Source organism: Urocitellus parryii, chromosome 8 (genome assembly GCF_045843805.1).
Source record: "Urocitellus parryii isolate mUroPar1 chromosome 8, mUroPar1.hap1, whole genome shotgun sequence".
Lineage (NCBI taxonomy): Eukaryota > Metazoa > Chordata > Mammalia > Rodentia > Sciuridae > Urocitellus > Urocitellus parryii.
Window position 1 is genome coordinate 129913616 of NC_135538.1, and position 72089 is coordinate 129985704.

The 72089-nt window shown below is 41.6% G+C and overlaps 1 protein-coding gene and 1 pseudogene across 1 annotated transcript; both read left to right on the forward strand.

Annotated features, from left to right (window-relative positions):
* The first annotated feature begins 5006 nt into the window (after positions 1–5006).
* LOC113178509 (PRAME family member 12-like) lies at positions 5007–7621 on the forward strand. The gene is made up of 4 exons (XM_077801546.1): positions 5007–5293; positions 5658–5880; positions 5962–6239; positions 7048–7621. Exons 1-4 carry the CDS (start codon positions 5007–5009, stop codon positions 7619–7621), a joined length of 1362 nt encoding a protein of 453 aa, XP_077657672.1.
* A 16891-nt stretch (positions 7622–24512) lies between these two features.
* On the forward strand, positions 24513–31343 carry LOC113189903 (short coiled-coil protein-like; annotated as a pseudogene).
* Positions 31344–72089: the final 40746 nt, after the last annotated feature.

Sequence of the window (72089 nt, forward strand, 5' to 3'; positions counted from 1 at the left end):
GATGCAGTGGTGGTCATGGAGAGCTACATCCTGGGTTTGAATGCTATTGTGGGTCTACATGACTTTGAAGTACATTCTCAATCAACTGAACCCCACCCAAATTCAGAATGTGACTGTCTAGCACCTGCTTCAACCCAGGACCATGCTCAACTGAACTGTAAAGCTAATGTGCTGGCTTGATGACTGGAAAATTCTGGTCCTGCCTAGAGCCCAGAGGCCCCACTTATTAATGTTTTAATTTCTATAATTGGCTAGCTTACATGAAGATAAGCAAGTCACTGAGTTGTGGATTTTGTGCTTATATAGTTTTTGGATGGACCAGGAAGCTGCTGTCCTATCACAGAGCTTGAGTCTCTTTGGTGGGTGACAGTCCCTAGTCAGGTAAGTAAAGCTCTCTATTGATTTGAAATTCAGACTTAGAGTGCTTTCTGGAGGGACTCCCCATAACACCATCTACTTAGCAGGCTAAGGCAGAAGAATCTCAAATTCAAGGCCTGTCTCAGCAATTTAGTGAGAACTTGTCTCAAAACAAAATTTTAAAAAAAAGGGCTGGGAATGTAGCTCAGTGGTGTAGTTCCCCTGGGTTCAAACCTTGTACCCAAACTGAATAAATGAATAATTTAATTAACTAAGTAATTAGTGAAAAAAGTTGAGGATGCATTTCAGTGGTAAAGCTCTCCTGGGTTCAATCCCCAATGCCAAAAAATAAAAATAAATAAATAAATAAATTCAGGGCCTAAATATTTTTTAATAATGAACACCTGTACTCATAAAATTTCTGCAAAAGTCTAATTCTTCATAGAATAATAAATCTGCAGATCAAAGAGGAGGTATCCTAAGGCCTAATGAACAGGAAAAATTGAATTTAACAGTGACTTCCTGGTGGAGGAACACTGAGAGCCACTCCCTCCAAACCCACCTTGTTCAAATGTGGCTCAATGAGTTTCAACATTGATTCCTAGTCATCTATTAATTCCCTCCAATGGGAGACTGGACCAACCAGGAAAAGTCCATCCTACTACTGAGAGAGAATCAAACACTATGTGATGCATCCAGAGAAAAAATCTTCATCCCAAGGGGGAAATATAATGGTACTCAAATCAACAGGCAGGAAGTGTGTCAAACCCTGATGAAGGGGAAGCAGGGTGCTGTGAAGGGAGGGTCCCTGGGCAACCCTGCCTGATGGCAGGAACTCTCAGAAACCAGTCAGCACCTACCTCAGCTGTGCATAAAATCCACCCCAACCTGCACCCCCCCAAACACTAGGAGGACACCTGGCCACTAGCCGCCTGTTGTCCTTGAACTGAGGCCACCCTTGGTACTGAATCTGTGGAGTCAGCGATAATTGATTCAAAGCTGCCTTTGACACCCTCTCTCCCTTTGCCTCCTGGATGGGGCTCTGACTCATCTTTCTTTAGGTGTCCTGCATTCCTGCCCTATTATGTCTGACTACACTTGTTCTTTGGAGAGCCACTGTCTGTTGTAAGTTAGGTTGACAGAAACCTGCCTCCTGCACCAAGTCAAGGGTGGTAAGAGAAGGCAGGGCTTTGGCATGAAGTCACCATTTCCAGCTGGCTACACACGGAAAAATGGCAAAGAAATTTAGAATTCAGTTGAGAGTCTAGATTTCAATTGTTGTATAGCGTAAAAAGTAATGAGGTCTCTGAAATAGCCTTAGCCCCACTTCACTGCACACATAGGAGATTAAATGTGGGTCATTTGTGGTAAGTCATTATGTGAAACAGATACCAATGATCATCTCAACCAACTGTAAGTATTAAACTGTGATGTGAACAGGGATATTTTCCAACAGATACCCAAGAAGATCATCATGGTTTAGATGCTGTGTCTCCCAACAGCTCACCTGTGAAGAGAGTGGTTTTGGAGGAGACATGATTGGTTTAAGCCTTAACCTTGTCAGTAAGTTAATTCCTAATGGGATTAACTGAGTGATAACAGGGAGCAGCTGGGGTGTAGCTGGAGGAAGCTGATCATTGGGGGTGTGTGTATATGGTGTGTATATTTTGTATCTGGCAAGGGGCCATGTCTCTCCCTCTCTATTCTCTAATAATGTGAGCACCTTCCCTCTGTCACAATCTCTCACCATAATGGTCAGCCTCACCTTGAAGGCGAGGGCCCAAGGAATGGAATCTGCTGTGTGTGCATTGAGACCTCTGAAACCATGAGTCCCCAAATAAACTTTTTCTCCTCTGTAGTTGTTGGGCTTGGGTGTTGTAGTGAGAGCATGAAAAAGCTGACTAACACAAAGACAGAACAACAAAGCAGAAATGAAATTCTGTAACTGCCGCCAATCAAACCATTTTTTTCTACATCTTCCCTGCAAGTCCTCCCCTCACATGGCTCATCATCCAAGCACTCCCTCTCTTTCCATCTCTCCTTCCTCAATTCCTGAATTACTTTTTACTCAGGCTCTTCAAATTTTCCTTTGCCTGTCAACTTCTCACAGCCTAAAGAGCCCTGGAAACTGCCTGGAGCAAATCTTGTCTGGGGGATGTGTCCTCGGGTCTCTGATTCTGCAGGAAGAATCTCCAGTTGGTGGCCTCCCTGATGTCAGAAACATCTGCTGTCCAACATGTGTCTTTCTCTCCCATTCCCAAGTTGCCCACAGTTTCCACCCTTGGTGGATTTCAGACTTTTCCAATTCTGATGGGGCATGTTGGCTCATGCCTATAATCACAGCAACCCAGGAGACTGAGGCAGGAGGATGGCAAATTTGAGGCCAGCCTCAGCAACTTAGTGAGGACCTAAGCAATTTAGTGAGACACTATCTCCAAATAAAAGCAAAAAATAAAAAGGGCAGGGGATGTGGTTCAGTGGTTGAGAACCAATGGGTTCAATCCCCAGTACAGACAGACAAACAGGAGAAGTCTTGCCCTAAGTCTAGAAGACTGATTCTACCCTCCTTGTCTGCTCTTCCTCTCTGAGTGTGCCCAGATTTGCTGCAAGGTAACTCGACACTTGTGTGACTGTTGTCAACATGGTTTCCATTCTGTGGTCTTCATAGATGACACTACTGTCTTCAAAAAGCTGTTTTTACTATGGAATTTTCGGGGGAAAAATTCAAATAATTTTGATATGGCCAAAGACCCCTTTGAAAGATATTTTCAGGTGTTGTTTTTTTCTTAGGGATTCAGTGCTTTTCTGTCTCACGGGAAGAACAGGAGGATCACATATTGACAAAACTGAGTCCACGGTGTGGAGTGCATGGAAGGACTCACCCCTGACCATCACACTCTCCTGGATTCTGCGCACTTTCATGACCATCGGATTTAATCAATCAATCTGGAGGATGAAAATCCAATCAGGATTAAGTGGGTGGAGATTGGAGAACCTGATCAGATACTTCTTTCTGATTGGATGTCAGTCAACCAGATGGAGGAGGAGGCGTAGTCAAAGAGGTCCATAAAAGCTTCTGTGGAGCCAGAAGAGAAACACAAGACTCCTGGAGCCCAAGGAGAACCAGCCTGGCCTGCTGAGGCTCTGAGAACCCTGCACACCTGGACAGATCCGGTAAGTCCCTCACTGCCCTGAGTACCACCCTGTTCCCGCCTCACCTGTGAGGATTCAGAAACAATGTTTTTCCTGTCTTTTCTCATGAACCAATTTAGAACGTGGATTTTGCCTCTCAGTGTAGTTTTACCTTGATCCGAAACACTAGGATTTCCACTTTGGCTTATGTCACTTTCAATTTTTTTCTTTCTTTCTTTGGTATGTGCTATTGAACTCAGGGGCACTCAAACACCGAGCCAAATCTCCAGCCATATTTTGTGCTATATTTAGCAACAGGGTCTCACTGAGTTGCTTAGCGCCTGCTCTTGCTGAGGCTGACTTTGATCGCATGATCCCCTTGTCTCAGTCTCTGGAGACCCTGGGATTATAGGCTTGTGCCCGCCCACCCCGCACTTTTTCTTTTTCTAAATTGTTGTTTTCTAAAGTTTATATGAACAATTTAATTTATTTACCCATTTATTTATTTGGGGGTATGGTGATTGAACCAGGGCCTTGTGCATGTGAGGCAAGCACTCTATCAACAGAGGTATGTCCCCAGCCCATCATTTAATAATTTTTACCTGCTGCTGAGGATCAAGCCCAGTGACTCACATGTCCTAGGAAAGTGCTCTTCCACTGAGCTCCAGGCAAATCCAATTTAAAATTACTTAACCAAGGAAGTGGATTGCAATCCTATTTTATTCTAATTGATTGGAATTCTATTTTCTGATAATAAAAATATTTATTTTGTGTGCCCTTAAAATCATGCTGTTTTGCTGGGCGTGGTGGCACACACCTGTAATCCCAACACCTCCAGGGTTTGAGGAGGCCAGAGAATTAGAGTTCAAAGCCAGCCACAGCAGCACCAGGTGCCGAACAAATCAGTGATATCCTGTCTCCAACTAAAATACAAAATATGGCTGGGGGCAGTGACTTATTGGTTGAGAGTCCTGAATTCCATCGCCAATATCTCCTCATCCCCCAAATTATACTTTAAGGCTCATGTAGTTTTGTAATTTTATAATTTGTTTAAACAAATTAACAAAAAGCTTCAAACTATCTCATTCAACAGTTCACAGACTCTGTTCTTCTGATCTATTTGTCCTCTTGAACTCCCCCCTAAGGTGGCAGAATCTCACATGTGTAACAGATATCCATGAGACTGTTGTAATTGCCAAGTGTTTTATAATATGGGCACATGCTTTATAAGTGCCCATTTAATTTTTTGAAATGAAAAATAACATCACCCATGTGAGGGAAACTCCTTTCTGAGCCACTGTAGTTATTGAAACTGAGGAGCCTACTGCATTAAGTCACAAGACACTCCAATTCCCATTTTATAAGGACAAAATAATAATCAAAGGCTTTCCCCCATTAAGGTTGGGGTGAGTTTTTGGACTCCCCAGTACCCCCTTCCCAGTGGCTGGCAATGGATGGGATAGTGGCCTTTTCCCTGGACCATTTTCCAGGATCCTTCTTCTTTCAGACTTCCCAGGATGAGCATCCAGTCCCCACCCAGGCTCCTGGAGCTGGCAGGGCGCCGCCTGCTGAGCAACAAGTCCATGGCGGTCCTGATTCTGGAGGACCTGCCCATAGAGCTCTTCCCACCACTCTTTGTGGAGGCCTTCAGCAGGGGACACACTGAGGTCCTGAAGAAAATGGTGCAGGCCTGGCCCTTCACCTGCCTGCCCCTGGGGGCCCTGATGAAAAAGCCACAGCTTGAGATGCTCAGAGTGGCACTGGATGGGCTGGACATGCTGCTTGCCCAGCAGGATCGCCCCAGGTGAGGGGGACCCTGGTGGCCTGGAAGGGAGCACCCTCGGTTCCAGGGAAGGGATGGGTATAGGCAGAGAGAGTGGTTGCTGAAGTGTGCTCCACAGGCTTCCTGTGCTGCCATCAAGGAGGGGTGGAGAGGCCTTGGCCCTGCTGAGCCCCATGTGGAAAAGGCTTCCAGATGTGGAGGTAGTTGTGGGAGCAGTGCTGACTCCTGAATGAGGCTGTACCTGCTCCTGCCTCAGTCTGTACAAGTGGTTGCACCAGGCTGGATTAGAGAAAAGTGTGACAGAAGGAAGAAGTAGACAAGGAAGCAGCAGCTAAGAGGGGAAGGAAAGGGCCTCAGGGCTGAGACTCTGCTGTGGTCCCCACAGGAGGTGGAAACTGCAGGTACTGGATTTGCGGATGGTTCCAAGGAACTTCTGGAGAAAGTGGTCTGGAGACATGGTCGATGCCTGCTCACCAGAGGACATTAAGAAAAATCGAACATTGAAACTTGGTCCAGCAATGACAGCTAAGCTGCCCTTGAAGATTTTCATAGACTTGTGCCTCACAGAAGGGCCCCTGGATGAATTCCTGACTGTCTTGTTCCTATGGGTAACACAGAGAAGGGACAGGCTGCACCTGTGTTGCAATAGGCTGAAGATCTTTGGGAAACCCACCGGCCACACCAGGAAGGTCCTGAGACTGTTGCAGCTGGACTTTGTCAAGAAGGTGGAAGTGCACTGCACCTGGGTGCCCTCCACCTTGGCTGCTTATGCTCCTTTCTTGGGCCAGATGAGGAACCTGAGGAAGCTGCTTGTCTCCCAGGTCCGCATGCCTACCCACACCTCCCCAGAGAAGCAGGAGTGGCTGCTCTCCCAGCTCAGCTTTCAGTTCCTCAGGATGGACTGCCTGCGGAAGTTCTGTGTGGATGGTGTCCTCCTCCTCGAGGGCCACCTGGAACAGGTTCTGAGGTGAGTAAGGGAAATGAGCTTCCTCTGCAGACCAGTATCAGTAAATATGAAAGAGCACCTACTGTGTGCCAGCCACTGACACTGTCATGGTGAACAAGGCACTGGAATGTAAATACCCCATCATCTGTTCCTGTTGTATCCTGAAGCTCCATCTCCTAACCTGTGTTAGAGCAAAAAGTTCAACCAGGGCTCATGGTCTGGGAAGTGACATCATGCTGGGAAGCCAGCTGATGTGGACAGGAGCTAGTGAGGGTGGGTGAGGTTCCTTTTCTGGGAGGCCTTTCCAGCTACAAGTTTACAAAGCAGGATAGAGGTGAGGACTTTGACCGAGGGAAGCCCCCACACCTGTACCTGTTCAACAAGGAATCTCTGTTTTCCTCCTTCTGGGAGCAGAGGAGCCCACTTCTAATTTCCTCCTGGGAAGGCAGATGGAGCTCCAGGAGATGACTCAGGGGTTGTGAGGGAAGAGCACTAAGTAAGCCCTTGCTGAGGGGACAGGGAGTGAGCCCTGCAGGAGTTAATCCCAGTGTGTTTTGACACATCTTTCCTGTATTTGTCATTGGGGCATGACTCTTCCTGACTTCCTGTGGCTAGATATGTGGCTTTCTGCTTGTCATTGAGGGTGACACTCATAGAGATGGAGGACCCACCTGGTCTCACAAGTAGTGGTGAAAGTTTCAGGTTGGAATGGAGTGACCTGAATGAGCAGATTCTACAAAATGTCAACCATATTCAGATGGTCATGGAGACATTGGGTTTAGGCCAATTCATTATCTCCCTCAGAACTAACTGCCTTGTTTCTCCTTAGGAACCTGAAGACCCCTCTGGAGACCCTCTCAATAACCAACTGCCCGCTCTCAGATTCCGACTGGAATTATCTCTCCCGATGCCCAAACACCAGCCAGCTAAGGCACCTGGATCTGAGATACATCAAACTGACCAATTTCAGTCCAGAGCCCCTCAAAATTCTGCTGGAGACTGTTGCCTCCACTTTGAACAGGTTGGACTTGGAAGCGTGTGGGATTGCAGACTCCCAGCTCCAAGCCATCCTGCCTGCCCTGAGCCGCTGTTCTAAGCTCAGGACCTTTTGCTTTTGCCGGAATCGCATCTCCATGTCAGTCCTCAGGGACCTGCTCTGTCACACTGCCAGGTTGAGCCAGTTGAGCATAGAGCTATACCCTGCCCCTCTGGAGAGCTATGATGCCCAGGGTGCCATCCACCTGGAGAGATGTTCCCTACTCTGTGCTGAGCTCATAGCACTATTGAAGGACTTTAGGCAGCCAAAGGTCCTTATTTTTGATACTGTGCCCTGTCCTCAATGTGGCCACATGTTCATCTACAACCAGGGCCTCATTCACTGTTTCTGTCCAACAGCTGCCTAGTTGGGTGTGTATAAAAAGATGCTCTCTACACAATTGAATGTATAACCAGGATGTAGAGGGATCATGAAGGAAACTCAGAGCCCAGCATTTCAGACACTGCCTGAAGTGTGGATGGGGAAAGGAATCAGATGCTGGGGTTACATTGGAAGGAAGCCCCTGAAGATTGGACCTTCTGCATAGAGCCATATGTGTCTGTATAGAGTCATAACAAGGGGCCTGGATTTTTAGAATGGGATTTTGGCTTCATGAACATATGAAGAAACTATTTTGTTTCACGGATAGTCCATCAATAAATAGTCTGAAATGAACAGAATCTCAAGATTAGTTCTCTGACATCTTCCTTGATGATTTTACCCAGTTTTCTGATTTTGACACTGAAATTCTCCAGGGGCTGATGTAGAAATACCACCAAGTACTTGGTGATCAATGAGGTTTATTCCCAGAAACTCAAAGCATCAAACTGAATTTAGGTCATTATCTGTGGCTACACTGTGGCATAATCCATGTAGGGGAACACAGGAGTCCTGGAGCATTCTAAGTAAACAGTAAAATTTCAAAAAGCCCTTCTTAGGTGACCTCAGTGCCACACAGACACTCAAGGTACACCCATCCTTGTAGGTCTCCACACAGACCTAGAAACTTTGCATCTTGGTCTTTGGATGAAATGAGAATAAAAGAGGGTCTTTGGGCCTCACAAAACCTTGCCTGTCATCCTGCTAACAAGTCTTTCCTGAAATCATGTAGTCATGGCCAATGAAACCATCCAAATTAGCTTTCATCAAAATAGTAGAATTATATAGGTAGATAACAGTTGCAAATGTTTCTAAATTAAACTTAATAAATAACCACCTTCTGGTGGGGGAGAAGGTTGCTCATAACTGACAGATCTTCCCCTAACACTTCCCATCTCTCCCTACCAAGAGACACAAGGTTTTCAATCAGCAGATGATCAGAGGATGAGTAAGGATGAGGTGGCTGTGGGCAAATGGGTGGCCCTGCCTGTGCTACCTGGTCCTAGACCAAGATCCCCTAAATGATGATTCCTGCTGAGGATTCATGCTGGTGGGATTATGCAGTGACCTTAGCCTTAGCTTCACATCCATGGAGGAGAAGGAGGTCCACCCAATCTTCTTTTGAATTATCCTAAATCTGCCTGTGTACATGTTCTAATTTGGGCCTGAAGGCTTCTCCATACACAGTGAACTAGAACCCAGTTGGATCTGTAAGCAGACTGCAGCTCACTCTTGGAACAGGTAGCAGAGTTCAAGTCCTACACAGCCAGCCCATCTGTCCCCCACACAGCGATCTGTGGGACTCACCCCTCTTTATGACACATCCTTTCCTCTGGCTCTACGTCTAACTTGCTTGTGTGGTGGGTGGGGTGGGGAGTTCTGAACAGCATTCATTCTGCTCTGCTGCTGGATTCTAGGATCAAATAAAAGCAAGGAAGATCCAAACTATGAGATGTGTCATCACTGGTTGTTTCAAGGGATTTCATGACCAAAAAGGGACTTGAAGATATTCTGGTGTGTCCAGACTCCTTAGATTGTATAAGGACTGAGAGCTGTATGTGTCCCCACACAGCCCTAGGGATAAAGCACCCAGACTGCTCTTTGAATTCCTCATCTTTTGACTCTAGGTTCATGTGTGCTGTGAGACAGCCCACAACTGTAGGATGTCATGACAAACAGGACTGGGTGTTTAAGGGTAGACGAATCAGAAGGGGACTGGGTTCTACTCTCTGTAGTGCTACTGAAAGGTGCAAATTCCTTTGTGCATCTGCATAAAAAGGGTCTATATCCCCTTCTGGAATACTGGCCAATTTTCCCTGTACAATCTAGGGACTCAGAACCCATGCTTTTCTACAAAAATGAGTGAACTTCAAAAAAAAAAAAAAAAAAAAACTGAGGGCCTTGACACATAGCTCAATGGTAAAGCACTTGCCTAGCATGTGGAAGGGCCTGGGTTCCATCCCCAGAACCACAAATGTATGTGAACAAATAAATGAATAAGTAAATCCAATATTGATGTGACTCGAGGGGGAAGTTTTAATTTGAAGAAAATTATCTAACTGTGAGGAGAACCAGAGCCCATATGAACACAATGAAATGCATTCTTTAATTTGAATGGTGGTGAGCCTTTCTCAGAAACACTCTTGGTCAGGAAAGTGAAATGTTTTCCTTAAACTGGCAGCTGTCATTTAAGATGGCCATCCAGGTGCTAACCAAGAACCTTATAAGTACTAAAGAGAAAAGAGACAGTTGGAAGTTAATTGTTAGAGACACAGCAGAGACTCCTAAAACCTACCCATGAGAACAGGGAGGGAGAAGCACTCTTTGGTTCCTCTACAAGATAAAGGGTGTTTGGGGGAGGGATTGGCACAGCAAGGAGGCTTCAGAAGTATAAGCATGCAGAGGGAATGTCTGTCATTAGCCTGTCATGATTAAGTGTGTTTGCAATGCTTAAAATTAATCTAGAATTGTTTGATGTGAATTGATTATGTCTATTTCAGTGCCTAGCATTAAGGATTGTCATTTTCTTACTAAGACCATATAGAGGGCTGGGATTGTGGCTCAGTGATAGAGCGCTCACCTAGCATGGGCAGGACATGGGTTCAATCCTCAACACCACATAAAATAAAGGCATGGTGTTGTGTCAATCTACACCCCAAAAAATAAATATTAAAAAAGGACCTATAGAGTGAAATTGCATTGAGTATTTTGAGTGAATAAAGCACCTAAAGGGGCAGAGGCACGTGGACATGCTTTATTTCTCCCCTGGACTGCATACATTGCAATTTTGTCTCCTTGTGACAGGTGTTTTGAGACCGGCTTCTAAATCCCAAAGCTGAGGTCTGGAAGTGTCCTTTAAGGTGCATGATGAGAGAAGTGAGAAGGCCTGAAAGCAGAGATAGCAGATGCTCACTCAAGCCATCTGTCCCTGGTATCATTGCCCCATGGGATGGTCCCCCAGGACAACTCAGACCCTGTTTTAAATGTGGTCAGATGGGTCACTGGGCTTGTACATGTCCCAAGCCTCATACTTTCTGGATTTTTGTCCTAAATGTCATTAAGAGGGACACTGGGCTGTTCAATTCCCCGAGCACATGGGGGCCCCCTAGCCACCTGGCCCTTTGGGTTCCCCTTTCCAACTCTTAGGACTGGCTGCAGAGGACTGAAAAGATCCAGGTCCCCATCACCCAACCACTACCATCACTCCAGGGAAACTCAGGGTAACACTGCATATGCCAGGCAGGCCCGTCTCCTTCCTCCTAGACACCAGGGCTACATATTGAGTCCTCAAGGTGTTCTGGGGGCCGACTACCAACCCTTACAGACACCTAGCCTTGTTTGTGCTTGTGGCTCTCTAATTTTTACTCATTCCTTTTTGGTCATTCCACAGTGTCCTGTTCCCCTTATGGGAAGGGACATCGTCACAAAATTGGGGACTGTGCTCTGCTTCTCCCCTCATAGATGCTTCCATGAAAACTTACCTGCTGCTCCCCTGACCCTCACCCTTACCTTAGGACCATCCCCTATTCTGTTGGCCAGTACCTTCCCATGACCCGCTTCTGAGGTGGACGTTTCCAGTCCTTCTATCACCTCACACCATGAGCCCATTCACATCTGTCAAAACCTCCTCCATTTTCTGCTCAATCACAACACTTGTTCTCCCTCCTTGCTGATGCTGTCCCTCTCTTTGCAGAGCAGACTTGATGCTAACAGAATTTCTCTCCCCTCTGAGGATTTGAGCTGGTTTTGACCCTGGTCTGAGGGCCGAGGACAATGTCCACACACCTTTTTCCATTCACCTAGGGCTCTTCTTCTTTATCCACACACCGGCTCCCATGGGGAAGTGACTTTACCCTTCTATTCCCCTCCTCCTCCCAAGTCTACCCCCTAGAGATGGCAGTGACAAGTCTCCTCTTGAGACACAAAAGTTAACTTAGATCTTGGCCCAGCACCAAGATTCTTGAAGTTCTCATACCTTCTCCTTCAGAAGTTTACTGTGAGTCTTGGTTCAGAGACGGCTCCTTCTTCTTTTAGGATGGAATTCGTCAGGCAGGGTAGGCAATAGTCTCTCTAGCCTCAGTTGTGTAAGAGCCTCCACTCCCAATATCAGCAAGGTGAACTTGTTGTCCTCATCAGAGCCTTCACTTTGGCAAAGGGAGCTTCCCTCAATGTCTACTGCCCCTTGAATTACATTTAGACTGAACTAAACTCCTTACTTGGCTCTTCCTCTGTCACAGGCCATCCCAAAGAAGCCATTCAACACCTCCTCTTTGAGCTTCTATATGGACAGCTCACCTCCCTACTCAGCTCACCACCCTCTGATTCTCCACTACCCCTTGCTCCTCATCTTTTCTGGCCCCTTCTTGTATACACTAATATACTTCTTTGGTAATACAGGGATGTTGTTCTGGCAAAGCCAATTCTGCCTCTTCTTTTTCTCCCACTCTGTCCCCTGGTGACCTGGTACTTTTACCACTCCCCAAAGCCTGCTGCCTCCTCTCAATCCTCTGCAAAATGGACTGGACCCTATCAGGTGTCATTCTTATCACTTGTTTGGTGGCCCACCTTGAGGGCATCCTATATCGAGTTGCTAACCCCCATTTAAAACAGTCCTCACTGCCCTCTTATACTGTGAGATGCACAGGTGTTTCTTTTTTTTAATAGATTGTAGTGGACACAGTGGCACACATCTGTAATTCCACCCACTCAGAGGCTGAGGCAGGAGAATTGTAAGTTCAAGTGCAACCTAGGAACATTAGTGAGACCCTGTCTCAAGATAAAAAACAAAATGACCTTTGATATGGCTCACTGGTCAAACAACCTTGTGTTCAATCCCCAGTTTCTCCAAAAAAGAGCAGGTTAGGAATTGGTTCAGTGTGTAATAGGGGCTCACTTGATGCACTTTTACATATCTCTTGTAGCTTTGAAACTTACATTTTTCTCCCCCAAATCTTCTTCATTACCTCTTCTCCATGATCTTCTCCTTCCTGGTTTCTCCTTTCTAATGTCATTTTCTCTGAAACTGCTCTTTTAAAAAACCTGTTCCTGCTGATCGGCAGAAACACAGCCTTTGGAACAGGAATTCCCTCATTTCCTACTTTGCTAGCGAATTAACAAACATTCTTTTTCTTTTTTCTGAATAGTGTTTACTTTTTATAGGGTTGTCATCAGGGATACTGAGTTATTAGCAACCATGGTATAGCTCCCTTGGGTTCAATCTCCAATACTAAAAATAAATAATCAAGCAAGCAAGCAGGATCAGCATACCTTTCCCTAGGCCATTGGCAATTATTTCTAATAATGTCCCCATGCTTGCCTTCCTGGCTTTAAAGGATTTTAAACATGTTAGGTTCAGGACAGGCTGAGTAAGCTGTCTGCAGGGCATGCTAAACAAAGTTAGATGCAGGGTGACCTAGCCACTCCAACCCTTCTGTCTTGTTCTTTACCACCTGTTTGCTTCAAGCCCAAATGCCCAAGCCCCTGCTCAAGACTGAACACTCAACCCCCCCTTGTGCCAACAAGGCAGCTTGCAGACCCAGATACCCCATTAGATTTTGGCTCTAAAAAATTCACTCCTGCCAGGCCCCTCTCTCTTGCTCTTGCTTTCTCTTTCTTCTCTTCCTTTTGTTCTCCATTGCTCTCTTTTTCTTCTCTTTCTCTCTTTTCTCCTCTGTTGCACTTCTGCAATGAAGATCTCTTGGTTTCTCCAAGTGTTGTAGTCACTTTCCTTTCAAAACACATTCCTACAGCCACACACTCCAAACTACTGCCATCAGTTTCAGACAACTCAAGGAATCCAAAACTGGTTGTGTCCTTGCTGAGGATGTTGATCACCTGTGAACAACTGTGTACTTACAGGTGAAGCTAATGGTGAAAGTTTTCCATCAAAATGACACTACTCCAACACAGCAGAGCTGGCAGGGTGCTAGGAAGTGGGAATCCTGGACCACAGCTGCCTGCTAACAAGAGCCATAACAAAAGACTCACAGAACCACAGCCTTATGCAAAATCTGTTAGAGTCTGTAAACAAGTCTGGATGGTGCCTGGCATTTTGCCAGAGGGAGTGGTTTGTGAAGTAACTCCAGGGAGCCATTAAGTGTGGAGATTCCTTATTGGTTGACTGCTGTATCTAGTTTATGTTAATTAAGATAAGCGGTGTGGAATGTATATACACCCCTCCTTTCCTACAATAAATGGCTCCCACTCTCCCACTCCCACTCCTGCTGTATCAATCTACACAAGTTGCTCGTCCCCCCCCCCCGTTATTTTGCTGCAGCCGGAATGTGGCAAAAATCCACCACAAATTGTTCATAAAAAATATTTTTCTTTAAAATTTTTTAGGTACCAGGGATTGAACCCTATGGCCCTATACCATTGAACCACATCCCCAACCCTTCCTTATTTTTTATTTTGCAACAAGATCTCACTAAGATGCTTAGGGCCTCACTAAGTTTCTCAGGCTGGCTTTGAACTTGCAATACTCCTGCCTCCACCTCCTGAGTCTCTGGAATTACACACATGCACCACTGCGTCCCACACAAAATTATATTTTTATAAAAAGACACCCTTCTCAGCAGCTGCTTGTCATCCTGGACCAAGGCCACCCTTGTTACTGCATTGTTGCAGCCAATGATAATGGTTTCAAAGCACCTTATGTGGCCTTTGAAATCCTGTCTTCCTTTGCCTCCTGGATGGGCCCCTTGACTCTCTTTGTTTGAGTATCATGCATTCCCTATGCCTTCTAAAGACAGTGTTTGGAGAGCCACTCTCTGTTGTTACCTGTGTGGCAGAAACATCTACCTGTCTCTAGTTCCAAGCACCAAGTCAAGGGTGGCAACTGAGAGTGACACCTTGCCATTTCAACCCTCTTGCTAAGCTGCCTTAAGAGATGCCTCAAAGCAAGAAAAAGATAGACAAGTCAAATTTGAAGGCTGGGATTCAAATATTCCTCAGCTAAAACCACCATCTAGGTCTTAAAAATAATCCTAAGCCTGTTTCGACTGCAAACATAAGTGAAACAAATATGGGTGATTTCTGCTAAACACTTAAGAAAAAGGCACAGCCCAAACCAACAAAAACAAACAAAAAGGACTCTCTGGGTATAATCACAGCCACTCATGAGGCTGAGGCAGGAGGATGACAAGCTCCAGGCCAGCCTGTGTAAGATAGCAAGACCTATCTCAAATTTAATAAAGGGATGTGTCATGTGTGACTGCACATATGGTGTGATGCTACATCGTGTACCACCAGAGAAAGGAAAAGTTGTGCTGAAATTGTGTACAGTGAATCAAAATGCATTCTGCCGTCATATATGCCTAATTAGAATAGATAGATAAATAGATAGATAGATAGATAATGAAATAAAAAAGTTCTAGTTACTTGAGGTTCATTATAGAGACTGTCATTTACTGAGATGACTGAAGAGAGTGGAGATATGGGGAACGGGAAAGAATGTTTTGGTGATTTGAGTTTTACAATATGATATGGTTTATCAATTTTCAAAGAATTAGAATAAAATTGCACTGAAGCTAAAAATAATAATAACTAAAAAGGGCTAGGGGTGGAGCTCGGTGGACAGCACCCTGGATTCAAACCCTGGAGCTGCAACACCAACACACACCAACAAAGATCCCTTTTGCATTTTCCCATAGGCACTTGTGTCTGACAGGTTGCATGAACATGCTCAACTTTTTAACTCTGATGCTCCCCAATTCCTGATTGTCTGTTACTAAAACTCTCTCCTTTGATTATGCTACAGAGAATTCCCTTATGGGCTCAAGAGACATAGAAACTGATTAGGGTTGATGCAGCCTGGGAAATATCCCACTTTGGGAAGAACTCAAAAGGCTCCAGGTGACATCCACCATGGAGACAGGGACAGATGCCTTTGGCCCTGTTTCTATCTCTCGTGTCCCTAAGAGCCCACCATTCACTCCTAGTGTTCACTCAGGTCTATCTTTCTTTCCTTCCTTCCTTCCTGTCTCAGTACAGGGGATGGAACCCAGGATGACTAGGTGAGTGCTCTACCACTGAGCTCCATGCCCAGTTCTTTTCATTTTTTATGTTGAGACACAGTCTTGCTAAGCTGCCCAGGCTGGCCTCAAGAGCACAATCATTTTGCTTCAGCCTCCTGAGTTGCTGCAATTACAGGAGTGGAAACCTGGATCTCTGTGGTTTTTATCTAGTAAACATATATATGTTGTTTGTTTTTCTTTTGTTTTGTTTGCATGGACAATGAACCCCCAAGAATGATAAATTCCATTTTTCTTCCCTAATGCCAGAAACAGTTTAAAACCCTTATTGGGGAATTAAGGCAAAAGTATCTCAAGCAGCAGCAAGACAGTGGAATTCCACCGGGGCAGTACCAGGACATTCTCAAAAACTATACTGTGTCTGACACGTCAGTGGATATTAAGAAACAGGCCAGGCCAGGCCTGGTGAGGGCATGCCTGTAATCCCAGAAGCTGGGGAGGCTGAGGCACGAGAATGGCAAGTTCAAGGCCAGCCTGGGAACTTATAAAGACCCTCAGCAACCCAGGGAGATCCTGGCTTAAAATACAAAATAAAAAATGATGGGAGGTAAATCCCCAGCAAAAGATAGATGTCGAAAGAGAAATAAAGGTCTGGGGATCAGTGACTTGGACAACATGTTTCGGTGATTGTTAACAACTTTGTTGGCCTCTAGGGCTTGGGATCAACTGATGGGCAAACTGGCCATAATGACTGAGATGGCTGTGATCATGTCTAGCTCTATCCCTATGCTATGTTTTGGTGCAATTTATCCCTCAAAGCTTCAGGTATTGGAAGCTTTGTGTGTTCTTAGAAAGGAATGGTTCTCCTGGGATGCTGAGTCCATCCTTCTGAGAGTTGTTTACAAGCCTGACGCTGAGTCCTGGGTTGTTCTTTGGCTTCCTCCCACAGGCCATACCAAGGGGGATTCCAGATTTTGGTTTTGTATCTTTCAGAACTGTTAGCTAAATAAATCTCTTTTAAAAAATCAAAGCCTGTCTCAGGTATTTCATTACAGTAACAGAAAATGAACTACAGTACCAATCATCTGAAGGGATTCTTTTGTAGGAGAAATTTTACCTCAGGTAGGAATCTCTAAATTGGAAAATTCACTTAATAATATTTTAGCAACTGTTACAAACAGTTTGAACCCTTTGAATTGCCTACTAGCAGTGCAGTCTGAGAGGGATTTGGCCTCAGGCAGACTCCAGAGAGGAAGTGATCTCTTTGTCCTGCCGTTCATCAGGAAGGAGTTTGTGCCCTAATTAGTGAAAAGTGATGTTTCTGATAAAAACCTAAAAGTTTTTAAAGAATAAAGGGGTTCTTTTCATGAGATGAGAACATGCTCCACCATTGACTTATTCAGTTGGATAAATCTTGGTTCCTGGGAATCTTCATCCAGAGAAATTTTGCAGTCCGAGGCTATTATTCTCCTCATAGGTATGGTGCTTGCTCCCTGGTGCAATGCAATCTCTCAAAGGTGTTAAATGCTCTATGGCCATGTACCATGGTGCACACCTATAATCCCAGCAACATGGAGGCTGAGACCGGAGATTTGAAGGTTTCAAGCCAGTCTGGACAACCTAGAGAGACCCTGCCTCAAAATTAAAAAAAAAAAAAAAAAGGCTGGGGGTATTTCTCAGTAGTAAATTTTCCCAGGTTCAATCTCCAGTACTACACACACACACACACACACACACACACACACACACACACATACATGATCCAGCAGCCACATGCATGCCAAATGATTGCCATCAAATTCAGACAACTGAAGGGAGCCAACGGTGACCATGTAATGGCTGAGGATATTCCATGACCACAGTTTACCTGCTAATGATGCTACTGTAAAACTCTGCAGAAACAAAATGAATTTATTTGTACCAAAACCTGACAAAAGTGGAGGCAGGGGACCATGCAAGAGAAGGTCCTTAAGCTTGATATTTTGATCAAAGGAACTTTCAAGAGGACTCTGCCAAAACCACATAAACACACACACACACACACACACACACACACACACACACACACACACACACACTGCTTCCAAACCCCAGACTTTCCAAACAAGATCATAAGATTTTATCTTGGCTCCCAAGAGATTAATAAAACACAGAATGGGACCTGCAAACTCCAAGGAATGCCAGGAGAGCCTTTCTTCTGCACTCCAACTGAGATTATTATGGTTCATTCTTAAGCACATTTGGAAATTGGTGGACAAATGATACCAAAGATAATTCAAAAGGGTGATAGCTTTCATGTGGAATGTTCCAGATGAACAATTGCCAAATAGCTGCACTCTAACAGGTACATTTTAAGCCAGGTGAGATGAGCCATGCATGTAATTCCACCTTCTCAGAAGGCTGAGGCAGGAGGATGGCAAGATTCATGCCAGAATTGGCAATTTGGCAAGCCTGTTTCAAAATAAAACAAAATGGACTGGGCAGGTGGCTTAGTGGTAGAGTGCCCCTGGTTCAATGCTCAGTCCTAGAGCTGTGGGGAGTAACCTTTTATTATTTATTGATTGATTGATCCTAGGAATTGAACTCAGGGGCACTTGACCACTGAGCCACGTCCCCAGCCCTACTTTGTATTTTATTTAGAGACAGGGTCTCACTGAGTTGCTTAGTGCCTCGCCTTTGCTGAGGCTGGCTTTGAACTCAAGTACTAGTGTACTTGAACACAGGTTTCTGATTTTTTTTGTTTGCTTATATATTTATCCATATATTTATTTATACTTTTCATGCAAGGGTGAAAATCCAGGTTCTTCTGAATGCTAGGCAAATGCTCTACCTTTTTAAGTTTTAATTCAAAATAATGTGTGGTGGTACACACTTGTAATCCCATGTACTTAGGATGCTAAGGCATGAGGATCTCAAATTTGACCCCAATCTGAGCAATTCAGTGAGAACCTGTCTCAATAAATAAATAAATAAATGAATGAATAAATAAATAAATAAATAAATAAATAAATAAATGGGCTGGGGATGTAGCTGAGTGTTAAACCCTCCCTAGGTTTAATCCCCACTGCTAGAGAAAATTAAAACTAAATAAAATCACCACCTAAATATTCTTTTTAACTGAACACCTAAACTATAAACTTTCTGCAAAAGTCTAACTCCCAACAGAAAATCAGAGGTCTGGAGCCTGGAGATGAGAGAGCCAATGCCTATTGAACAGACAAAATTGATTTTAAAGTGACTTCCAGGTAGAGGGAGACTGAGAGCCACTCCCTCAAAACCCACCTGTTGTTCAAATGTGGCTCAATGGGTCTCTATATTGATCCCTAGTCATCCATTAATTCCCCTCAGTGTGGACTGAACCAACCAGGACAAGTTCATCATGGCACTGAGAGACAATCAAACACTAACCAAAGAATGGATGACTCAAGATGCTTCAGGAGAAAAGATCTTCATCACAAGAGGGAAACATAAGTGGTGTCCAAATCAACAGGGAGTAACATGTATCAAATCCTGATGAGGGGGAGCGAGGGTGCTGCAAGGAGAAGGTTGGTGGGCAGCACTGCCTCGTGCAACAACTATCACAAACCTGTCAGCCACAACCTCAGCTGTGCATAAAACCTACCCAAACCTGTACCCCCATGTTTTCTAGGAGGACACCTGGCCAGTCGCTGCCTGTTGTCCTTGAACTGAGGCCACCCTTGGTACTGAATCTGTGGAGTCAGTGATAATTGATTCAAAGCTGCCTTTGACACCCTGTCTCCCTTTGCCTCCTGGATGGGGCTCTGACTCATCTTTTTTTGGGTGTCCTGCATTCCTTCCCTATTATGTCTGACTGCACTTGTTCTTTGGAGAGGCACTGTCTTTTGTGACTTAGGTTGACAGTAACATCTATCTGCCTCCTGCACCAAGTCAAGGGTGGTAAGAAAAGGCAGGGCTGTGGAGTGAAGTCACCCTTTCAGCTGGTGACACACAGACAAATGGCAGAGAAATTTAGAATTCAGTCAGAGACTAGACCGCAAAAGTTGTGGAGCCTAAAAAGCAATGAGGTCTCTGAAACAGCCTTAGCCCTACTTCACTACACACATAGGAGATGAAATGTGGGTCATTTGTGGTAAGTCATTATGTGAAACAGAAACCAAAGATAACCTCAGCCAATTGTAAATATCCAACCAACATACAATTATGTGATATGAGCAGGAATATTTTCCAACAAGAGACCCCAAAAGACCTTAATGGTTTAGATGATGTGTCTCCCAACAGCTCACATGTGACAATGTTTTTGAGGAGAAATGATTGGTTTATAGCCTTAACCTACTCAGTGAATCAATCCCTGATGGGATTAGTGATAAGTGGGGGTGGGCAGAGTGTGGCTGGAGGAAGCTGATCATTGGGGTTTGTGAATATGGGTTTATATTTTGTATCTGGCAAGTGGCCATCTCTCTCTCTCTCTCTCTCTCTCTCTCTCTCTCTCTCTCTCTCTCTCTCTCTCTCTCTGCTTTATAATGATGTGAGCCACTTCCTTCTGCCACACTCTTCCACCATGATGTTCAGCCTCACCTTGGAGGTGAGGCCACAAGCAATAGACTGCAGTCTCTGGACTGAGACCGCTAAAACCATGAGTCCCCAAATAAACTTTTCCTCCTCTGTAGTTGTTGGGGTTGGGGTTGTAGTGACAGCATGAAAAAACTAACACAAAGACAGAACAACAAAGCAGAAATGCAATCTGTAATTGCCGCCAATCAAACCATTCCTTCTACATTTTCCCTGTAAGTCCTCCCCTCACATGGCTCATCATCCAAGCACTCCCTCTCTTTCTGTCTCTCTGTCCTCAATTCCTGAATTATGTTTTTCAGACTCTTCATATTTTCCTCTGTCTGTGTACTTCTCACAGCCCAAAGGGCCCTGGAAACTGCCTGGGGCCAAGTTTCCCTGGGAGATGTGCCCTGGGGGGTCCCTGATTCTGAAGGAAGGCTCTCAGGTGGTGGCTGTCCTGAAGTCAGGGACACCTGGTATCCAAACCTGTATCTTTCTGTCCAACATTCCAAGTTGCCCATAGTTTCCACCCTCTGTGGATTTCAATTTTTCCTTCTGGTGGGGCATGGTGGCCCATGCCTGTGATCCCAGTGACTCTGGAGACTGAGGCAGGAGGATGGGAAGTTTGAGGCCAGCCTCAGAAACTTAGTGAGGACCTAAGCAATTTTGTGAGACCCTGTCTTAAAATACAAAAAAAAAAGAGAGAGAGAGAGAAGGGCTAGAATGTGGTTCAGTGGTAGAGCACCAATTGGTTCAATCCCCAGTTCAAACAGACAAACAGGACAAGTCTTGCCCCAAGTCTAGAAGACTGATTTCACCCTTAGTGTCCATTCTTCCTCCTGAGTGGCCCTGATCTACTGCAGGGTAATGTCACACCTATGTGACTTTTGGACAGCTGGTTTCCATCTGTTTTCTTCGTGGATGACGCTAGTATCTTCAAAAAGCTGTTTTTACTATGGAATCTTTAGGAAATATTTTTTTAAAAAATATTTTGGATATGGCAAAGATATCACAATGATATTTGGGGGGGGGGGTTTGTTTTTTCTTACTGTAGGGATTCAGTGCTTTTCTGTCTTCCAGGCAGGAACAGTAGAGTCACATATGGGCAAAATTCAGTCCACCATGTGGAGTGCATGGACGGAGGCTTTTCTGGCCCTCACTCTCCCTGATTCTGACCTCCTGAAAAAACATGGGATACAATCAATTAATCTGGAGAAAGAAAATCCCATCAGGATTATGTGGGTGGAGATTGGGGAATGTGATTAGATACTGCTTTCTGATTGGATACTAGTCAAAAGGTGGAGGTACGGGGTGGTCTGGGAGGTCCATAAAAGTTTCTGTGGAGCCAGAGGAGAAACACAAGAATCCTGGAGCCAAAGGAGAACCATCATCACATGCTGAGGCTCCGATCACCCCGATCACCCCACCTGGACAGATCCCGTAAGTCCCACACCTCGCTGAGCACCACCACATCAACTCCTCACCTGTGCGGATTCAGGAACAATTTTCTGTTTTTTTCTCAATTTAGGACTTAGGGTTTGCCTCTCAGTGTGGTTTTACGTTTATCCTGATCATTAAGATTTCCACTTTAGTTTATGTCTCTTTCAATTTTCATTCTTTCTTTTTTTTTTTTTTTTTTTTGTTCCAGGGATTGAACTCAGGGACACTCAATCACTGAGCCACACCCCAGCCCTATTACGTATTTTATTTAGAGACAGGATCTCACTAAATTGCTTAGCACCGCTCTTGCTGAGGCTGGCTTTGCATGCATGATCCTCCTGTCTCAATCTCCAGAGCCCCTGAGATTATAGGCTTGTGCACGCATGTCCCGCATTTAAAAAAATAAATAAATAAGATTACATGGACTGCATTCTTTTTTCTATCTATTTATTTGGCAGTGCTGGTGATTGAAACCAGGGCCTTGTGCATATGAGGCAAGAATATACCAACTGACCTAATCCCCAGACCACCATTTATTAATTTTTATGTGCTGCTGAGGATCAAACCCAGTGCTTCACACATCCTAGGCAACTGCTCTTCCACTGAGCTCCAGCCCCACCCACTTTAAAATTACTGAAGTAGATTGCAATCCTATTTCAATCTAATTGATTAGAATTCTATTTTCATTTTTTAAGGAAGATTTATTTATTTATTTGTATTTAATATTTAATTTTTAGATTTAGGTAGACATGACATCTTTATTTATTTTTTTTTATGTGGTGTTGAGGTTCGAACCTAGTGCCCCAAGCATGCCAGGCGAGTGCACTACTGCTTGAGCCATATCCCCAGCCCTGGAATTCTATTTTGTGATAATAAAAATATTTACATTGTGCATCCTTAAAATTATACTTTTTGCTGTGCTTGGTAGCACATGCCTATAATCCCAGCAATTTAGGAGGTTGAGGAAGCAGGAGGATTAGTGTTCAAAGCCAGCCACATCAACATCAGGTGCTAAACAACTCAGTGAGACCCTGTCTCCAACTACATGCAAAATAGGGTTGAAGAAATGGCTCAGTGGTTGAATGCCCTGAATTCAATCCCTAATACTATACCTCCAAAACATGATACTTTATGGCCTATGTGTTTTGTAATTTTATAATTTGTTTAAACATATTAAACAAAAGCCTTAAAACCATATTATGTAACAATTCACAGATTCTGTTCTAATTCATTTTGTCTCTTCAACTCCCCATATATGGCAGAATCTTACATGGGTAACAGATATCCTTGTGACTCTGCTGTAATTTCCAATTTTTATAATATGGATACATGCTTTATAATTGTATATTTAATTTTTTTAAATTATAAGTAACATCATCCATTTGAGGGCTAGTCCTTTACCAGCCTTGGTAGTGGTTGAAACTGAGGAGCCTACTGCATTAGGTCACATGACACTCCACTTCCCATTTTATAAAGACAAAATAATAATCAAAGGCTTTCCCCCATTACAGGTGATCTGAGCTCTTAGACTCCCCAGTACCCCCTTCCCAGTGGCTGCACATGTATGAGATAGTGGCTTTTTTCCCTGGACCATTTTTCAGGTTCCTTCTTCTTTCAGACTCCCCAGGATAAGCATCCAGTCCCCACCCACACTGCTGGAGCTGGCAGGGCGCAGCCTGCTGAGCGACAAGTCCAGGGCAGTCCTGGATCTGGAGGACCTGCCCATAGAGCTCTTCCCACCACTCTTTGTGGAGGCCTTCAGCAGGGGACACACTGAGGTCCTGAAGAAAATGGTGCAGGCCTGGCCCTTCATGTGCCTGCCCCTGGGGGCCCTGATGAGGAAGCCACAGCTGGAGATGCTCCGAGTGGCATTGGATAGGCTGGACATGCTGCTTGCCCAGCAGGATCACCCCAGGTGAGGGGGACCCAGGTGGCCTGGAAGTGCCCTGGGGACCAGGGAAGTGATGGCTGTGGGTGGGGAGACTGGGTGCTGAAGAGTGCCACCATAGATGTTTTGGAGAGACCTTGCCCATTCTGAGCCCCATCTGGGAACATGTCCCAGATGTGAAGGGTGCTTGTGACAGCTGCGGTGACCACTGAAGAGGGCTGAATCTGCCCCTCGCTCAGCTGCTACAGGTCAGGTCAGCAGCCTGTATTGGAGGGAAGTGGGTGGAGAAAAGCAAGACAGAATATAAAGGTGGGGCAGGGGGCAGAGGCTGAGAGGTGAAGGAGGGGGCCTCAGGGCTGAGACTCTGCTGTCCTCCCTACGGGAGGTGGAAACTGCAGGTGCTGGATAGCAGAATGTTCGCCACAACTTCTGGAGGATGTGGTCAGGAGCCATGGTCGATGCCTGCTCACCAGATGCCATGAAGAAGAATCAAATGCTGAAACATGGTCCAGCAATGGCAGCTAAGCCACTCTTGAAGGTTTTCATAAACTTGAACCTCACAAAAAGGCCTCTGGATGAATTCCTGACTCACTTGTTCCTGTGGGTCACACAGAGAAGGGACAGGCTGCACCTGTGTTGCACTAGGCTGAAGATCCTTGAGAAACCCACCGGCCACACCAGGAAGGTCCTGAGACTGTTGCAGCTGGACTCTGTCCAGAAGAAAGTGCACTGCACCTGGGCAACCTCAACCTTGGCTGCTTGTGCTCCTTTCTTGGGCCAGATGAGGAACCTAAGGAAGCTGCTTGTCTCTCAGGTCCGCATGCCTACCCACACCTCCCCAGAGGAGCAGGAGAGGCTGCTCGTCCAGATCACCACAGAGTTCCTCAGGTTGGACTACCTGCGGAAGTTCTGTGTGGATGCTGTCCTCCTCCTCAAGGGCCACCTGGAGCAGGTGCTGAGGTGAGTAAGGGGGGTGAGCATCCTCTGCAGACCAGTATCAGTAAATATGAAAGGGCACCTACTGTGTGCCAGCCACTGACACTCTCATGGTGAACAAGACACTGGAAGGTAAATACCCCATCATCTATTCCTATTGTATCCTGAAGCTCAATCTTCTAACCTGTGTTAGAGCAAAGGGCTAAACCAGGGCCCATGGTCTGGGAAGCATAACTCTGCTTAGAAGCCAGCTGGGGAGAACAGGAGCTAGTGAGTGTGGGTGAGGATCCTTTTCTGGGAGGCCTATCTAGCAACAGAGGTGCAAAGCAGGGTAGAGGAGAGGGCAGTGAAGGAGAGGAAGTCCCTACACCTGTACCCCCAACAGGGAAGCTCTGTGCTCTCCAGCTGGTAGCACAGAGACCCACCTCTAATGCCCATGTAAGGAAGGTTGTTCTGAGCTCCAGGTAGTGATTCTGCAGTCCAGGATTAGGAGCAGGGATGGAGGCCTTGCTAAGGGTGCAGGGTGTGAATCCTGCGGGCGTTAACCCCAGTAGGTTTGTCACATCATGCCTGGTTTGTCCTTTGTACATGACTCCCCTTGACCTCCTCTGACCAGAGATGTGGCTTTCTGCTTGTTATTGAGGATGGGGTTCTTAGAGATCGTGGATCCACCTGGTCACAAAATTGTTGGTAAAAGGCTCAGACTGAAATGCAGTGACCTGAATGGGCAGATTCTGCAAAATGTCAACCATGTTCACATGGCCATGGAGACATTGGGTTTAGGCCAATTCATTTTCTCCCTTAGAAATCACTGCCAGTTTCTCCTTAGGCACCTGAAGACCCCCACTTGGAGGCCTTCTCAATAACCAATTGCCCGCTCTCAGATTACCAGCCAGCTCAGAAGCCTGGATCTAAGGGGCATCAAACTGACAAATTTCAGTCCGGTGCCCCTCCAAATTTTTCTGGAGACTATTGCAGCCACCCTGAAGAGCCTGGACTTGGAAGCCTGTGAGATGACAGACTCCCAGCTCCAAGCCATCCTGCCTGCCCTGAGCCACTACTGTCCTCCCAGTCCTGAGGGACCTGCTTCTTCACACTGCCAGGCTGAGCCAGTTGAGCATAGAGCTATTCCCTGCCCCTCTGGAGAGCTATGATGCCCAGGATGCCATCCACCCAGGGAGATGTTCTCAACTCTGTGCTGAGCTCACAGCAATACTGAAGGACTTTAGGCAGCCAAATGTCCTTGTGTTCTGTACTGTCTCATGTCCTCAATGTGGCAGCATGTTCCTCTACAACCAGGGCCTCATTCACTGTTCCTGTCCAACAGCTGCCTAGTTGGGTGTGTATAAAAAGCTGTCTTCTAGGCAATTAGAGGTATAACCAGAATGCAGTATGATTGTGAAGGAAACTCAGAGCCCAGCATTTCAGACACTGCTTGAAATGTGGATTGGGAAAGGAAACTGAAGCAGGGGGACACATTGGAAGGGACCCCTTGAAGATAAGACCCTCTGTATACAGCCATATGTGTCTTAATAGGGTCATAACTAGGGACCTGGATTTCTAGAATGGGATTTAGGCTTCATGCACATATGAAGAAGCTATTTTGTTTCATGGATGGTCCATAAATCAATAGTCAAAATGAACAGAATCTCAAGGTTAGTCTTCTTATGTCCTCTGTGATGGATTTACCTGGATTTCTAATTTAAACCTTGGGATTCTCCAGGTACTTATGGAGAAAGATGGCCCTGGGTTCTTGGTGTTCAATGAGGTTCAGCCCCGGGAACTCAAGGTATCGAACTGAAATTTGGTCATTATATGTGGCGGCTACTCTGTGGTTTAAGGCATACAGGTGCCCACAGCAGGCCTGGAACATTCTAAGTGCTCAGTGAAATTGGAAGAAAACCATTCCTCAGGGGACTTCAGTGCCAGACACTCAGCACTGGCCCCTCCTTGTGGGTCTCTGTGTAGACCCAGAAGTCTAGGGTCCTGGGCTTTGGCTGCACTGGTAACAGGCCAAAGCCTCTGGGCCTCACCAAACCTTGCCTGCCATCCTGCTAGGTAGTCTTTACTCAATTAAACCAGCAATGTATACCAATAAAGGTATCCAGATTACCTTTTAGCAAAATAGTAGAATCATGTACAAAGATGACACTTGCAAACATTTCTAACTCAAACTGAATAAATTACAACCTCTGGTGAGGTGGGGGCTGCTCATGACTGACGGATCTTCCTCAAACACTTCCAGTCTCTCCCTACCCAAGGACAAAATATGGCCTCTTTTAATCAGCAGATGGTGAGAGGATGAGTAAGGATAGGGTAGCTCTGGGGAAATACATGACCCTGACTTGGTGCCTGGTCTGAGACCATGATCCCCTAAGTGATAGCTCCTGCTGAGGACTCACGCTGGTGGGGTTGTGCAATGACCTTAGCTTTAGCTTCCCATATGAGGTGAAGAAAGTCACCCAATTTTTATTTGAGGTTCCCTAAAGCTGCCTGTGTGTGTGTTTTAATTCGAACCTGAAGGCTTCTCCACACATAGTGAATGGGAACCCAATTTGATGTATAAGCAGACTGCAGCTCCCTCTAGGAACAGGTGGCAGAGTCCCAGCCAAGCACAGCCAGCCCATCTGGCCCCCACACAGCAATCTTTGTGCTTCACCACTGTTTATGACACTTGCTTTCCTTGGGCTCTAAGTCTAGATTGCACGTGGGGCAGGTGGAAAGTTCAACAGCATTCATTCTGCGTTGCTGCTGGATTTAGGATCAAATAAAGGCAAGGACGATCTGCAGTACGAGATTTGTCATCATTTGTTCTTTTAAGGATCTTCATGACCAAAAAGGGACTTGAATATATTCTGGTGTGTCCAGACTCCTTGAATTGTATAAGGACTTCGAGGTCCATGTGTCCCTACACACCTCTGGGGATAAAGCACCCAGACTGCTCTTTGAATTCCTCATCTTTTGACTCTAGGTTCATGTGTGTTGTGAGAGAGCATATGACTGTAGGATGTCATGATAAACAGGGCCGAGTGTTTAAGGATGGCCGGGTCTGAAGGGGACTGGGTTCCACTCCCTGGAGTGCTACTCAAAGATGCACATTCCTTTGTGCATCTGCATCAAAAGAATCTAGATCCCCTTCTGGAACATTGGCCAATTTCCCCTGTACAATCTAGGAACCCAGAACCCATGCTTTTCTACAGAAATGAGTGAACTTCATAAAAATTAACTGAGGGCCTGTGGACATAGCTCAGTGGTAGAGCACTTGCCTAGCATGTGGAAGGACCTGGGTTCCATCCCCAGAACCACAAAAGTATGTGAACAAATAAGTGAATAAATAAATCCAATATTGATGTGACACCAGGGTGGAGTTTTAATTTGAAGAAAATTGTCTATCTGTGGGGAGTACTTGAAAAGAAAGAACCAGAACCCACATGAAAACAATCAAATGCATTCTTTAATTGGTATGCACAGGTATGGAAAATTGATGTCCTTAAAGATTCTTTTCCAAAAACAAATTCCTTTGAACTGATTGGTTTAAGCCATGAGGGGCGTATGTGCTGAACTACATGGTTTCCAAACATGTTATCAACCACCATAAACTATTGGGAGGGTCATCTGGCATCCCAGGTATTTTTTCTGTCTCATGCTGATTGGTGGTTGCTAGGGGGTTGCTAGGGGTCCTCACCTAGCCTAACTGAATCAGAGACACCTGGTGCCTCAGATCTCTCTTGTTATTTGTAGATAAACAACTCAGCAGGGTGGGTATGTGCCTAGGAGTGCTCTGTGGTTTTTTCCAAGGACAAGGGTCATGCCCCCTTCCTTGGACAGGCTTTGCTCTGAGGTAGAGGCTGGTTTCTCAAAAATGGAGTCACATCAGTTTCTCACTATATCCCTTGTGGCTTTGAAACTTACAATTTTTCCTCAAAAAACTTCTCCCTGAACTTCCTTTCCCTAATCCTCTCCTCCTAGGTTTCTCTTCTCTAATCTCATTTTCTCTGAAACATCTCTTTAAAAACAACCTGTTTTAAACACTTTCCTACAACCACAAGCACTCCAAACTGTTGCCATCAGTTTCAGACAACTCAAGGAAACCATCTCTGGTTGTGTCCTTGCTGAGGATGTCTATCAGCCATGAACTCCTGTGCACTTACAGGTGTAGCTAATGGTGAAACTTTTCCATCAAAACGACACCACTCCATGTCAAACTCTGACAAAACAGGGCTGAGGGAGGTGCTAGGAAGAGGGCATCTTGAACTATCCAAGTAGCTGGGATTACAGGGGCAGGTCACCAAACCTGGTACTACACAATATTTTTAATAGGCTGGACTCTTCTGATCTATTTCTTTTCCTGGATTTCACTCCACAGTGGCACACATGACAATGTACACATGACAATTGAGCCTCATCTCAGAATTAGCATTTTCCATCTCTTATTTCCAAATGCTTTCAAATACTATATGTGGCTTTTAGCATTGCTTCCATTTAAACTGAGCATGGTGGTACCTGTCTATAATCCAGCTATTCAAGAGGCTGAGCAGGAGGATCATGAGGTTGAGGCTAGTCTGGAAAACTTAGTGAGATCCTGTCTCAAAATAAAATATGGCTGGGAGCCAAAAGTGGTGGCAAGTGTTTATAATCCCAGTGGCTTGAGAGGCTGTGGCAGAAGGATAGTGAGTTCAAAGCCAGACTCAGCGAGTTACCATGGCCCTAAGCAGCTTAGTGAGAACGTGCCTCAATAAAAAATAAAAAGAGCTGGGGATGTGGCTCAGTGCTTAAGCACCCCTGAGTTCAATGCCCAGTATGAAGAAAGAAGGAGATGAAGAAGGGGGAGGAGAAAGTGTGGCAAAAAGACAATAAGGAGGAGGAGGAAGAGAAGAAGGGAAAGAAAAATAAACCAGCTAAGGGCAAGTGGACAACCCAGACCTGAGGCAGAGTCCACCCATGAGCTGACCATTCCCTCTACTGGGCACAATGAAATCTGGCTCTAAAACCCAGCAGTGGAAATTTGCTTGGGGGAGATGGGACACACTGGAACAAGCCTGCCCCCTAGTGGCTGATTTACAGGTGGCTCTGGCTTCAGATTTCATTTTTCTGTATTTGGTGCTCACTCTGGAGAGCAGACTTGAAAATTAATTCAAAACTAGATCTCCCCCATGCCAGAAAGTGATTTTCTCTTTGGATGAAGAGGGGTCACCTGAAGGCTCTTTATCAACTGAGCTCCTGGGCCACTTATCTGGCTACACAGCCAGGAGCCCTGAGTTATTCTGGCCACCTCCTTTTGTCTTAACACTGTCCAGCCCATTGTTGGTCCCTCCAAGTATAGCTCCAATCTGTACCCCTTTCCCCACTACCCCCATGCAGGCTTTCACCAACTGTCACCCAAACTACGCACAGTCTCCTAACTGGTTCTTCCACCCTCTTTCTACATTCTGCACATGGAACCACACATTTACACATGCACATATGTGCCCCCACACAGTTTGCTTAAAGCCCTTCAGTGGTTTCTCATTGCTCTTGAATGCCATATTGTCACAGGAGCTACAGGCTGTTCTATCTCTGTGCATTATTCTCCCTTGTTCCCTGTCTTCCAGCCACCTTGCCTCCTCCAGTGAGTTCACTTTTTGCCGCCATGTCTGTTCTCTTTCCCTTCAGTAGAAAGTTCTCTGCCTAATGTTCAAACAGCTACTTCTATGCTTACACTGTTTCCACTTATGTCACTTATTTGGTAGGGATTTTACCACCACTTCTTGACCTTTCTTACAGAATCTTACAGAATTTTTGAGGCTCTAATTTCAATACATAGTCTTTCTTGACAAAGTTATTTACTATTTGCCTTTTCTGTGGAACTCAAAGTTTCATGGAGGCAGATACTGGGATTATTTTTATGATTTAAGTTTTTAGAGCAGCTTTAATTTTCCAGAAGAAGTGGGGAGCAGGGTAGAAGTTTTCCCATGCCATTCAAGACCCCATCATCCACAGAGGTGCCTTTGTTACACTGATGAACCTGCATTGATGCATCATTAACACCTGGTGTCCACAGCAGGGGCTCAAAAGCACAGTTCTGATGTGAGTTCTAGCATGGTGTTCTCCACACATTTATCCAGATGACTCCTTGCTCACATATTGCAAATATTTTCTGAACATTGATTTTTTTTTCCTTTTCCATCTCAGGCTTCTTTGAGTTTCCCTCTGTTTTGCTTTCTGATGCCCCAGAACAAACCTGGTGTCCAGGAGTTGGTTGGACACTCTTCCCTCACTCATGGCTTCTAATCACCTCTTAACCCTTACTTCTTTTCTGTTTTTAGTCCTCTTTTAAATGATACATTTTTTATTCAGGAAATACATTTGGGTGCTAGGGCTTTAGCTCAGTGGTATAGTACCAGCCTTGCATGTGAAAGGCACTAGGTTCAATCATTAGCACCACATAAACAATAAGTAAAAAAGATATTGTGTCCATATACAACTAAAAAAAAACTAGAAAAATCGTTTATATATTCCTCTATTAGTCCCTCCATTGATACTGATCCATCTAGGAAGACATATGTCCAGATGAATAAGTAGACATTCATATACATGATAGTTAGATAGGTAGGTAGGTACACAGGTCGTGGGATGTGGTGCATGTATTCACTGTAAGAGGTCATTTATTGCAGCATTGTTTAAAATAGCTGAAGACTGAAGATAACCTTGAAGATAATGAAACTAAAACATGGATGCAGTTGATGCTGAAAATCAGGTGGAACTGGAAGAAAAAATCACGACTTTATTAATCAAGTGTTGGAACTCTAACACACACTTGAAGATCTCTCTGCAAAAGTAGTTGCAGTTAAAGAATAAAACCTGAAGCTAAACCAGAACACCAAGTTCTTGGACAATATATGGAAAACCTCATGTCTGCTTCTAGTGTTTTTTAAACTGACACAAAAAGCAAAAGAAAGTAAGATATTGGTTTCCCTTCTGTTTCATGGAATTTCTGCTGATTTTTTTTTCCTTTAAAACTTGGATAGATTCCAAAAGTTACAATACCTTTCTTTGTGGCTTCATTGAATATTTATGAAGATAATGGCAGATCTAGGCAAAATTAACTAAATAATAGGAGACTTCCATGAGTTTGTGTATTATGTTAGTGTATGAAAATGTGCAAATATATTGTAAAGACTTTATAATTAGAACTGCATATATTTATGAGACTTGAAGATGAATATTTTATCAAATTTGCTTTCATATATAGGTTTAGCACTGTCTTTTATTATATAGGCTTAGTAAAATATATAAGAAAATAACCACCATGTTGTGAAAAATTGACCAAAATCATGTACTGAATGCACAGCTTTATGTTCTCTGTCCCCCATCTTGTGCCTACCATTTCCCTTCCCCTAAGGGAAAAAAAGTTTTCACATTTGTAAAAGTAATTTTAATAGTTAATCACTTATGAGAGTGACCTGACTCTAATTGTTGAAACTCAACCAAAATAAGATACTCTTTTAGCTAGAGCTTGTCCTGTGTGATATTTAATAATGAGAGAGGATTTTGCTGGTTTCTCTTTAAGCAATTGAAGATGGACTAAAACTATAAAAATGGTCTCATACTGGGAAGATTTGTTTAAAATCCCTTTTATACAAAATAAGCCACTTGTTACCTGAAAATATAGAAGTTCTTATCATGTGTGTGTTCAGGATAGAAAATCTTAGAAAAAATAGAAATGGGGCAGGAAAAGCATTTGGAGTAAGTACTGGTAAGTTCAAGTAAGCAACTCCAAATACTTTCACTTCAGATTTATGTTCTCTCTGGCAGAACAGACTTTTGTCAGACAAAAGGTAAATATTAAAGGCAGCAAAATACAACAGACACTAGTATGGCAGTATGTATAAACGTGGATGTGTAACCGATGTGATTCTGCAATCTGTATACAGGGTAAAAATGGGAGTTCATAAACCACTTGAATCAAATGTATGAAATATGATATGTAAGGAGCTTTGTGATGTTTTAAACAACTAATAAAAAATTAAAAAATTTAAAAAAAGAAAAAAAAGTACATTAAGTTTGAATAACTTTATTTAAGCCACATTTTAAGAGATCAATTACTATTTAGTCTCAAGGACATTTACCCAGTTGATCAAATCTTGCAAAATTCCTTGAGAGAGTTTTTTAGTAACAGAATCATGAACACATTTTAAAACATAAATGTAAAACTATGGTAATTTTAATCTTAGGATTTTAGTGCTTTATTCTCCCAGAATTTTTTGCAGAGGTTTAGTCATTCTTTAACGTTTTTTAAAATTTATTTTTCAGATTCCATTTGGTATGGGAATCTGTACTGGAAATAATATTAAGATCAGAGGAAAAGAGTTCTACTAACATAACTTATGGTTATTAGATTTGGGCTACTTTTCATCATGGAATAATCTTATATATTAGTGTAAGATGTGATATGTGACTTTACTTTTATAAATATATAATTAAAGTATGCCGCGTCCGGCCTCAGGAACCAAGTCCGGCAAAGGACGTCGAGGTTAAAAAAATTAAAAAAAAAAAAAAAAAAACACAGGACACCAAGGTTCTTCATCCAGGAGGAGGCATGTGTGCGCTTTACTATCAAAGTTTGTTCCCTTATATACTTTCTATAACTGCAGTGGAAATTTAGCCAAAACAGGGGAGGAATAACACCTGCTACTCTTGGGTTACCGTGACCGTCCCTTATCAGGAAGCTCCGAGAAGGCCAAGATGTTCCCAAAAAGGCACATATGTCTGAGGCAGATAAACATGAAACCGCAAGCCTGCGTCAGGACCCTGTGAGCTGGCCACTTTGACTTGCACAACAAGGAACTGGGGGCTGGGCCCCGAGGGCCAGGGAAGGCCTGCTACCAGCAAGTCCCCCTCTTTAGTTTTTTGCATGTCAAAGGGAATCAAGTAGCCCCTGTCTTAGGTCATCCACTGCCCTTACAGTGCTTACCCCTCTCTGGGGAGGCCCCATTCCCCTGGCTTAGGTTGCAGTGCAAGCGTGGAAGTTGCTCGTCACTGGGTACTACAAGATCAGCTCTTGTCCTACGTAAAGGACACTTTTCAGTTAGGGTGTCATGGCCAGCAGGACACAACTGCGGATCCCAGTCATCATCTTTGCAAGTGGGATAGCTATGACCAGGGAGCTTTCTGAACGTAAGGGTCTGGGATGACGGCACCAAGTCAGCAGGGCAATTAGGGACCTGGGCAAAAGCAGGCACATAGGAGGGCTCGGGTATTGGCTCCTGTCCAGTTACATCTCATCTGCGGATGGGTCGTAAGTACACCTCGTGGGCGGAATCATCCATCTTCAGGCGCTGGTAGTGAACCTGTATTGGCTTGGAGGTTAAAATGTTAATCTGGTCCTTAATGAATTGAGTTATCCTATTTGCAACACAAGGTCCCAAGGTTGCAATCAAAAGAAGACTCAGTAAGGGCCCTAGGAGGGGAAGAAGGTAGGGCAGGAACCCATTCATCCCAGTCAAAAGAGGGTTCTCGAATAATTCTTTTCTCCTTTTCTCTAGGTCTTCTTGAAGCTCCTTGATTTTAGTGCGAACTATGCCCGATTTATTGGCATAGAAGTAGCACCTTTCTCCCAAAGTTAAGCAAATCCCTCCCTGATTGGTGGTCAGCAGATCTAGGCCTCACCTATTCTGAAGGACTACTTCTGCCAAAGAGTCAATTTGGTCTTGTAGGTCCCCAATAGTGCCAGATAGGGTCTGCATATCATCTATAAGCTGCTGAGATAGACGGCAGTAAGAATGTATCGCTGTACCCAGTCCAGCTGTGCCTGTGCCCACAGCAGCCGTTATCCCCAGTGTGGCGAGTAGTGGTAAAGCCTGTATAGCTCGCCTGTGCCTTTTTACTAGGGTGTCTAGACTGGGAATAGGTAAGGGCTCATCCCCAGGGACAATGGTTATGTCAGGGAGGAGCAGGGTGAGAACACAGACACCTGTCCAATTTTCAGGGAGTCGAGAAAAGGCAGAATTTTCCCCACACATAAAAACAGTGCCATTAGGGGGACAGAGGGCTGGAGTGGGTGAGGAATAATTCTTGGTTATTGAGATTGACCAGTTTCCAAAGGAAGTCACTCCAACATCAACATCATAGGTGTTGTTTTGCATCATACCCAGGAGACATTCTGTAAAAGTGCCCATAGTTTGGACCTTGAAAGGCAGTCCGGGCTGGCAAGTATCATTACTATGCATGGTGACATTAATAGGGACCTCTATGGGCATAACCGCCCCTGTTGTCATGCAGAGCCAGCAATCATTAGCAAGCATGGGATAAGAGTTGTTAAGTAAGAAAAGGGTGGTTTTTAAGATATCCCACATATTGGCATCCAGATCTGGGAGCTGAGACTTAGGCAGCACCAAGGGATGGTATATGAGGTCAGGAATCTGCGGTTTCAAAAGCTTGATAACTTGAAGATGTTTAACAGAATCCGTGACCCCCCCCCCATCAGAGATCCCTGTGGGGGCTGCAGTGGGCCAACAGGAGGACTTTCCAACCTCACCCTGGCACCCAGCCAACCGGAGTTTAGATTCAACTCCCCCTTGGCCAAAAAGAAACGGAGTGAGTGAAAAGTCACTCCCACCCCCTCCCCTGACAGGGTCTCAGTCAATCTGGCCTCAAAATACTGTCGTCCCTTGTATACACAAATCGAGGCCGTCTCATAGCAAGAGACATGAACTGCTGAAGTATAAGTGAAAGTTGTGGAGCAGTTAATGAGGGTTTTTTCTGGACGAGGGGGGTTAATCTTTGGTTTGTTCACGAATACCCACTTAGGGTGGTGAAATCCCCCAATTTATTGATGAACTTCAGCCCGGAGGTAGGCTACCTTGGTTACACAATCGACAGTCTGAATCCAGCTACTGGGGGCCTGATTCCAAATCCCTCCCCTGCACTCGCAGGGGGTCCCAAAAAGATGCTGGTACATATTACCTGGTGGGGGACCCATTCCTGCATCCACAGGCCTGCATACCAGGACTGTTATAAGGAAGATCCAACCCGCAAAACTCATTCTGTCACTCCTTTGGAGAAATGAAAATGGCCGAACCTGAAATCCCAGGGTCGTCGCTCCTTCCTGAGTCTGCGTCCACCGGTCTCGTGCAGCGTTCCAGGACCCAAATGGGTTTTTCCGTCCCTGGAGGGAAGACACATACAGCTCCTCTCACTCTAGCCAAGAGTGGAGCAGGGGGTTGCCACTTTCCTGTAGATAGATCCTTCCACCTTATCTGTGCCTTTTGCATGGTGGGAGAGGAGAAGTGACGCTGCGCCGCTGTATGGCCTTCAACGTCTGTGAGCAAAAAATTTAAAGTGAACAGAGTTATATTTAACAGTGCATGTGGTCCCTGACAACTCTGGTATATCCCCCCCTCTTTTGTTTTTTGCAAAATAGGTTTTAAGATGTTGATGGGCCTGTTCTACAATGGCCTGTTCTTGGGGGTTATATGGGATTCCTGTTTTGTGTATAATATACCACTGTAAGCAAAATTTTTGGAAGGTTTGACTAGTATAAGCTAAGCCATTATCTGTTTCTATGCATCAAGGGGTTCCCATAAAGGAAAAGGTTTTTACATAGTGCTGTATCACATCTTTAGCCTTTTCTCCTGAATGTAAAGTAGCAGAGATAAACCCAGAAAATGTGTCTATACTGACATGTACAAAGGACAACTTTCCAAAACTAGGAATATGAGTTACATCAGTTTGCCAGATGTCATTTGGCTGAAGGCCCCTTGGGTTGACGCCCAGAGAAGGGGAATGGATAAAAGGTGCACAAGTAGGGCATAGGGAGACAATTTTTAAAGCTTGATCCCGGGAACATCCTGAGCAGAAGCGCAAGGATTGTGCGTTTAGGTGAAATTTATTATGAAGCTGAAGGGCCTTATCATACTCAGTTATTGTATATACATGGTTAGTGGCATGTGTGGCAGCGTCTGCCATGGCGTTGCCTGCCGCCAGAGGGCCTGGAAGCCCGGAATGACTTCTAATGTTACCTATGAAGAGGGGATCTGCCCTAGCCCATATAAGAAGCTGTACTGTCTGTAGTTGGTCCATGATAGTGGGTTGTTTTCCAATATAAGGTGCCGTCTCAATCGCGGAGGCGAGCCTGGCGATATAGACACTGTCTGTGAAAACATTAAGGGGCACCGAGCTATAGGTCTGTAAGGCCAATGTTAAGGCTGCAACCTCAGCTTTTTGGGTGGAACAATCGGCCACTCTCTTGCAGATGACCTGGGTCCCATCTGAAACGACAGCAAACTCATTTTTGGCCTCGTCAGTGAAGATGGTTTGTGCCCCCGGGAGAGGATCCCTTTTTAGGATCTTTGGGAAAATTATTGGACATGTTTTTAGATTTCAAGGAGCCTGCTTTTAGGGTAGTGATTGTCAACCTGTCCCATGAAACTACAGAAGAAGAGACACCAGAGATCATGTTCCTGTCTTAATTTAGAAAGAATGTCTTGATTATATGGTAATATGAGAACATCAAAATTTTTCCCAAACAAGGCATCTCCTAGATATTTTGCTTTCCAAACTAATTGTATTACCAGATCATGGAAAGGTATCAAGACCTGGGAGGGGGATGCAGGTAAGTGAACCCAATAAATAGGACCAGTCTGCCAAAAGACTCCAGTCGGGGTGAGTTTTGACGGCAGAACAATGAATAACAAGGACTGGGAGTAGTCCACCAGCATTACCTGCATTTCTTGTAAGGCTGTCTCTATCAATCTAAGTGCCTTCAAGGCTTCTGGAGTAGGTTTTCACGGGGGGTGGGGGTGGGGGAGTGGGTGAGGGGTCTCCTCTCAAAGGGTCATACAGGGGTTTAAGTTAGTAGTTCAATATACTTAATGTTTAATCAACAATGTGAATTTATTTAAAGAAATTAATCTTTATCTTAAACAGTAAGAATTATTAGGCAATAAGGATCTTTCTTTAAAGAAATAAACTTACATTTTAATAGGTGTTTATCATGTCAAAATATGGACAAAATTTTAGCTCACATTAGTATAGTTAAATTAGGAAAATAACCTGAAATACCCTTAAATTAATTATAGTCAGTTTAGTATATATAAATCTCTTTTTTAATTGTTCTAACTTTTTACATCATCTGTTTAGATAACAATATAAAAATCTTTTTTTACTTAGGAAAATGAATATAAAGACCTTGTTTTACCCAAAGATGATTTCTTTCTTCCTTTTAGGATCCATGTGTGCTTTTTCTTTGTTGAAGCATCTTTTTCTTTTTAATACTTTGGAACAATTTCTGAAAACCTTAGAATCTATAAACAAATTATTATACTTTGATAAGAAATATCAATAAAAATATAGTTAAAACCTTTAGATATTTTGTAGAAATAATTATAATAATTTATCATCTTATGAGTTTAAACAGTAACCTTGAGAATTAGAAACTACTTGATTGTATTTTCACTTAAAAGCAAATTAATAGTAAACACATTTATCTCAAATATCTGTAACTGAAAAGGCAGAGTATCTGATAAATGTAAATATAAAACATAAATTATGGGTTTTCTGTTGAAGAAAAACAATTAGGCAAATATATATTAACTAATCAATTAGGCATGTGTTAATTAATTTATAGATTAACAAATATAGGTTATCTAAATATCTAAAAAAATATATATTAAGAATAAGAACTTAACTTATAATTGTATTAACTTCATGTAACCACGTGGTCTTAAAATATTTGGATCCTTTTAAATTTATTTTTAACTAGGAGTGCACTCTTCTATGTGACGTCACTTGACGTAACTGAAATAAGATCCTTGAGTATACATTTTTATTTTTATAGTTAGCAATGAGAATAAGGATTTTTTGGTCATCACAGGAACTTTGCCGGCTTGTTCCTGTGGCAAGCAAATGCATCCTCATAACCTCCAAAATTAAAAGTAAAATATAAAGAAGCATATTTGATATCTCTCATCAATAGAACATTATTTAGTAACACAACTGTTAGACCAGGAAGCAAGAAAAGACCACTGACTCCAATTAAAATCAAATTAAAGCAAGCTTATTATTTCGACCGGCCGGGCTGCCTTTCCCTCCCAAAACGGCGGGAACAAGACAGCCCCGAGGCTTCTTTGTGGCCCCGTTTTATAGCCCAAAAAGTTACACAAAGGGGGGGTTACAGATAACAACACTCTGAGGAGCATAACACAAGTTTACATTTTTGCTGGCCCCGGCATCAGAATTTATGGAGATCTTAGAGACTCAGAGAGGGTCATTGTCCTGCCAGGGAAGGCCAGAATTTATGAGGCGTCACTAAGTTTTAGGAAAGGGTTGTTATCTGGTCAGGGAAAACCAGACCTGGGTGAGTTCAGGGCACGGGCAGGCATTCCAAGTAGGTTCAGAATTTGCAGTAATTTATAGTAAAGCCGAAATTATCTTTTCATGGTTTTATGGTGAGATGCCCAATTTTAAGAAAGGTTGGGTCTATCAACAACTATAGAGAAAAGTCAGGTTATTTAACTTAGAACTAGCTTAAATTTAGGACTGTAACATAGAAACCTGTGGAATTAAATTTTGTCTGAAAAAGATATCTTTCGTTAGCATTTACAAGTAGGCATTTTTTAAAAATACAGGCTCTGAGCAGCTCTGGTAGAAATCTGAAACACAGCAGTACAGGTTAGTGGCTGGAAGGCGGGACTAGAAGTCCTGTTTGAGTGACTGTGGAAGAACCAATCGGAAGCCCGCAAAAGTGTGGGAGGTGGGACCAGGAAGCCGCTCTTCCGGCCAGGCACCCCATGGTTACCATGGTGATGCAAACAACATGGAGTCCGCTGCGCATTTTGGGGGCAAAAGTTCCCCAAGTTTTCCTAGCCGATTGCATTTTGTTTGATTTTGTCTGCATTTTTTCCCCGCCTGGCCAAGATCTTACTGCGGTAGCAGCTTGTTCTGTCTCTGCGACCTGCGGTTGCAGCTGTACATCCTGCACTTCCTGGCGTTCCCCTGGGGAGTCTATAGATAGAAAGGGGTTGGTCCGTGGGAGGTGACAAAGTCACCCACTCCTTGGGGCACCATTCCGTCCCTGGATTGCCCTGTACACCTTGGCTTCCAGGGCCCGGGGCGGCCCCTGTTCCTGTTTTGAGGGCAGCGGCCAGAACCTGTCCAATAATATGAGCTCCATCAATATCCTTACAAGCTCGAATCATATCATCAACACTCTTTGTTCTGATAGATTTAATGGCATTTTGGCAATAGGAATTTGTATTTTCAAGAGCCAATTGCTTAATGACCGGCATGGCTTGTTCCAAGTTAGGGAATATTTTTCCTGCTATCTGCATCAATCGGGCTATGAAGTCAGAATAAGGCTCAGAGGGTCCTTGAGCAATTTTTGAAATTTTTGCTTCAGCATTTGAAATTGGTAGAGCCTTCCAAGTCTGAACGGCTGCTGTAGCTATCTGAGCATAGACCCCAGGATCATAATTAATCTGCTGATTTATGATAGCATATTGTCCCGAGCCTGTTAACATTTCAAGGTTACACCGTGGGAAGCTGGAGTCCTGATTGACTCAGGCTAGCTCCACACCTCTCTTTATTTTCACTTTTCCACAACAAAAAATCCCCTCCGGACAACACAGCCCTGAAAAGCTGTTGCCAGTCACTAGGTGTCAGCTGATTGACAGAGAAAGACTCTAAGAGAGTCAATGTAAAGGGGGCATGAGGTCTGTAATTAGTAACTGCCTCCTTTAGTTGTTTAATATCCTTAAAGGCTAAAGGAACATGCACTCTGGCCAGCTGTCCATTGGCATCCAGGTTTTCAATTACTGGAAAAATTTGGGCCGTCTTAGGCTGCCACTGAACACCCCCCCCCCCCCCCGCCTTCTGGGGTTGTCCTCATCCCAATCGGGGTTATAAGGAGGGAGCGCAACAGCTATTCGGGCTATAGGTGCTTTAAATCTTGACTTCCTCAATTGACCCTCCAGTTCCTCCTCCCTTTCCAGTTCCTCCTCCTGCCAGCTGTTACCATGGAGCCCAGTTAGTAACTCCCTTATCTTAGAAATGTAGTCAGCACTGTGAAGCCCAGCTCAAACATTTTGCATCCTTTTTATGACCTAATTTACAAATATTTAAAATTGTGTTAAGAGTTCAGCTTTGCTGTTTAATAAAATGCTCTTACTGAAGGGGGATGGGGAAACATTTTGACATTTCCACCTTAAGGAATACTTCAGGGAGGTTAAAAAACAAACCATCTTTATTAGAAAGGATAGTAATATTAAGGTTGTATTATCAAATCAAAAGAGGAAGTTATAGAGAAATATCTCTTGTATACTCCTGTTTGTGGTAAAGGATGAAACACCACCAATGGCACACATCTGTGCATGCACACACACACACACACACACACACACACACATATTTTGCTTTAGTATGTGCAGACCCCAGGCAGATGTTGATAAACCCAGCCTAATTCCTTCCTAAGATCAGAAGTCATCTCGTCAAAAGGTATAAAAAGTACATTTCTGTTTTCTGTAAATACAAAATTTTGTGTTTGCCCTGGCTGTATTTTGATGTTTTAAATTTGCTTGGAATACATGCCCATGCCTTGGACTCACCCATGCCTGGCTTTTTCTGACCAGGTAACAACCCTCTCTGAAAACTTAGTGGTGCCTCATAAATTCTGATGTTGGGATCTGAACTTATTTCCTAACTTGAAATATTGAGCTATGTAGATCACTAACCAACTATCTGCTTTTGTATCATACTAATCAAAATCCTGTTAGCTGTAAGTTATCCAAGACACCCCCCCCTCTGCAAATTTTTGTGTCACAAAACCTCTTTCCTGAAAGTGGGGTGCTGATTTCTAGCCCATGTTGGGAGAGAAAGTTGCTGATCAGCTCTCTTTGTGTACTCAAATAGAAGCTTGCTTTAGTTTGATTTAAAAATGGAGTTGGTAGTCTTTTTTTTACATTGGGGTTCAACAATGTAGAAGAACCAGCAGCAGTCGGTGCCTCTGGAGAAGGAAAAGGCACTAAACAGCAGGACTTGGTGGGAGATTTAACTTTCCAGTTATTTCTTTTTGTGCCCTTAAGTGACAAGCTGTATCCACCTGCAGGGTGCAGTTGGTGCGGCCTTTGCAGACTGAGGGAGACATGGGTGTCTTGCTTGTACTTGAATATTCACTGCAGATTCAAAAATTCATATGAGCTGAATCACATGTGCTTCTTCACATCTGTGGTGGACTGTAGACTCTCAGGTTGCTGAGAGGAAGAGAAAAGCTCAGTGTGTGTTTGAGAGTGTTTTATAAAAAGAGTCTTGGGTTGGGGATGTGGCTCAACATAGCACATCAACGGTAGCACGCTCACTTGGCATGTGCAGGGCGCTGGGTTTGATCCTTAGCACCACATAAAAATAAAATAAAGATGTTGTGTCCACCAAAAACTAATAAATAAAATTTTTTTAAAACTCTCTCTCTCTCTCTCTCCCTCTTTCTCTCTCTTTAAAAAAGAGTCTTATTTCTAGTGTTTGTGTGTATGAGAGCACTTATATCCAAATTTATGACTTTATGTGACTTTCTGTTTCTTATCAATTGTTTATAATTTTGTTTACTTTTATAAAGAAAACATGTTTGAGGAATAATTATAAAGTATGTTTTTTTATCCATGTTTGAAGATGAGAAAGCCAAGCAGACAAATGCTGAGTGGTTCTGCCTGCAGTGCTGTGATGTGTACCTATGGCAATGCTTAGCCTTATAAACTTCTGTATGCTCACTGCTAACAGTCCTTGAAGTTACCTGCTTCATGGGAAAGTGTTAGATACTAAATGAGCAGGTATATGATGAATGGTAGCTACTTTGTGATGTCATTATTTTCTCATTTTTTCCTACTTAAATGTTTAAGCCACTATTTGCAGGCCACACATTATTTTTTCCCACATTTTTTATTGGTACATTATATTTGTAAATAATGATGGGATTTATTGTCACTTATTTGCACATGCACACAATATAACAATATCATCTGGCCCATATCACTCCCCAGCATTTCCCCCATACCTCCACACTTCCTATCCCTTGGTGTCTTTTCTTTATAGATCTCACTTTGATTTTCATGAGATCCACTCCTACCTTTATTTTCTTTTTTCCTCTCTAGCTTCTGTGTATAAGATAAAACAAATGACTTTTGACCTTTTGAGCTTGACTTAGTTAACTTAAAATGATGGTCTCTAGTTCCATCCATTTTAATGCAAATGACATTATTTCTTTTTTCTTTAGGGCTGCATAAAGAAAAATGTACATTAAAATTGTGTATATAGCTGAGCAAGGTGGTGCATGCCTGTAGTCCCAGCAACTTTGGAGGCTGAGGCAGGAGAATCACACTTTCAAACCCAGTCTCAGCAATTAAGCCAGGCTCTAAGCAACTCTGCAAGACCCTGCCTCTAGTAGAATATTAAAATAAATGGCTGGGGATTTTGCTCAGCATTAAGTGTCTCTGAGTTCAATTCCTGGTACCAAAAAAAGAAATAATAATCCTGTATAAATAACACATTTTATGTATCCATTCATCCATTGATGGCTACCTAGGCTGGTTCCATAGCTCAGTTGTTGTGTATTGTCTTGCTATAAATATGGGTATGCTTGTATCACTGTAGTAAGATGATTTTAATTCTGCCATCCATAATGAAGAGTTGTATAGCAGGGTCATATGGTGGTTTCATGCCTAGTCTTTTGAGGAGCACCTCCATACAGATTTCTTTACTTGTACTAATTTGCAATTACACCAACAGTGTAAATTTGTTTAATTTTCTCTATATCCTCTCTACCATTTATTATAATTTGTTGTCTTGATAACTACCATTCTGACTGGTGTGCAATGAAATCTTGGTAAAATTTTTTGATTTTCCTTTTTCCTTTTTTTATTAGAACTTCATGGTTGTACATAGTAGTTGGATTCATCCTGATGAACTTACACATGCATGGAATTCAATTTCAGATCATGACCCCTCTTTTATATCCCATCATCCCTCCCATTCTCCATCCTCAGTATAGTTGATTTGCATTTCCCTAGTTGCTAATAATGTTGAACATTTTTTCACATGTTTGTTGGTCATTTTGTTTCTTCTTTTGAGAAATGCCCCTTTGATTCATTTGCCCATTTATTAATTGGGTTATTTGATTTTTTGGTGTTAAGTTTTTTGAATTCTTTATATATTCTAGATATTAATCCTCTATCAGAAATCTGCTAGGGTAGCTAGCAAATTTTCTCCCATTTTGTAGGTTCTCTCTTCACTTTCTTCATTTTTTCACTTGGTGTGCAGAAGCTTTTTAGTTTAATGCCATTCCTTTTATTAACTCTATTATTTCCTGAGCTTTAGAGGTCCTATTGAGAAAGTCATTGGGCCTAAAAATTGAAGTATTTACCCTATGTTTTCTTTTAGGAGTTGCATAATTTCTGGCCTAATTCTTAGGGCTTTGATTGATTCTGAGTTGATTTTTGTGCAGGGTGAGAGATAAGGGTCTTGTTTTATTCTCTACGTATGGATAACCATTGTTTAAAAATTCTGTCTTTTCTCCCATGAATGTTTTGTTGCCTTTGTCAAGGATCAGATAGATTTCTGCAGATGTGTAGCTTTGTCTCTATGTCTTTTATTCTGTACTATTGGTGAAAACTACTCATTATCAGTAATAGGTGTGGGAATGTGGTGAATAATATCATGGAGATGAAAACAAAGTATACCCCGACTATCTCTGTTGTAACCCCAGGCCTCAAGCTCACCCAGATAAACATGAAACCCAAGAGGAAATGTTGTACCTGCTGAAAATGCAACTTCACCAGCCAGGGCCTACCCCAGCACGCTGCACACACCAAGCTCAGTGCTTCCAGAGAGAGCTGATGGAAGCTATGCCAGGACCTTGCACATTCTTATGTTCTAGACGTGTTTCCAAATGTGTGAACAGTCTCAAAGATGTAATTTTATGGTATGTTTCATACATTTATGTTTTTTTTCTTTGAGAGAGACAGAGAGAGAGAGAGAGAGAGAGAGAGAGAGAGAGAGAGAGAGAGAGAGAGAGTTTTAATATTTATTTTTTGGTTTTTCGGCGGACACAACATCTTTGTTTGTATGTCGTGCTGAGGATCGAACCCGGGCCACACACATGCCAGGCGAGCGCGCTATTGCTTGAGCGACATTGCCAGCCCAATACATTTATGTTTTAAAGTGATACTTTCTGCTCATTTTCTAGTGTATCTAATGGTAACAGATGAGCTATCTGCTATCAGAGTCTAATTAAAAACCATATGAAAACATTGATAACCAGGAATTTTACATTGTCCATTTTTCTGTGAACTGTATTTCCAGTCCATTTTGCCCACTCTAGATCATGCCTCTGGGTGGTGTTCTTTTGTCCAGCAGTTTTTGCCTTTGAGTCAAATTGCTTGTCCAGTTGCAGTGTTTGTTCACATACAGAATGTTTGTTCTTGAAAAGCTCATTCTATTCAGTGAAATAAAAATTGCTACTGTTTATCACAAAAGCACCTGTTTAATGATCTTTCTGATGTCAACTCAATCAAGTCTTTGTTGAATTTTTTAAGAACAAAATAATTAGAATCCACCTAACTTACAAAAGAATTCCTTATCCTGTCATTAGAACCATTTACGTTCTTTAATTTTTTTCGAATGTATATGAAATAGGCATTATTAGTGCTAAAAAGATTTAAAAATATAAAAACCCAAACACAACAAAAAAGTATTTCTGTTTCTCTTTCACCTGAAAAAGAAAATGGAATTATTAATTTCATTATAATGAAAAGCATAACATAATTAATTTTTATACTGTTCTGTGTGTGTTATGTGTGTTTGTATTTCACTAAAACCTTGGGGTTCCATTTACCTTATTCCATTAGTTGATTTTTCCCCCATGTAACCTAGTTGGTAAAAGCTGGCTTTCACTTTCAAAGTAAATAGTTAAAATAATTATCTTTTGTCATAAAAAGTCTGACTTTCTTTTCTGTTGAATCAAATGGGTTAATATATATTCATGTAAGAACTAACTCAGTTCTGACAGTGTTTGCAGTATGTCTTCTAGAGGAGCCCAGTCCTCTCCCTGTGGTATTAAATAAAAACCCTTCTCATCTGCAGTCTATATTATTTGTTAATTCATTATGAGAAACCACTAAATTCTTACTCCATTTGCCACAGTTAGGGAATTGATAGTAACTGGCATCAACATGGATGCAGGTCAGCATAACCAGAAATTTTGGAGTTTCAGAAACATTTTAAAGAACTTTCTCATCATCATACCAAGTTGTGCATTCACATACCTTCTTGAAAGGCAGCTCCACCTTGGAGAGATGCCCTGGAGAATGGATGTGACAACAGACATGCAAGTATTTCCTTATTGATATTATTTGCATTAGCAAAAATAAATAAATAAATAAATAAAGGCAGATTATTGGGGGTGGGTGCAATATTCTTCAGTAGGAAAATGAATGATTTTCATTTGCATGTCCCTAGTTGCTAATAACATTGAACATTAGTTATAAATGTCAAAGTAGGCAAACATAACTATAGTGTTGAGGTTGGAAAAAACATCCATCAGGTGATATAAAGTCGAAGACACCATACAAAGGCAGTCACAAAATACATACGTGCACATGTGGAAATTTGTTATATACTGAAGGTGCTCTTGCAGGTAAGTAGGATAATAATGGACTACTGAGTCAGTGGAGCTCAGATCATTAATTTCAAAATGGGAAAAGTACTAAATTTCTCCCTTGAACTATACACAGACATTTTCAGGAGGAGATTCAATTGCATAAGACAGAGGTTTTGAAGACAACATCATAGGCTATCTTCATGACCTGGGAGTGAGTAATAATTTTTGAAAGCAGAAGAAACACTCATCTGCACTTCATTTAAAAAATTAGTCCAACAAAATATTCTTGGAGAGGCCTTTTCTCCATATCCTGTGTAATGTGTGGTCATTTCCTTTGCCTTGCTTTATCTTTTCAATCATACTTGTGATGTGGTGACCCTTATTTGACTATTTTCCACCCTGGCTTTCTTCTGTGTAAAACCCCATGCTTGTAATTAATTGCTCCATAGATACTCTTGAGGAAACAGAAAATCTAATAAATTTGACTATATTGAAAAACTTATGTACATCAAAGGAGATGAAAAACTAAGTGAAAAGACTTGCAGAACAACACCAAGACTCCTAAAATTAATTAGATGTTCTGATAGAATAATTAGCAGAGGATACAGATAATTCACATTTAATAAACATGAAAGACACTCAGCCTTACTAATATCAAAAGAATGTATGATAAAATCACAATGAAAAGCTATTTTGCCCCCACCAGGTTGGCAAAAACCTTAGTAAATTGGTGGATCAATTAATTAGTACAATTACTGTGAGAACCAATGTAGACTGATCTCATAAAGCTGGAGAGGATGCAATTATTTCTTATCCAGACATGAGCCTTACAGAAGCTTTTGCATACAAAGTAACCTGAAAAGACAATTCATTGTAGCATAGATTGTAGGGGCAGGAAATTGGAAAGAACTTAAATGTTTTCTGAATCTAAAACTAATTTTCAGAAGTATATATTGGAATACTATAGAGTAGTTAAAACAAATTCATTATAGCTAACTGAAGCTGCAGAACTAATCTCAAATACATTGCCTTGAGAAAAACAAAATGCTATGGTTGGCACAGTATAATGCTGTTTAAATTTTAGGAACATGACATGTGGCTTAGATCTGTTTCTCAGAACCTAGTTTGCCTAAGAAAATTGCATCTAGTTTGAACCCTAACACAAAGAAAAGACAACCAACTCCAATTTTAAATCAATTTAAAGCAAGCTTGCATTGCGTACACACACACAAAAGAGCTGATCGGTGTCTCTCCCAACCCAGGCTAGCGATCACCACCGCAGTTGTCCAGGAACAAGGTTTTATAGCACAAAAAGTTGCAAAGGGGAATGTATTGAGAACTTACAGACAACAGGATTTTGACAAGCATAATACAAAGGCAGGTAGTAAATTAATGATTTACATAGCTTAATATTTAAAGGTAGGAAATAAATTTAGATCCCTACATCAGAATTTATGAGGCACTTAGAGAGAAGATGTGAGGGAAGGGGAGGGGGGATAGTAGGGGATAGGAAAGGTAGCAGAATACAACAATTACTATAGGGCATTATGTAAAATTGTGGATGTGTAACCAACTTGATTCTGCAATCTGCATTTGGGGTAAAATTGGGAGTTCATAACCCACTTCAATCTAATGTATGAAATATGATATGTCAAGAACTTTGTAATGTTGTGAACAACCAATAAAAAAATAAAAAATAAAGAATTTATGAGGCACTGCTGATGTTTCAGAGAGAGTTATCTGGTCAGGGGGAGCCAGAATTTATGAGTTGCCACTAAGATTTTAGAAAGGCTTGTTATCTGCTCAGGAAAAAACAGGCATGGGTGAGTTCAAGGCACTAGCAGAATTCCAAAAAGTTTAGAAATTGCAGTAATTTATAGTAAAACAGAAATTAACTTTTCATGATTTTGTGATGAGAAGGCTGCCAATCTTAAAATGGAATTAGACCAGGTTCATCACTAGGAGTACTCAACTTCAAATTTATGGCATTGTAGACATGTATGGAAATGTCATCAGGTACCCCATAAACAATTTTTTTATATGCGTCAGCTAAAAAATAAATTTAAATGTGAACACTTTCTACCAGCACATTATTCTGCTTGGTTGTCTTGCCAATCAAAACCATCCTCAAAACCAGTTGATTTTGGGCTGGGATTGTCACTCAGTGGTAGAGCACTTGCCTTGTGCATGTGAGGCCCTGAGTTCAATCCTCAGCACCACATGAAAACAAATAAATAAAGGTATTTTGTTCATCTTCAACTTAAAAAAAAAACACACAAACAAACAAACAAAACATGGTTGGTTTCCCTGTTCTCACAGGTGAAGTTTTCTATACATTTTTGTAACAGTTCCACATGAAATATCCCTCAGTTGGAATTTTCCCACAAACCCTAATGTGTATGTCAGCCAGCCAATTTAGCCAGTCATTCTGGAAAATAGTCTGTGACTTCCCCCTATAGGTTAAATTGATATAAGGTCTGATTTGTATAGTGAATATCTGTTTTTTTCAGTGCCAGTTACTCTGTTTCTGATTGTACGGCAACTACAATGATGCCAACAAAAAGCAACTAGATGAGGGACTGAGGGTGTAGCTCAATGGTAGAGCACTGCCTAGCACATACATTGACTGCAACTGCTTCTATCTGAGGAGACTGGATGGAAGACTCTGTGTGTTTTCCTATTCCTCACAGCTTAATATGGTTATTCTGCTTACTTTTAGTTCTATTTTATTCTTTGATTAAAAATATTGGAAAACCTCTCCTCAAGCAGGATTCCTGTACATGTTTCTTAGTAATATTTTATTGAATATGTTCAAATAATTTGTTTGATAACAAATGTTGTCTTTTTTATTTACTGAAATATATTAAAATATACCATTGCCATTATGGATCAGACCAACTTTATAATTTTGCCAAGTTATTCATTCAACTTTATGCATGTGTTATTTTGTTAAAAAAAATAGTGGCCTCAAGAATGCTGCATGTGGGGTTATTTATAATCACAGTTCTTATTTTCAACATTATTAATAATTTTTATTCCTTAAGCTGAGTGGAAACTGATCACATGTCTATTTTATTAAAAATCATGTTTAAAGATCATTTCATGCACATAAAATGTTTTACACTTTAAAATATGTCAATACTTATAGCACAAGCACAATAGGATAATTATAGTCACTTAGGATTAACAAAATTATGGATTTTTAAAATTCTTTTTAACATGTTCTTTGTGAAATTGTATTTCTTTTCACTTGGAGGGAAACTATTTTTAATTTAAAAAAGAAAATTATAGTAAATAATCATGAAGAAGTTAACACTTGGATATTTCAGCTGTGTGATGTCCCTTGTGGGACAGTGTTTCAAAGCTGTAAATCAGGACAGGTGGCCCACTTTGTTCTGAAACCTCATTTCCTGAATCTTGTTTTTTTCAGATGGAAAATTTTCCCCCACCCTCTTTTTTTGGCAAAAAGCAAAATTATTTAAATTTCAAAGTAAAGTATAAGAAAAAAATCAGCCTTTTTTTCATTTCTGCAGAAGATCAGCTGTCAGTAACAGCAGGAACTGCCCCTGGGGCATCAAAGTACCTCTTCACTCCTGGCCAAAAAAGTACTCTTACTTTGGGGACAGAGTGGGGTGATATAAAGAGGTCACCAGAGCTATGTACATTGCTTCTAAATTTCCATGCTTTTTGATACTTAGTTTAAAAGTACAATATGTTATATTGAGAATTATATTACTGTTTTACATTAGTGACTGTATCCTATTTTGTGTCAATCCACAGTGAAGGTGATGCTGAGCAAAATTTTAAAATATCTGACAAAATAATTAGTGTAAGTGATTGTGTACCTAGAAATCAATGGAATATGTTTGCAGATCCAAAATTCAAAACTGTTTACAATGCATTTATGAAATATTACTTTTATATATAAAAGGTTAACATCTGTATTCAATTTTTACCTTCTTATTTTAGCAGATATCTTAAGAATTTATTAGGTTTGGAGAAAAAGAATATTTTTAAGTTCAATTCAATTTTTTTCTTTATTTCTGGATTTTGATTTTGTTAATTTTGATTTTTTTCTTGATTTTGATTTGTTAATTTTGCCATTGCTTCTAAAAAATGAAATTTTATTTTGAAATGGATGAAATTTAGAATGTTATTTTCCATTGTAAGTTAGTTCACAGTTTCTAGATGTCCAGATGTCATAATTCTTTGTATATGTGGAATTATAGAAAAACTACCCATTTTCAGGAAAGTAGTCATTGTCCAGACACAAAAACCACCAACAAGTAAATGGAGATAGATAGATGGTAGATGATAGATAGATAGATAGATAGATAGATAGATAGATAGATAGATATAAGAGAAAATAGGTGGAGTTAGATTTTTAAAATAATACAGACCCAAAAAAGCATGAACTAGCAACTGGGTTTTTGTTAATATTCAATAACATACCATGTGAACATCAGAAACTCTGGATTCCTGGACATCTCTATCTGGGTCAGGACCTTGATGAGGGCTGCTGATGAGGCTGCAGCTCATCTGCTGTTCACAGAAGGGATCACCTGGAGTCACTCCAGGTAGTGGTGGGTGCACTCTGTTTCCTGGCTTTCTGTAGGCCCAGAAGGGGCACCAGGACAATGAGCACTCTGAGCACTCCTGGCAAGCAGGTGACATTGTGGGTTGTATGATTGACATGAATGAACACACCATGATGTTCACAGTAAATAGCAAAATTCTACTGGATGATTCAGGTTCCAAGCTGGCTTTAAAGGACTTCAATACTGGTGATGGTGGGGGTGCTCATTTGGTTCATTTTTAAGTTTGTGGTACAGTGAAACTATGGTTCTGTTGCCTGGTGTTGGAGGGTAAGTGAGCCTATGAGCTGGAAAGTCCCATGGGCACCATGTGGCAATTGGATCAGGCACCCTTGAAATATCTGTAGCAGAAAGGCTGTGCCGCTCGCTTGGATTTTGATAGGTAGAAATGTCTTTGATGAGTGTCAGAAAACAAAGGTCAGGCCTAAGGATGGAGTTCCACAGTATTGGAGGTTTCAAGTTGAATTCCTCTGGTTAATGAGCTTCTTATAGCCTTTTTCTCTTCTGTTCACAAAACTGCAATTAGAATCGACCATGAATTAGTCCCTCTTCTGGAAGCTGAGGTAACCAAGAAGAAAAGAACCTGGTCCTCTCTTTATGTAGATTGCAGTGTGCCAGCAGATGGTGTTGCTTGCATAACTTCTATTTTACAAAAATGATCCATAGCAGTTCCATGCAGAGACAGTCTTCTGTGGGCCTTGAGACAGGTTCAGGGGCCCAGCTATGCCGTAAGTTTGAGGAGCTTGGCAAAGCAAGGGACATGGCACTTGTTCTTGAGAGATGTATTTCTATGTGGTAGCCAATGCGTCTGTGTAGGTTTAAATTAAAACACATTAAAAATTGCCCTTCTATGTTAGGCTAGCTACATGCAAAGTGCTCAGTGCCCATGAGTGGCTGGTGGTGGCTTTAAGTTATAAGTTAAGTAGCTTTCAGTTGGAAGTCATTGTAATGAAGCTACAGTGAACACCTCGGACATCAGCCTTTTCAGTACCTCTGATTTTTTTTTTTTTTTTTTTTTTTTTGTGAACCACCAGAGGAGGAATACTGCATACAATATGTGTCTGTTTTATGGTTCCCTAATAAGCCAGAGTAGTGGTGCCTTATATAAATATTGATCAAGGAATAGCAAAGAATAGGGCAGGTCTCATTGCATTCTCACCACCTGGACTTGAATACTTGATCTGAATCCTTGCTAAGTGCATAAACAAGAAGCACTATTTCATGCCCAATCAGATGCAAGGTCCAAATCAGATGCTATCTCACAGATCCATGACAACTGTGGAACACCTATGGAGACTTTCTTGTCTGCATTTTGATGTGGTTGCTCTAAACAGTGGATCTTTTTTTTGCCACAGTATTATTTTGTGTATGAAACTATGGAGACCACTGAACCTGTACTTATGTGGACACTTGCACTCTGTGCTCTTTGGTGACCATTTATGGTACCAATTAAATGAAGTGTCACTTCACAATACATATAAAGAAACTGTAGATCATACATTCCCTCCCCCTGACTCCTGCAGATTCTGATCCTTGTTCTTCTTCCTCCAGGTCCTTGGTTTGTTGCCTGCTTCTGCCTGAGAGCCTCAATACTGAAGATGCATTGCCACCAGCCATTTTTCAGTACATCTCATACATGGCTGACCTATGATCTTCAGCTGGTCCCCAAATGATGAACTACTCAATGCAATTTATCTGATGGACTCACTCTCATAGAACCTGAACTCTGGTAGGTAGGGGCTGAGGATGGGAGGGAGGTTTGATGGAGTGAGATGTGGGTGTTCTTCTGTCTTCCAGTTACATTCTTATTTTCTGCCTTAATCAGCTTTCTATCACTGTGACAATGAAACTGGAATGTTTACACTTCTGCTGGCAAGTGAGGTCTGCATAAGCTGCAGGCATCTAAGCTGCAAAGTATTGTACTTCTTAAAGGTAGGCCATGCCCTCCTCTGTTGCAGCAGACCACAGAATCACACTGTCCATTTGTACTTCTTTCTCCATTCTTCTATTCTGAATTGAATAATGAAATCCATAGAAAAGGATGAGTGAGGTTAAGAATAGGATTTATTGAAGAATGGAAACAGGAAGAATACTCTCTATTTGTGAGAGGGGAACCAGTGAGAGGTTTTCCATTCTCCTGTGCTAGTGTAGGGTAGTGTACAGTATTTGGATCAATGCTATTATTCCATACTTATGCCATTTAGGGTTTGAACAAACTACCAATCCTGCCAATCCAAACTTTTGGTAATTAGAGTTGGAAAACTTACTAATGCTATTGCTTAGCCCTAAATTCCATTTACATTTTTCTTACTTCCATTTTCTCTTGGCCTCTTCTCTTGGCAAGAGGTTGAGGTAGTGAATCCCATAGGCTCAGTGGGTGGGGCAGGGGGTGCTTAGGTTCTGTAGATGAAGCCCTGCCTAAAGCAGGGTTCTGCACTGGGCCAGTTGGAGTTGGTTTTTTCTGGGATGACAAATCAGTGTACCTTGGCACTCCTGCAGGGATGGCTCACTGTGCTTCATGCCTGAACTCACCAACTGTGTCCACCCCACCTGGGGCTGCCATTCTACCATGGTTTCTGCATTCCCCTGCTAGGCTGCAACTTCTCTGCAGGGACCATGGGTTTGAGTGCACAGTTTGGTGGCTGGGGATTCATGTCAATGGTCATCTTAGATAAATGACATATATGGAGTACAGACTAAGAGATGGAAGATGGTGGAATGGAAGAAATCTATATTCCAGGCTGTGATGTGCCTTAGGATCAAAGTAGTGGTGTACAGCTTCTCAGCATGGTCTGTGAAGGAGAGATGTCAATAAAATTTCATACTAGAAGCACAGAGTGGCTTAAGGACTCAGAAACTTTGGTACAATAAACAAAAATGAGGGACTACATCAGTGATGGCCTGGCTGCCCTATGAGTGCCTCTGGTGCTAATTCACCACAAACAGAGGAAGGGGGAACAGAGTTTGGGGTCAGAAAAGCCTGAGATGGTAAAAATGCTGCCTGATCTTAGCTGATGCAGAGACTTCAGTGTGTGCTGGGCTTGAGAAGTATCTCAGCTAGCCTCTAGGAACTGAAGCAGTTCTGGGTGAGACCACTGCCCCGGTGACTGGGATATGTGGGGGAAAAATAAGACCACAGATGCAATATGAGTGCCAACACCTGTAGAGTGATCAAGGAGTGGCAGATTGAGTGAAATAGGCACAGAGTGGACTTCACCCTGTGTGATTGAAGTAAGAAGGGCAAAGGGGAGCTTAAATCATCGGTTCTTTGTGTCTGGTGGCTCATGTGACCAGCTAAAGTGGGCTGGGAGTCAGAGTTGGCAGAGTGAACACCTCAGGTGGTAAACCCATGAATTCTGTGCTCATAGGCATCAGTCAGTAGAGGATTGGCCCCTATCCTCACAATCGGTTTTCTAGGGAGTCTCCTGAGGACCAGACCCACATCAGAGATTGGCTACTGTCTACCCTAGGTCCTAGTTGATCTAATCCCTCCCAAGTTGGCACCACCTAACAAAGCCCATTAGGTCTGATTATACCTAAGCTCCACCTGCTGGAACTCCTCTCACCGAGAGCTGCAGAAGTGGTACCCTGAGTATACCCAAACTAAATGCCCCACTGTGTACCAGGGTACAAAACTGGGGTGAATGGAGAAAATACCACTCACAGTACTTCATAAATCCACCCACCTTATATTGGTGAGAAGGAAAGCTGAGCCTTATATCAAACACCTCAATCTCAAGCCATTCCAACCTGCAACTCACAGAGCAATACAAAGACAGAATGGTGTTAACACCTCCCACCCCTTCTCTGTCAGTACTTAAATCAAGAAGAAATGGAAAGAAAGACACTAGGGCATAGAAAGTGACCACTAAATTCGAACATCTCTTTGGACCACCTCAGGGAAGATAGTTTCTTCATTCTACACTAAGATGTTGGGTTTTCTAAATTTTCATTTCTTTTTTTCATTATTTTTTTCTCACAAAAAAAATAGTGGTAGAAATGTGTGTGCATTCTCTTGTGAATTCTGGCTAACCTGATTGGTTCACGGACATATATACATATTATTTCTTCTCTAATTTTTAGCATTTTTAAATGTACCTATTGTTTCCTGGCATTCTCTAGTACGTGTTTGGGTTTTGGATTATATATTTTGATTTCATTTTGTACTAGTGTCCTTTGTTTTTTTTTCCTCTTGTTTCTCTTTTCTCTTCCTTTACTAAGGGCCAAATTCTGTTGTTCTTTCCCTCTTTCCCAATATCTTGCTGCTTCTATTTTTCCCCTCCTTCCATAGAGTGTATGCCGCATCTCTTCTGCATTCTCTGTTCATGTTTCGAAATTGAAGATTCTTTTATAACTTCCTAAAATGTTTTCTTTTTACCTAATCAATTGTATATTTACTATCCTTCAGAACTAATAGGATTATATAAACACTGCCCCCAAATTGATGCCAGTACAGTCATTACTACTGTGGATAATATAGTTGACACTTGTGGTTTGCTTTACTAAAGAAAAGTCTAGTTCATGGTGATTGTTTTTGTTATTGACAATTGCTGAATCCACCATTCAGGTTTATTGATGGTAATTAATGTTCCAGAGTTCTCCATTTTCACAGCTGGTGGAAACTCTCAGGAATCTTTGGATGAACAGTGACACAGAAATGAGTTCAAATTGTTATGGAAGAGCAGGCAAAGAATGCAGAGAGAATGATCTAAGAAAGTAAGAAGTCCAGTGGCAGATGGCCTGAGGCAAAGCTCATCTGGTTGCTGGTGAGGTCAGCAGGAGTGATCTTTCCTGACCTGCTTGCTGACTTCTGATTGGGTGTCATTTTTTTTTTAGGAATATGCCTTCATTATGACAGGATGAACACCAACTCCTTTGAATCCAAACTGTGCAATGTAGGAAAACCCTATCTCACAATAAGATTTAAAGGAGGATGGGGATATAGGATGGTGGCAGAGTACTTGCCTAGCATGTGAGAGGCCCTGGAATCCCCAGTACAGCAGGGGACAAAAATCATTGTTATTGTATGACAAGGGTATTTAATAGTAACATTAAGTCTAGATTATTATTAGGAAAAATAGACCAAAAATATACTGCTGTGAGCCAGTAGTCACTGAGCTAGTGATTATTCGCCAAGCCTGTGAGCAGGGTGAATTGGTGACAGTCTATTTGCTATCTTCACTGACAGGAGTTGGTGGAGGGTTTGGGGGACACCCCACAATAGGACTTTTTACCCCAGTTTGTACCACCATCTAATAAAGTCAACTTGATATTAATGGTTTTGAATACCAGGTATATTTAATGAAAGCTAACACTTTTTACAAATATAAATTCATTAATGGATTTGATCAGTACATAACATTCAATCTCAAAGTGGAATCAGATATTTATTAGGTGTCCATTAAAGCAGAAATATTTATTCACATTTCCTTTGAAACATACAGTTCTCTGATGAATCAGCATAAATTTATTCTGAATAGTTTTCTATCAAACATAAGAACAATTCTTTATTTCAGTGTTTAGGAATATAACTTGCTGAAAGATAAACATTCCTAGGATTTAGGTGTGATTATATACAAAGTGATCAGCAACATAAATCAACATTACAGCTAATTAATTAAAAGAAAAATAAATGTCTGATTTTCAGTGGTATTCAACATGGTATGAGTAGAAGACAATGGTATCTTTTTTAGGATTTTTTAAAAGATGGACACAATATCTTTATTTATTTTTATGTGGTGCTGAGGGTCGAACCCAGTGCTACTCATGTGAGGGGCAAGTGCTCTCCACTGAGCTATAACTCTAGCCCTGATAACGGTATCTTGTTGAACAAAGATTTAAGCAGTTGTATTGTTGTAAAATAAACATGTTAGTTTACCATCAATCCCAAATTTTTCTTGAATGTACTGACCTGAATTTAGAAAGCATCCTTGATCTTGATAATATTAATTAAAGATAAATATCAAATTAATTCTCAGTGAATATTAGTATTCTCATAGCACTGATCTCTTTTTCAATAAATGTAAATACACTGTCATTGAAGTTCAAAGAGGTACAAGATAATCTAAGAGATCAAGTATTTGAGAAATTTTTTCTGTGATATGGTGTTCATAATTCTTTCTATGCTTGACTTACATTTAAGCTATTTTAATTTCATGTGGCATATAACAATGTCTCATGTGATTTTTATTTATATCAGAGATCAAACCCAGGGGTACTCTACCACTAAGCTACATCCCCACACTTATTTTTTATTTTGAGATAAGATCTCTCTATGATGCCTAGGCTGCCCTGAAGTTTCCATTTTCTCCCCAGCCTCCAAAGTAGCTGGGATTGCAGGATTGTGTACGCGTTAAACTTCACCCAGTTGATATTTTTTTGGGGGGGTAATGATAATTTACCCTAAGGATCCTTTACCAGAGAGCCATATCTCCATCCCTTTTTCTTTTTCTTTTTTTTTTTTTTTAATTTTGAGACATGGTCTCACTAAATTGCTTAGGACCTAAGTTGCTGAAGGTGCCCTTGTACTTGTAATTCTTCTATTTTAGCCTCCCAAGTCACTGAAATTACAGGCATGTGCCACTGTTTCTAGCAAAATGAGAACTTTTAATGATCATTGCACTAAAATATTTTGAAGTCTGAAATATATTTCATATAGATATTGAGTTTTCAAAATGTTTTTTTTTAAGTTATACTTGGATATAATATCTTTATTTTATTGATTTTCATGCAGTGCTAAGGATCGAACCCAGGACCTTGTACATGTAGGCATGTGCTCTACTGCTGAGCCACAATCCTAGCCCAAGTTTTCAAAATATGTAACTTAAATAAATTTTCCTCTCTCTTTACAGGGCTAGAAATTGAGCCCATGCCCTTGAATACACTAAAGAGTGTTCCACATTGCCAGGCACGGTGGTGTGTGACAGTATTTCAGCAGCTCAGGTAGGCTGATCCCAAGTTCAAACCCAACCTTAGCCAAAGTGAGGCATTAAGAAACTTAGTGAAACTCTTTGTGTAAATAAAATATAAAACAAGGCTGGGGATGTGGCTAAGTGGTTGAATGCCCTTGAATTCAATCCCTAGTACCAAAAAAAAAAATGTTCCATATCCATACATATTTAGCACTCAACTTGAATTCTGTATGTATTACTATGTACACTGTAGGTTTTTCTGAAATACAGGTCCAAGAATTATTTATCATTGGGAAGTTTCTTAGTTTCACTTCTCTCAATTCTTTTATTACATGATGTATTCGTTTTGTTTGTGAATACAAACCACTGTATGCAGCTATAAGTTATTGTTAATAATTTAGACTTGAATCAAAAATATATTAAAGTGAGCAAAGAGAGCAGCATTTATGCCAAGGAGTGGATGCTGACAGAAATGGAGCAGAAATTTCTTTGCACAAAAATGAATGGGCAATCAATACCAAGAGACAAACAAGTGCATGGTACAGAGTTATCTCTCCTAGAGTCCTGAGTTGTGGCTAGGAGGGCTCCAAATGCCATCCTAGGAGGAAGGACCCCTTGAGGGTCTTGGGAATGTTCACACAACAAACAGCCTACAAGGGCCCAGTTAATTGGCTGCTAATTCCTCCCTGTGCCAACCCAAACCTTTCCCATGCCTCAAAGGAATCAATTCAGAAGACACATTCCACTCCCCTCACCAGAGGAATTGAGGTCCAAAGTGTCAAGGCCCCTTCCCGTACAATCAATAACTGGTTGCTACATAGATGGATTACGACAAAATGTGCTGCTGTGCCCCTTTGGATGACATCTTAAAAATAGACCTGTGTGATAGCCACCTGGAGCTATGCACTTGAGGGGACTAACAGTCCATTTTGGTTCAATGTGCCTGGGTCTCTGGCCAGTCTAGATATACATGTGCTTAGTCAAGTAGCAACTAGGGTGTCATCTGACAGAGCTGGTAATCTATCATGTGGGCACAGAAGTATGGGCACGAGAGCTCATTAGATGTGGAGTCCTCAGGGACTGAGACCCAGAGAGAGTCCAGCCTCTGAAGTGCAGGCTGTACCTATACCTGCAGGTGTACAGAGTACAGTGAGCTGGGAAGGCTAGAAAGAGCAAACCTGTCTCTGGGGGGCTTTCATGGATCCTTTTTCTGAATAGCAAATGATGAATGAGTTTTGGCAGAAAACCCTTGTTTGTATGGCCAATAGTATGATGTGCTAAGGTATCAGACCAAGAATGAATGGGCATGTCAATGACAAAAGACCTTTTCTACAAAGGGTGCTGGGAGAACAGATAAACATACAGAAAAGAATGGAGTCAGACTCCCTCCCTCACTTCATACACTCACACACATGTACACACACACACACACACACACACACACACACACATACACCCTTAAAATACATCACAGAACTCAATGCAAAGGTAAAACTACAAACTTTCAGAAAAAAACATAGTAATACATCATTTTGGCCTTATATTTAGTAGTGGTTACTAATATAAGGCACCAGCTAAGGAACAAAATAAGTAATAAGTAACTTGAACTTTGTTGAAAATAAAAGCTTTTGAGCATCAAAAAATGCATTAAGAAATTGAATTGACAACTCACCGAGTGGAAGAAAATATGTGCAAATCATAGATTATAACTCAGATATGACTGTAACCCCAAATATAGAAAGAACTGTTACAACTAAGCAACAAAGAAAATACCATAAAAAATTGTCCAAAACACTTGAATATGCACTTCTCTAAATATCATTATGTTTGCAAAACAGTCATCATTTATCATTTATCATTAAGGTCTTGCAAATCAAAGTCATAACAAGAGACAACTTAATGGCTAGAAGGATGGCTACAAAGACAGACAATAGCATATGTTCTCAGGGACAAAGACACACAGTGACCTGTGGAAGGAAATGTAAAGGATATGGCTGCTTTCTAGCACATAATTCCTTCTATGTTAGACAGAGACTTACTAAGTGACCCACCAATCTCACACCTAGGTGTGGGAAACAAAGTTAGACATGCACACAAAAGTTTGTATATGAGCGTTCACAGCAGTGTTATTCAAATAGCCAAAAAGTACAAGTGATTCAGTCAACTAACAAAATAGATTAATAAATATGGAATATCCATCTAATGGAATGTTGTTCTGCAATAGAAAGGAATGGAGTATTGATAACATGCTATGACACAAGTGAACCTTGAAATTTTTATGCCAACTCAAAGAAGCCAGTCACAAAAAGACAAGGTCTAACTAAATTGCTGAAGGCCCTGATTTTATCCTTGATGAAGGAAAGGCAACTTGGCAAATTGTCCCATGTGCAGACAGCCACTCACATCTCTAGGCACAGTTAGAGACAGGCTTACTGAAAAGTTCCTAGGAGAAGCCAGGTTTCACAGCATGCTTTCCATGGTTCCTCCCCCAAGTTCCCTGGGGCCACAATTCCATTCAACACCTGTTCCCCCAGAATTTCATTCAGACAGAAAGCAGCATCTTCCAGAACATCCTTGTCTTGCTATGCCATTGCCCTGCCTAGACTTTTCCATTCCTGCCTTCCTCTGGACCTCACCAGAGAGCCACTTTTAAGGTTGCTCAGGGAAGATCTCACTGCTCTCAGGAAGCAGACCCTGCATCCAAGAGGTGCTATCCCTAGAGGCGTGACTCAGGAAAAAGTGCATCATGTAATTTATATCACAGAATTTTCCTATGGTTATGTAAAGTATATTCATATTTTGAATAGAGGTTTACATGTCTCAAATGAAGTTGTCATTTCTCATTTCTAGGAATCTGTCACTTTAAAACACTCTAAGAATAGGATGCCACATTTGTCATATTTCTGATCTTCATAAAGTTGTATGTTGAAAAAAATAGACAAAAAAATAAAAGTTGCAAGTTGTCCTCCTACTCAATATAAATATAGCTAATGGCATAATGACTCATTCATCCAAAATTTCAGGCAAGGATTTATGAACAGCATTCCATCACCAACAAAGCCCTCCCAAATGAATCCTCAAATGGACACCTCACCAGACTGGATATCCCAGGATGTGGCATCACCTAAACCACCTATTGAAACCAGGCCACCTGTCATCCTCACTGAGAATCCACTTCAGTGAGAACTCACAGCTCCCTCACTGACACCCCTCAGTTGTTTGTTTTCCATTTCAAATGTTTTATTGTGGTTAAAATATACACAATGTGAATATGCTGTGTTAACCATTTTTTAAATATATTTTTTTTAGTTATAGATAGACACAATACCTTTATTTATCTATATGTGGTGCTGAGGATAAAACCCAGGACCTTGCAGGTTCTAGGTGATCACTCTATCACTGAGTCACAAACCCAGCCCTCAATTTTTCTTAAACATAATCCTTGTACTCAATATCAGTACTCTCAGGGCCATAGCATATTAGAGGAATATTTATATCCCTGAATATATAAATTTAATTCAGTAAATGAATTCTACCATACCCATTTTCTCTATTGTAGAAGAGTAGATGCTGGCCAAGTGCTAGGAAATATTTCAGGCCTTTGATAAAACCACTATATAATCAAAGAATCCCTGTAATGAATATAACATTAGAAAGTAATTTAGGTCTAATTATTGTTATTATCTATTTTTTGCTTATCTTCCTTGATAATAGAGATATACTCATTTCCTTTGTAGATTATTGTTAGTGGTTATTAAGACATAATTATGGGCTGGGGTTTTGGCTAATTAATATAAGGCACCAGCTAAGTAACAAAATTAGTCCAGAAAATTTTAGATCAAGCTTTTTTTTTCTCTTCTCATGTAACGCCTTCTTCTCACAGACAGATAACTTCTCCACAAAAAACAAGGGAACAACAGAAAATCCAATACCTGTACATATCACCAACTCCCACGGAAAGCCATAAGGACTAGGGTGTGTTTCCATGTCTTCAAACAAGGCAGACCACAATCCTGCTTACTTCTTCCAGGACCACATCAAGTAGGGCTGAATGGCAGCTGTTGCCTCTCCTTCACACTAAGGCTACTTTGGCTATTCCCTCCACAACCACACCATGCTCAGCCACATCAAAACAGGCTGTGAACATTCAGTCCCTTGGTCAGGAATAAACCTGAACCAGGCAACAGAGCAGACCATTGTGAACCACTGAGTGGGGGGAGCATGGGCATGGGGAGCCCTGGCCATGGGTTCCCAGAGGCCTAGCACATTAACGCTGCCTGTCAGAGAAGTCTTGGCCCCTTCATTATGCTATGAATCTGGTAGAATCACAGGTTCAAGCCTATCCCAATCAAGCCAGAGAGGAATCCTCCCCAGGTTACCCATCCTTTGGTTTGGTTTAGGCCAGGCCAAGGCAGAACTTATTATGTGCCATTCTGTACAGTTATAATATCACCCACTTTGATGTCACGAAAATTCTAAAGCTCTGTAAAATTTTAAAGAGATAATACATCATATATTTATATTTGTACCACTTGTCCTTTTGTTTTAATGACTCATTCCTTTCCCTCCCCTCCTGTCCCCTATCTTTTTCTTTCCTTCCTTCCTTCCTTCCTTCCTTCCTTCCTTCCTTCCTTCCTTCCTTCCTTTCTTCCTTCCTTATTTCTTCCTTCCCTGTTCCTTTTCTTTCAGTGTTGGTGGTTAAATTTCAAGGCCTAGTATATGCTGGGCAAGCTCTCTAGCACTGAGCTACATCTCCAGGCCTGTTCAAAATTTCTATAGAAGCCATGTGAATTATTGCCATAGAAAACCTTTTGTGTTAGACTATTTTAAAATTAATTTTAGAAGAGTGCAAACATGGGCACAAATCAGTTTTGATAAATTATTTTTAAGTACTACAACATATGTAATGTTTCTAAAAAGAAAGAGCTTAAAACTTGAGTTGGGTTTCATGTCAGTTTTTGTAGACTACTATTTATTTAAGAGTCATCAAAATCTTTTTTAAGATGTTCTTTTCATTTATCACAGGATGTAAATACTTCTAAGCAACCTGGTCATTATAAATATATAGCAATGAGAAGGGTAAGATAAGTGATTTTTTGGATCAAAGAAAACAGAATAAAATGTTGCAAGGGATTCTCACACAGAGAAAATGGACACCAAGAGTATTCAATAGGAAGCAGTGTTTATTTGTGTGCATCCAGCCTCAGTGAATAACCAAAGGCTGAGCATTTAGTGTAGGGGGTGATCCCTTAAATATTTGGGTTAGTTTTATTTTACATACTAGCTTTAGTCTTCATATAAGGTAACATCCATTCCTGCTTGAGAATTCTATTTCTATACTACAAAATAGCAAGAATGTTCAAAACTGATTTCCAGAGGGCTCATAATGATACAGACAGCATCATATTCTCTTTCCTTTGTTCTGAGAAATATGTACCACAAAATGTAGCTCAGTGTTAAAGCACCCCTGGCTTCTATTCCCAGTACCACACCAAACAAATGGCAGATGCACTTCATTTAGGGCAGATAATTTAGTATTATAATGAGTTAGAGTGAGCAAAGTTTACCCCAGGTCAGTTAAAAGAAGAACTGTATATCTTGATTGGTTTAAGCTTGTTCTTCCGGGCCTTTACTAAAGAGCAGTTTCTGAAATAAAGAAATAACTTCAAGTGATGTTAGCAATGAGCAGGTTTCTACCTTCAATCAGAAGTGTTCCTGGCAGCTGACTACTTTTCAGACTGTTTCCTGGTGGGGAGAAAAGTTTCAAGAGGGGGAAGAACTTTATATCTGAATCCCTTGGTGGATCTCCTTTCTCTTAGGCTATCCTAACCAATTCCCTGGCAGCACCTCTAGTATCTAAGATGCAGAGAGTTTGAATGGCCTCAGAATCTAGGGCATTGAGCCCTGATCCCAGGCCCTCACCTCACGCCATATCTCTGGGTTGTGGTTGTTCTCTAGGGCACCTCAAGGCCCTAATTTGGGAGGATTTCACTTCCATCCCACCTCTATGCCCTGAAGTTCAATGAGGGCTTCAATTGCAGTACCTGGAATTGGGAAGGAGTTTCTTCAGGCAGGAGATTCAGCCTTACAAGCAGGCTGTCTTGACGTTGACCCTACAGAAGGCAGTACCCTTGGAGCTACCCAGTAGATCACCTTTGGGCTGTAACTTATGGGGTTGAGTCTTAGCATTTGTGCCAGACAGGTGTTTCTCCTTTGTGCCCAGGATCTCCCTCCCAGAGGTCATAGTTGCACTTTGATGGAGGCTGAAGGCTATCTAGGTGCCAGCCACTCACTTTTCTCACTTACTCTGCCCATTGGTACAAGAATCAGCTTTATTTCTCACACCTATTTTCCAAGGCCCCAGTGACCCAGGAGGCTTTAAAGGTTAGTTGAATTCTGCAAAGGGACACCTTTGTTTTGAGAGGCTGCAGTAATAGGAATCACCTGCATGCTTTCTTTTAGACCATCTTGACAATGGGGTTGTGATGAGTGCACTCAGGAATTCCTTTAAATCCACTGTCATTTGTGGCTAGAGACTGACCCAGAAGACTGTTGTCCTGGGCTAGAGAAAGCATATTTGGCACATTGTAGAGAAATTGTTGGTTAAGGGTACAAAAGGTGTGGGGAAGCTTGAAAACACCTTTGAAGACCTTCCTGGGACACTTGGTGAGAAGTGGCAAGAGGAGAGGCAGGGCTCCTGACCCACCAGCTCATGAGCCATCATTGCTCAATAGCCATAGATTAAAAGCCACATCTTCATTCAGTGGCAACTGCTAAGTGGTGACTGAAGTAGAGAAGGCCAGAGCAGTTCAGGTCTTGGTGGATCCAGCAGTGATATCAATCTTGCTGGCTACTGACTGGTATGAATCAAGAGGTGATAGCTAAGCTCTCCAGGCCCTGAGTGTGGATAAGGGCAGAGATAAAATCTGATGCAAATAGCTCCTTCTTATTCTGTGAGTTCTGACCTTTCCTGAGTATCACAGCTAGATTCTGGCATGAGCAGAATCATATGTAATAGAAGATAAATTGTCACCAAGAGATAACTTCTGAGTTGTTCAAGTCACACATCTCAGGAGTGGGTCAACCTGGTTGAAGTAAGGCCCAGTCCATCACACCTCAGCTCAGGGAGCTGCTGTCAGTGGTGGGTCAGCAGTTCTAGGGGATGGTCCTGGTCACCACTGTGTGCTGTCCCCAGTGGCAGAATTTAGCATTCACTGTGCTCTGCCAACCTCCTAAGGACCTTGGGTAAAGGTATCTGCATTGTATAGGAGAGAAAATAGAAACCCCAATGCGGGCTAGGATTTGGCAATGAGCACACAATAGTAAGCAGCAAACAGGGGCCAGACCAGGGCATCTACAAGCTCTTTATTTGTGGGCCTGGCCTCATGACTTTTTATTGATAAGAAAGCCCTTGGAAATCAGGAGTAGACCTGCCTGTGTGGGAGGGAGATGGAGGTGGAAAGTGGAACCTGACCCACTTCCTGTGTCTGCAGCACCTGTGAGGTTGGCTTTGACTCCGGTGAGTCATGTTCTGGGGCCAGATGGGGAATCCTATATAATCTTTTGTTTCCCTTTGAATAGTACCATAATGGGAAGTTGCTTAAAATTAATTTTTTAATAAATATTTAAAATATTTACTGCTATTGGGGTCAAAGTCAGGGTTCTTCTCCATGCTATGTGCAGACTCACCACTGAGCTACTTCCCTAGCTCCTTATCAGATTTAAGAGGAAGTTTTCGTATTTCTACAAGTTAACCAAGATGAAATTAATTAATCCCATCAATTTCTGGGACTTATTGGAAAAGTATTTGCCAAAGAGTAAGATATGCAAGTTTTCTCTATCACTGCTAATTTCTGTCTTCAGAAGGGTAGTGTTGATATCCATCATGGCAGTGTGAGTGTAGAAGAAGCAGTCTTGAGTGCTATTAAGGAGCCAGAAAGAGTTGCTGTTCCTAATGTCTTGCTGTAGGGAACACCCAGATGCTTTGTAGTGACAGGACAACTAGTCCAGTGCATCTCTTGTCTCCAGGCTGAAGGGTGACTTTTAAGCCTGTCCAAACTGTTGCACACCAACACTGGTGTCACATACAATGGAAGTGAGTAACTAAGTAAATGAAGTGGAAGAAGCCAAGGACACTCTTGGACCAAGCCTGCGGGCCATACACTGGATGGCATGTCCATGAGGCTAGGGAGAATGTTTGCTCTCAAATGGTTTATTTGATTGGTCTGGACCACGAGGGTACTCTTCATAAGATTGATAAGTTATTTGTAGTTATTTCTGTGAAGTTGCCTCACCACACTATCAGATCAGTGTTTGGTGAAGCAGGAGATGGGATTCTTAGAAAGCAAGCAGTTCATCTTTAGAATTCTGTCTACTGAAGTATGCATCATGTCATTGAATTATTGGGACAATTTTTCAGTAATATTATTTAGACAAAGAAACTGAAGAATGGACAGGTGAAGCCACAAGTTCACAGAACTTTAAGTGGGAAAACCAGGGTTTAAACTCAGGGAGCCTTATTCCAGTGCTCACAGTCTTAATCTCTGCACTGTGTCCATAAAAAAAATTGTCAACATCCACTAGCAGGGGGACTGCAAAAAAGGAACACAGGAATGAGATGGGGATGGAAAACAGCTATAGTCAATGCCAGGTCTCATACCAGCTGCATCTGTCATCTCACTGCATCCCCACAACTAATCTAGGAGGTGTTAATATTAAAGTGTGAGTGAGTCCCAAGTCAGATTTATCTGACCTCAAGCACAGACCACTGTAACCCACTGTGGTGTGGTCCTTAACTTCTATTGGAAGCCACCAGATTCCTCTAGCCCTTGATCTGGCTCAGCTCTGTGTCTAAGATCTCAATCTGCAAGAGACAATGACCTCCACCTCCCAGGTTGCTGGTGAATAAAATTCACTATTGTGTCCACTTTACTTTTATATTATTTTTTAGTTGTATATGGACACAGTTTATTTTATTTGTTTATTTTTATGTGGTGCTGGGAATCGAACCCAGTGCCTCATGCATGCTAGGCAAGTACTCTACCACTGAGCCACAATCAAGGCCTCTCCACTTTATTCTTCATTTCCTTCCCATTCGCAAAAATTGAAGTCACCTTTGTTGGAAACCTGTGGGAAGGAGAGAGAACCAGGAGATGCACCAGAAAAACACAAGCATAACCTAACAACAGCAAATCATGTGAGCTGTGACAGCTCTGATTTATTAGACACCAGTATGCCAGCAAGAACATGATTCCCATAAAAAGAAATTTGCAGGCACTTATTAGTGACAAATACTGATAAACAGATGCCATAAAAACATTTTGATACAAAATTGTGACAAGTAAACCTGTAAACATAATTTAATAAAGTCACATAACCTTGCAGTGTGGTTTTTCTTCTCCCTACCTTTTCCCATTAACTCAAGCCACCAGTAATCAAAACCTAGGTGCAATTTATTTCACTCTGGAACCATATTAGAAGATGCACAAAAGGCTTTTGTCACATAAAAACATATTTAACTCAAGCCATAAAGAGGATCTTCTGAAAAAACAAAAGAGATTTGCACTAGATTAAAATCCTGGTAAATCCATGAGGCAAAGCACTCATGAAATGTGCTAGAAACATAGATGCAATTATTTTTCCCCATTAAACTATAATTTTTCAGAATATTGGTAAGAATGTAACGCTTTAGCCTGATTTTGACTCAGCATTTGGAGACAACCCTTTAATTGATCCATTCACAGATTCAGACTTAGGCAATATAAGGCTCCATTTCAATTTTCATCTTCAGGATACGCAAATAAAGTGTTACTGCTTTGCTCTCCTGGTCCAACAGGAAAACGTATAGATGAGCAAAAAAGAAAGAGTAGGCATCATGTCATGAAGAAATATCAGGAAATAAACCATCAATTCACAACACAATCAAAAAACTGCAAAGGGGACATGATCTCATTTTGCAGATGAAGAAACTGAGGCTAGCAATATGACATAATTGGCTAAAGGTCACAGATTACTTTTTTTCATTTTTTAAGTTGTAATTGGACATTATGGCTTTATTTTATTTATGTTTATGTGGTTCTGAGGATCAAACCCAGTGCCCTGCATGTACTAGATGAGTGATCTACTACTGAGCCACAACCCCAGCCTCACTGACTACTTCTTTTAAAGCTTAAAATAAGTTTATTATCTTGAAGTGCCAGAAGTCAAAAGTCCAAAAATTAGTCTTGATTAAAATTGGCAGAGCTGTTTTCTTAAAAGTCTATGTCAGGCTGGGACATATGGCAAGGCTCACAACTCAACCAGTGGTGTCTCCACAGGGCCAGTTTGACAAGTCACCAACTAGAACCTGACACCTCCCTTTATCCCCTCTTCACCTGGATCTGGAACTGATGCTCAGACCTCTCCTCCAAGCCTCAGACCAGAAGCCCACCTGCCACCTAAGGATCATCAGGTGAATGGCTCAAGAGTGATACCAGAAATACAAACTTCCACAGCCACAGAAAATCTCCAGATCTTTTGAGACAAGTTAACACCTTCCTCAGCAAAATGGTACCATCACAAATGTACTCCCTGAGGAGGAAGTTGTGGCTTCCCACTACCCACCAGTCATGTTTCTGGATGCAGTAGTTGGCCATTGATTAAAACCAACTCTCACCTTCATCCCAGTCACAGAGAAGGACCATTGGCATTTCCACTTCACAACATCAGTATCATCTTAAGGAATCTCTAAGTGTGTTTCACTTAAGTCACTAAGTAGAAGATCAGCTGAAATCATAGTGACCCTGATTGGATAACCCTGGTCCACAAAGCAATGCACAGAGGTTGCCAGAGAGCAATTGGGTATAGCTAAGTCTTCTTCTCTACAGGATATGCTCTTCTCAGCAGCAAATCTTCCCAAGCATTACAGTGGATTATTTGTGGAGTAATTTTTTTGATCATGTGGCTGATGTGGTTGTTGTTATTGAGTGTTTTAAGTTCCTACATATTCCTCATAGTAACTCTTTGTCACATTAATAGTTTGCAAAATATTTCTCCCATTTTGCAGCCTGTCTCTTCCCTCTATGGCAAATTTGCTGTGCAGAAGCTTCTTAGCTTGATTAATCCTATTTATCTCTTTTTACATTTATTCCTTGTATTTTGGGGGACTTATGAAAATGTCATTGTCTATACCAATGTAACAAGATATTTCTTCTGGTTTCTTCTTGTGGTTTCAGAGTTTCAAGTCTTACATCTGACTTTTTGACCATTCTGTTCTCATTGTCATTTTTGTTCTTGTTGTTTTGTGTTACAAGGGATAAAACCAGGGCCATGCACAGGCCAGGAAAGTGCTCTACCATTGAGCTACAATCTCAGGCCTCAAGCTGATTTTCATAGTGAGAAATAGAGGAAAAATTTAAATCTCCCCCTTGTGACTATCCAGTTTTTCCAGCATTATTTATCAAAGATACTCTCCTTTCTCCAACACAGGTTTTTGGCACCTTTGTTGAGAATGATTTGCCTGTAAATACACAGGGTTATTTCTGACTCTGTTCTGTTCCACTGGTCTGCATGTCTGTTTTTAAAGAGGTGAATTCAAATGGCCAACAAATTAATGAAAAAGAAAAAAACAGCACTCAACTTACTTAGCCACCATGGCAATAAGAATTAAAATATACTATATCACACCAGATAGAATTGCTATTACCAAAATAAAACAAATTCTGGCAAGGATATGAGTGAGAGGAAACTCTCAAACATTATTGATGGGAACACAAACTAACACGGCCATATGGAGAACAGATGGAGTTCCTCAAGAAACTAAAAGTTGATCTACTATATGATGCATTTCTGAGTATATCTCCAAAGGAAATGAGATATCTGCCACCTGTATTCATGGCTGCACTGTTCACAATAGCTGATATGGAATAAACCCAGATGCCCATTAGTGGAGGAATGGATAAAGATACTGTACTATATACACACAGTTGTATATAATGAAACATTATTCAGCCATAGAATAATGACATTCTAGGACTGGGCTTGTGGCTCAGTGGTAGAGAATTCACCTTGCACATGTGAGACCTTGGGTTTGATTCTCAGCACCACATAAAAGTAAATAAGTGAAATAAAGGTATTGTGTCCAACTAAAATTAAAAAAAATATTTTGAAAATTTAAAAAAGAACAACATTCTATCATTTACAGCAAATGGGTGGAATTGAAGGATATTATATTCAGAGAATTAAGTCAAATTCTGCATGTTCTTATATGTGTGTTTTTAAAAGTCAATCTTAATGTATAACAGTGATTACTAGAGGCTGGGAAGCATTGAGGGTGTGGGTAATGGGAGGTTAGAGAATGTGTACTAAAAAAGAGTTAGATAGAAGTAACAAGTTCTGGTACTCTACAAAAGAGTCAGGGGACAATTCTTTGCAATAACTTATTTTGTTTTATGTCTAACAAGAGAAGAGCTCAAAGGCCCCAATTATGAGGAATGAGAGGAACATAAATACTAATTGTCCTGATTTGAACAGTACACAATGCACATATGTATTGAAATATTACACTGTAGCACATAAATATGTAAGATTATTGTGTTAAAGTTTGAAATGTTTGAGGTGAAAATGTTAACTACTCTGATTTGAACATTATATTCTATATATAAATTTGTAAAATTAAAATAATACTGTTTTTAAATTATGATACTGAAAATTATCAAGAATACAAGCAACAATAAATGTTGGCAAGGATGCAGGGAAAATGGTACACTCATACATTCCTGGGGGGCTGCAAATTGGTGCAACCACTATGAAAAGCATTATGGATATTCCTCAGAAAACTTGGAATATAACCACCTTTTGACCCAGCTACCACAATCCTCAGTTGATACCTAAAAGACTTAAAATGATAATACTACAGTGATGCAGCCACATCAATGTTTATAATACCACAATTTCTAATAATCTGTGGAACCCACCTAGGTGCCCTTCAATGTATTAATGGATAAAGAAAATGTGTTATGGAGACATAATGAAATATTACTCAGCTTAACGAAGAAAGAAATTATGGTCTTTCCTGGTAAATGGATGGAACTAGGGAATAGCATGCTAAGCAAAATAAGCCAATCACAAAAAAACAAAAGGTTGAATGTTTTCTCTGATATGTGGATGCTACAAATAAGGGGCTAGGGAAGAATAGAAGTACTTTGGATTAGGCAGGGGGAGAAAAAAAGGGGATCTGGTGTAGGGGCAAGAAGGATAATAGGATGAATCAGACTTTATACCCCTATGTGCATATATGATTACATGACTAGTATAACCCTATATCAGATACAACCAGAAGAATGAAAAGTTATAAACCATGTGTTCTACTATCATGTATAATTAATTAGAACAAATTAATTTTTAAAAAAGTTGACAGTGTATAGTGGAAGCTAATGTGTCTCTCAGCCCCATAACCCCAGTTTGAGCTGAAAAGGGCATCTCTTTTGACTCTTCAAATTTGAAGGAGAAAAAATACTTTTCCAGCTTCTTTTCTTTACTTTTTTAAAAGGGAGAAAATGAATAGCCAAAAAAAATCAGCAGTTTGGGGGGATATGTTTGAGTGACTTGAATCTGTATTATTTTATCCAGTATTATGAAGGGAACAATCAGAATACAATTTCCATTTAGAGCAGAAAAAAATGAAATGGAGGATCATGCTTTTATTTTTAAATCCCATGATGCTGACACAAAGTTTAGCCTGGCTGCCATCCATTTAGATTCTTAGGAATGGTAACAGAAGTCCCATTGCAGAGCAAACCCTCTTCCCATGGGAGCACTGTTCTGGGACAAATGGAAGTTCAAGAAGAACGTTTCTTCTGGAGCAAGAAAAAGAATGTAACCTGTCCATGCCACGCAGACCAACTCCAGAGAATGGAGTTCCCTGCCAATCAGAAGGCTGCAGTACACACACTAGAAAGTTCCATTCTGCCCTCACCTTTTCCCTGGTACAGGTAGTTGTCACCTATTGCTGGGACTTTCCCAACCCTACTTACTAGAGTAGAGACCTCAACTCTCCTACATTTATGGAAAATTCTAGTTCTTCTTTGTCAATGGCTTTCCACCCACAACTAATTCCACTTCAGATCACTCTGAACCATATCCCACTACCAGGAACACATCATCTTTGGAAACCATAAGTTTTTTTGTCATTCAAATTGAAATCATAACACAGTGACTTTGCATCCTTTCAGAGCACATGCAGACTTAACCCTGCCATGTATTTCAGGAATTTATCTATAATGACATGGAAAAATAATTAATTCATTCAATAACTAAAAGTGTAACAGAGTGAATGACCTTAGCAATTCTGTATGTTATTATCATATATCTCTCATAAAATATAAATATCCTTTATATATGTATGTTCTCCATCCTTGTGTAACTCAAAAAACAGCTCATCATATTGAGTGCTAACATCTGAGTATGTGATAACATACAGGGGCCATATCAGATATACAAAAAACAGAGTTCCCCACTCCATCTATTCACTAAGTTACAGCAGGCACTATTACTCATGGAGTCTGTATCTGTAAATTATCTGTA

Excerpts from the sequence above, each read along its gene's own strand:
- LOC113178509 (XM_077801546.1), top strand. The coding sequence starts at position 5,007 with ATGAGCATCCAGTCCCCACCCAGGCTCCTGGAGCTGGCAGGGCGCCGC. Across the intron at positions 5,881-5,961 it reads TGACTGTCTTGTTCCTATGG|GTCCTGAGACTGTTGCAGCT; the intron begins GTAACACAGAGA and ends CACACCAGGAAG. Across the intron at positions 6,240-7,047 it reads CACCTGGAACAGGTTCTGAG|GAACCTGAAGACCCCTCTGG; the intron begins GTGAGTAAGGGA and ends GTTTCTCCTTAG.